This window comes from Callorhinus ursinus, unplaced genomic scaffold (genome assembly GCF_003265705.2).
Source record: "Callorhinus ursinus isolate GAN/ISIS: 27379988/994484 unplaced genomic scaffold, GSC_fseal_2.0 scaffold6, whole genome shotgun sequence".
Classification (NCBI taxonomy): domain Eukaryota; kingdom Metazoa; phylum Chordata; class Mammalia; order Carnivora; family Otariidae; genus Callorhinus; species Callorhinus ursinus.
In genome coordinates, this window is record NW_027397068.1 from 9,164,199 (window position 1) to 9,224,583 (window position 60,385).

Consider the following 60,385-nt stretch of genomic DNA (forward strand, 5'->3'; position numbering starts at 1 on the left):
GAATAACAGGTCTTAGTCCTAGTAGGCCCAATCTCCCCCTTTTAATCATATATATTTTATAATGCCTCTTCTATCCTCAAATGAAATTCACAGGTGACAGAATCTACCTAAACAAAAATTTTTCAAAAATCCAATGTTCTGATATGGAAAGAAGAAATAGAAAGTAATTTATTTTTTAAAATATGTATTTCACTATACAAATGTTTGGGGGAATAATAAAGCAGTCAGATATATGTGACAATTTATGACAAATAAGTTTGGATTTAAAAATAAGAGTATCAGAAAGCACTTTGAACTAGTATAGAACAATAAAAGAGCAGAGGTGCAGACCAACACTAGAATAAAAAATAGTATTAAGATAGTAATGGACATAGGAAAGTAATCTTAACTGAAGTTAGAATAATATGCCAAGGTAAATAACAAAGTAAAAAAAAAAATACGCAAGTACAATATCATCATGAATGAGCCTGGTCTTATTTTTTCTAAGTGTGGTGTCAAAATAATCCTTTAGGTTATGTCACAAGACAGGGTAGGAAAAAAGTATCACAGAGGGGCACCTGGGTGGCTCAGTCGTTAGGCGTCTGCCTTCAACTCAGGTCACGATCTCGGGGTCCTGGGATTGAGCCCCTCATCGGGCTCCCTGCTCAGTGGGGACCCTGCTTCTCCTTCTCCCTCTACCCCTGCCTGTGTTCCCTCTCTCGCTGTCTCTCTCTGTCAAATAAATTTTAAAAATCTTAAAAAAAATAAATGGAATTCCTTCAGCTTTCCTATCTCAAAACCATATGATAAAAAGTAATTATGTATTGGGCGCCTGGGGGGCTCAGTCGTTAAAGCGTCTGCCTTCGGCTCAGGTCATGATCCCGGGGTCCTGGGATCGAGTCCCGCATCGGGCTCCCTGCTCCTTGGGAGCCTGCTTCTCCCTCTGCTTCTCTCTCTCTCTCTCCCTCTGTCTCTCATGAATAAATAAATAAAATATTTAAAAAAAAAGTAATTATGTATTATTTGGCAAATGAAGAAGGAAAGTGACCCATCATGTAGGTCAGTAGTTCTCAAGGTGAGGTCCAAGGAGTGGCAGCCTCAGCACCTGGATTTGAAGGGAAGTTGCTCAGGCCCCACCCCAGACCAGTTTTATGAGACACTGTGGAGTTGGGATTCTGTAATCTGTGTTCCCTAAGCCCTCCAGGTGATTCTGATGCATGCATACTCAAGTTTGAGAATGCTTGATGTAGGATAGTGCTGACTGTATATGAATGTCAGACCAATTGGCAAGGCTTCAGAAACACTAAGAAATCCTATGAGTGCATCTGTTAGGCATTGGGAACTCTTTAAGAGTTTGTAAATTTGGGAGCACCTGGGTGGCTCAATCCTTAAGCAGCCGACTCGATTTCAGCTCAGGTCTCGATCTCAGGGTTGTGAATTCAAGCCCTGTGTTGGGCCCAGCATGGAACCAACATTAAAAAAAAAAAGAGTTTGTGTATTTTGTGATATGTGGCATTTTACATATACATTACAATTGTTTTATTTCAAAGGCATGGTGCTGCAAACAGCAGTTTCTTTTTTTTTTTTTTTAAGATTTTATTTATTTATTTGAGAGAGAGAGAATGAGAGATAGAGAGCACGAGAGGGAAGAGGGTCAGAGGGAGAAGCAGACTCCCTGCTGAGCAGGGAGCCCGATGCGGGACTCGATCCCAGGACTCCAGGATCATGACCTGAGCCGAAGGCAGTCGCTTAACCAACTGAGCCACCCAGGCGCCCCAGCAGTTTCTAATATAGCCCAAATGTCCTCAAGTTTCTCTAGTATCTGGATAAAAATAAGGTCACTTGGGGGCGCCTGGGTGGCCGTCGTTGAGCGTCTGCCTTCGGTTCAGGTCATGATCCCAGGGTCCTGGGATCGAGCCTCACATGGGGCTCCCTGCTTGTCGGGAAGCCTGCTTCTCCCTCTCCCTCTACCCCTCCCCCCTGCTTGTGTTCCCTCTCTCGCTGTGTCTCTCTCTGTCAAATAAATAAATAAAATCTTGAAAAAAAAATAATAAGGTCACTTGAACATTGACACTGCCATATCACTGACTTATTTGCAAGGTTTAGGTCCAAGACCCTCCCTACTCAGGGGCATGCATGCCTAGTTACAATAGGCCCATATCAAAGCTTCACAGAGGCCCTTCTCTACGTCTAAGACCATCCCTCTTTTCTGGAAATTGGGTTTGTGCAAGGGTGGAAGAGTAAGAAGGGTAGTTTGAAGGGTTGTGTTTTTATTCAGTGATGGGAGCAGGTTGACAAAGGAATAAAGGATCTATGCCTCAGTATCTAGAGAGAAGTTGTTTCTGTAGCCCTTGGTGCTATTAAAGACTGAATCAACTGGCACCTGTCGACCTATCCTGGCAGCTCTACTCTCCTCCACTAGGGCTCCCTTTCACAATATCTCACTCCCACCCTCATTCTCATGGTCCATAGGCCTGAAGTAATGCTTTGGTTGGCTTTGCTTCCTCATTGTATCTCCTCCTGAACATCTCCCTAGTTCACTCAGCATTGGTTCAGCGAATATTTCCAGAGCTTTTCAGTGTGTCTGGGAATATAGCTATGAGCAAAGCATGGAGCCTTCATGGAGCTTTCATGGGGTGTTTGTGCCTTCATGGAACTTGCATCAATAACGGAGAAGAAAGACAACAAAGAAATAAACTTTGTGATGTCAGGTAATATTTTTTTAAGATTTGTTTATTTATTTTAGAGGGAGAGTGAGTGAGCATGGGGAGGGGCAGAGGGCACAGGGAGAGAGAGAGAGAGAGAATACCAAGCAGGCTCCCTGCCTAGCACGGAGCCCAGCACAGGGCTCAATCCAACATCCCCAAATCACAGCCTGAGCCTAAACCAAGAGCTGGATGCTCAACAGACTGAGCCATCCAGGCACCCCATGATACACTATCTTTTAAAGTCCCTTGGGGGGCGCCTGGGTGGCTCAGTCGTTAAGCGTCTGCCTTCGGCTCAGGTGATGATCCCAGAGTCCAGGGATCGAGCCCCACATTGGGCTCCCTGCTTGGTGGGAGCCTGCTTCTCCCTCTCCCACTCCCCCTGCTTGTGTTCCCTCTTTCACTGTATCTCTCTCTGTCAAATTAAAAATATAAATAAATAAATGAAGTCCCTTGGGATTCTCTCATGTGCATTTGGCACCAGCCCACCTATCTCTTCCATTCTGGCCATCTCATGTCATTAGCCATGATAGGAAGAAGGTCTCTCTTTACCACCATGTGAGAATATGGCAGCAGCACTACTCCGTGGAAAAGCTCTGTTCTATGGTCCCTGCTGGCTGCTGTATTTCAGGAGCACTCTCCTTGCCCCAGCTGTGCATAACTTGAACTGGAAAACAGGTCCACCTGTTGGGTGGACATCTGCTGATTTTGTCTTCCTAGCATCTCTATGCCATCCCAACCCCCAGGCAACTGCTCCTCCATAACTATGATAACATGACTTAACTCAGGCCTAACCAGCCATGGCACCCCTTCCTCCAGTCCATAGCAATTTGTCCTGAAAAAGGGCACATGACCCAAAGGTCATGAAGGCTAATTAGAGCACTTCTATAAGATTTGATATATGAATGATTAGTAAAGCTCCCTTTCTAGTTGGATGTACTTCAACATGGTAGTTGCCTAAAACTGCCAGCAGGTATGTACCCAATATATGGAATAAGTGTATCTAAGAGGTGAGACAAGGGAGCCTTGTTGATGTATTTGGATGTCCCATAACTCAGTGTTCCCAAAACCAATTCTCTCCTTGTCCTTATCATTACATGACCTAATACAGATCGTCTTGCACTTGAGCTAGTTTCAGTGATTTACAACTGAAATTACAGTTGTATGTTGAGTCTCCCAAGATCCTATATCCGAGAAATGCTCCCTTCTGCTTCTACCACGTCTCCAGGGGGTCAGATTTCGTTTCTTATTGGCCACGGAACAAGTAACCCTGCTTTTTCCATTTCTTCTCTATCTATGAGCTAATGCACAAATCTCATCCTTCCCACTTAATCAAGAAAGACAATCTCCTTACCTATCACCTCCTACATACTGACACCAGGGTTTTTAGATGGGTGGGGGCAGGGTTTGCTGGCTCCTTGTGCTCAGTCTTTGCTGGGGCTCAAGATTATCCTGCTAGACTTCTGGCTTATGAAATAAATGAAATAAATGTAGCCTCTTAGCCTTACCCGAGAATCCAAAAAGGGGAATCTTTCTTCTGGATAGGTATGATTCTTCTCCAAGAGTCAGCTTCCAGGAAGATAATTTTTACACCTCAAGTATTGCTGGGCTGTGCATGCGATGTCTCCTCTGATTAACCTCATGGAATAAGGAGTGAGGCAAAGGGCAAGGACAGGAAAGGGCATCCCAGCAGGAAATGTTGAGCAGAAGAGGGACATGATTAGACTTGTATTTTAGAAAGAAGGCCAATAGTTTGGAGGTGAGTTTGGCTAAGGGCAAAGAAGCTTGTGCATTAATCTATTCTCTTCTTTAATCATTTCAGCTCCCTTAGCTTCCAAGGCAATCCTACCCTGTGCTTCACACCATTCTGACCATCCTTTTTCGAACCTTTTCCTGATTTCCTCTTGATCTGCTCACTCTCGCACTGTTGATGTTCCTAGTGTCTTGTGGCCCACCGTTCTTTCTCTGCTTCCTCTCCTTACGTGCTCACATCCACTCTCATGGTTCTACCGATTCTGTATTTGATGATTCTTAAATCTTTATCTCCCTTCCCCCCGAACTTCAGACGCATATACCCAACACCCATATCAGCCTGTCATTGGTCACAGGCAACCCCTGAAGGACTGGATAAGAGTTTCCTGAAGCCATGAGAATGCCCAGCTGGAGGGAGCAGCTGGAGGGAGTCAGCAGCAGATTTTCCATGTTGCCCCAAAGAGGGGGATTCTGGGCAGAACACCACGGGCTCCACTACATCCTCCCTGTTTCCTTTTTCCCCTCACCTTCTACCTCTTCTACCCCAACCCAAAAGAATCACTAGTCGTACCAGTTTTGCCCACTAATATCACCAAAATCCGTCCCATATTCTCTATACGTCTTATTACTGTCCTAATCCAGGCCTTCATTCCCTCTCTCCTGGAATATACTGCATTGGCTTTTTAATGAGTTCTCTGCCCTGTAGCCCACCTTGTTCTCAGAGAAATCTATGTGAAACATACATTTGATCCTGTAGCTCCTGGTTTAAAGGGCTTCAGTAATTTCCCACGACCTTCAGAATACTGTACCAGTCCCTTACCATGAATGTGAGCCCTCCTGGACTGGCCCCTATCTGTTTTTCCAATCTCATTTCTTCCCATTTTCCATTTTATTATTCACTCTCTGGTGAATACGTAACACATCCCATCACATTGTATGGTTTCATGCTACAAAGACTGTGTTCATTCTGTTTTCCCTGCCCTGAAACATCCTTTCTAACTTCCTTGCCGTAGTTAATGCTTCTGACTCTCTCAGCTCAGTCATCAGCTTCCAGGCCAAGCTACATACCATTCTCTGTGCTTCCAAAGAAACGTGTGCACATCATTATGTTATCACTTATCACATTATATTGAGATGCTTCCTTCACTCAATTAAAAAAAATTGGAATAAAAATGTTTTTAATTTTTATTTTTTAAGGTGCTTTGAGATTATGAGATTTTAAAAAAATTAATATTGACTATTATTTTTTATTATTTTTTCTAGTATTGGAAATGTGATAAAAATAAGTATAAGATGACCTGACATGGAAAGTATCAAAATCAGTTTTGCTAAAAATATTATATGGAAGGAATAATATCAGTTCCCCATTCTCAATTTTTTTAACTCATTTATGTTTCCTACCATTTGATAGATTTCATTTCCTTCCCATAGCAGAAATTCCTATGATGCTAGACCACAATATAGTTTTTACAAATAGCAAACATTTGTTCTTCTTACAGTTCCCACTGGAAGCGGATTACTCCTCAAGCTACCAAGCAAATCAAATGCTCTTTGATTTCAGAGAATTTGCAATGGAGGACATTGTGTCAATTATCTATTGCCACAATAAAGCTGCACAACAACGAACACACCTATTTAAGCTCAGCTGAGCTGTGCAGGCTTGTCTGATCTTGGTAGGTAGCTTTGCTGATCTTGGCTGGGCTTGCTCACATGTGTGGGGGCCAGCTGACCGATGGCCAGCCTAGGATGGCCTCGGTTGGAATGTTGAGGATGACTTGATTTGGCTCTATGTGTTTTTCATCTCCAGTGGGCTAGTTGGGACATATTCACCAGTTCAAGCACCTTTTTAGCCTCTGCTTGTGTCATACTTGTTAATATCATATTAACCAAAATAAACCACAAGGCTGATCCCAGAATCAGAGTGGGCATGGACACAAGCGTGAGGAGGAGGGTATAGAGGAGTAGAGAATTGGGATTGTTTTTGTATTATACCACACATGCTTAATTTTTTTCCAGTTTCTCAGCTAATAATTCATTCAATGGAGTCAGTTATCCCCATGGCCCACATTAATTATATCACCTACCTTTGGCTTGGCTTAATGCTAGGGAAAAGAAGCCAGCATTTATTTTATAAAAACAACAGCAACAACAACAAAACAACCCTTGCTTTTGATAAAACACAAATAAATTAATGTATGTTTTTTATTAAATATTATAAGTCAACTATTAATTCACGCCTGAAAAGAAAAGAACCAGCACATCAGAGATCCCCTTGAGAAGGCTCTCAGACCACCGGTATTGTCCCTGACACACTTAATGAACTCCGGATGAAAGTAGATATATTTTGAAAATTTGAGTGCGGTGTCACACAGATAAACTTTTGTTTTATGCAGCTAATCCCATCAAATATAAAATCTCTAATCCTAGCAAATACCAAATCTCCTGTTAAATATTATTAAGTATTGATGGTTCTGTTTAAAATGATTATAAAAGCTGATTGCAGACTGGCCTCATTCTTCAAAGTAATTTCTTAAAAGCATGATAAAATAGAAAAAACTTTTGTTTATTCACATCACTTGCATTGTTTTCATATTCATGACATTGTCAGGGCCTTTAGGCTTTTCTCTTCTGTCTTTACCTACAGTTTATGCTCTTTTTTTTTACATTCTTTTTTTTTTTAAAGATTTTATTTATTTGACAGAGACACAGCGAGAGAGGGAACACAAGCAGGGGGAGTGGGAGAGGGAGAAGCAGGCTTCCGGCCGAGCAGGGAGCCCGATGCGGGGCTCGATTCCAGGACCCTGGGACCATGACCTGAGCCGAAGGCAGACGCTTAACGACTGAGCCACCCAGGCGCCTGTTTTGTTTTGTTTTTTTTTTTTACATTCTTAAGTTTCATTTTCTTTTACCAGATCACTTTGGATTGATCCTGACAGTAAAGGTACTTTTGTTTCCGTAGTGATACTTGGCGTTTTACTGATTAGGGAGGAGAACCCTAAGGGACAAGGAGAAAATACGGGTATGTTGATAATGCAGCACAGGAACATTTTGTAACCCTCAGTTGTTCTGTGGCTACTGCACAAATAGCTTTTTCTTTTCTTTGAGAGAGTTTGGAACATCATCTGGAAGTTTGGTATTGTGTTTAGTATGTAGGTCCTTTGAATGATTTTGTGGGCAACTTCCCCTCCATCCCAGCTTTATTGAGATATAAATGACATATAACATTGTGCAAGTTTGAGATGTACAATGTCTTGATTTAACACATACATAAATTGCAAACTGATAACCACCATAGCATCAACTAGTTTGTTTGGTTGTTTTTTTTTTTTTTTGGTGAGAATATTTAAGATCTACTCTTTTAGCTACTTACAGGTATAAAATACAGTATTATTAACGGTAATCACTATGCTGTGCTTTAGATCTTCAGAAATTATTCACCTTCTAACTGGAAGTTTGTAATCTTTGACCAATATCTCCACATTTCTCCTATGCCCTCAATCCCTGGTAACCAGCATTCTAGTCTCTATTTCTACACATCTATCTCTTTTAGATTCTGCATATACTTGATATACAGTATTTATCTTTCTCTGTCTGACTTTAGTGCACTTAGCATAATGTCCTCAAGATCCATCCATGTTGTCACAAACAGCAAGATGTCCTTCTTTCTCAGGGCTGAATAATATTTTATTGTACATATATACCACATATTCTTTATCCATTCACCCACTGACAGACACTTAGGTTGTTGTTTCCATGTTTTGGCTATTGTAAAAATGCAGCAAATGAACATTATGGGGTGCAGATATCTTTTTGAGATAGTAATTTCATTTACTTTGGATATATATCCAGAAGTGGAATTGCTGGATCATATGTATTTCTATTTTTAGTTTTTTGAGGAACCTCCATACTGTTTTCCATAGTGGCTGCCCCAATTTACAGTCCCACAAACAGTGCACAAGCATTCCCTTTTGTCCACATCCTTGTCAACACTTATCTCTTTTCTTTTTTCATGATAGCCATTCTAACAGGTGTGAGGTGATCTCATTGTGATTTTGATTTGCATTTCCCCAATGATTAGTGATAATGAGCACCTTTTCATGTCACAAATAGCTTTTTAGTTAAATTTTAACTTATTTTGTCAGAAAGATTATCTCGTAAATACCAGATGCTGATGAACTTTTAGAAATTAAACTTCAAGTCAAATATAAAGTTAATTCGGCTTGAATGAACAAGTTTTAAATTAAAAATTCATTTGCCCAGGCTTGCTGAGAGCGCATTGAGGCGACATGAAGCTGCTCACTCACAACCTGCTGAGCTCGCATGTGCGGCGGGGTGGGGCCCCGTGGCTTCCCACTGCGCCTCCAGGCCACTCAGGTCCGCATCAACCCGGTGGAGTTCAACCCCGACTTCGTGGCGGGTAGGATGCCCAAGGTGGAGTGGGCGGCCCTTCTGGAGGCGGCGGATACCTTGCATCTGGTCGAGGTGCCCAAAGGGCCAATTGAAGGGTATGAGCATGATGAGAAATTCCTGAGGCAGATGCACCACGTGCTGCTGGAAGTGGATGTGCTGGAGGGCACCTTGTAGTGCCCAGAGTCTGGACGTCTGTTTTCCATCAGTCACGGGATTCCCAACATGCTGCTGAGTGATGAGGAAACTGAGGCTTAATCGTGCCAGGCACTAGTTTTTCAGTCTGTAACCAGGAATGTTTTTGTTGATGTATATCCTGTTTGCTAGGTCTGTCGTGTATCCCCAAACCTGGACCCGGTGACACACGAAACACAGTGTTCTTGAGCTCAATATATTTCTTTCTCATTAACGGTTCAAAACCAAAAAAAAAAAAAAAAAAAGTTCAGTTGTCCAAACTTTACACAAATTCCTGCCCAAATCTGGGCACCTGCATTCTCTTTCATTTATTATTTTTTTAAATTATTATTATTTTTTAAGGTAGGTTCCAGGCCCAGTGTGGAGCCCAACAATGGGGCTTGAACTAGGACGCTGAGGTCAAGACCTGGGCTGAGATCAAGAATCAGACCCTTAACCAACTGAACCACCCAGGCACCCCATTGTGGGTTTTTCGTTTGTTTGTTTGTTTTTAAAGATTTCATTAATTTATTTGAGAGAGAGAATGAGAGCATGAGACGGGGGAGGGTCAGAGGGAGACGGACTCTCCGTTGAGCAGGGAGCCCGATGCGGGACTCGATCCCGAGACTCCAGGATCATGACCGGGGCCGAGGGCAGTCGCCCAACCAACTGAGCCACCCAGGCGCCCCCACCCCATTTTGTTTTAATGCAACTGGTATACCAACAAACTTTAACATCAGTAAAGTATGTAAAAACCAGTAACCGTATCTATTCTTATCACAACGATAGCTACACACACCTTGCATCTTGGAGTGTCAAGACACTAATAGAATGACAGAGTATTAACTGTACATTTGAATGACTGTGCCTCTAAAATCCGGGCAGGAGGATACCAGATCCCAGCCTTCTTTCCCAACTCAGAATGCTTACCCCTTCCATTAAATAAATATATATTTCTAGATGTCTTCTTTTATTTCTACAAAACGCAGACACACGAAACTAGAACCCTGGGAGGCTGAAAACTAAAGGTAAAAAAGGAAGAAACTAAAAACGCCCCTTGCAAACTCCAGCAGGTGAGTCCGTGGGCGGCGCCCGGGCCTGGGAGGTCGAGGAGCAGCGTCGGCCTGGGTCCCGCAGTGCACGCGCCCCGGCGTTTTCAGCCTCCGGTCTCTAGGGGCCGCTGAGGCGCTGAGCCTGCTGGGCGCGGTGGGCCGCTCTGTCCCGCGGGCGGAGACGAGGCGGAGCTGAGAGGACGCGCAGGGGAGGTGACCTCGCGGCAGGTGAGCAGCGGCGGCTGACGGGTGACGGCGGGGGGAACAGGGTGGCCGCCCCGCCGCCACGCTCTGGTCCCTGGCCTTGGCGAGGCGGCCGTCCTGCGGGCCTCACTCCCAGGTGCGTAGGACCTGACGGCGTTCTCCCCGGCACCCCGAACCGTCGCCACTCCTGGACGCCCTGAACGGTCTTTGGGATCCCTGACCCCATGGGGCCCATTTCCCGCCCCTCACGTGCCAAGATCCCGGCACTGGTCATGGACACTCTCCACCCCAGACACCCTCCCATTTCCTGGACAGTTTCTTGGTGTCCCAGCTCACCAAACTCCTTTTTAGAGGGAAGTGGTGTTGTAATTGTTTTCCATGAAGTGCCTCTTGCCTTCAGTAATTGTGTTAAGTTGGTCCGAGGGTTGTGGGTTATTGTTGAACAGTAGTTGTGTTAAAAGTCACGTGTTCCCCTTGCAGTTCCCCAACACAGTGTCTGGAACTTAATTGCATGCAGTTTCTTTTTCTGGAGATTTCAAATGCATCTGTCTTTGAGTAATAGCCAGCTGTAGTGTAGGTACCACAATATGGGGAGGGGAGTAGACCTCAGTAATACTTTACAGCCCGCAGATTGTAACAGCCATTGTGAAAACCTTTCTCCCTTACGCAGGTACAGTAAATTCAAGAGATGGAAAGACACTTTTTTTTTTAAGATTTATTTATTTGAGAGAGAGAGAATGAGAGCACGAGAGGGAAGAGGGTCAGAGGGAGAAGCAGACTCCCTGCTGAGCAGGGAGCCCCATGCGGGACTCGATCCCGGGACTCCAAGATCATGACCTGAGCCGAAGGCAGTCGCTTAACCAACTGAGCCACCCAGGCGCCCTGGAAAGACACTTTTTTAAACGGTATTTTTTTTTTTTTACATCAAAACAACAAATACAGAATCCATTTAAAAAATTTAAGTGATGACGCTTTTATGTTTCGTAATTCTGGTGATAACTTGTAAATGCAGCGTCTTATCAATTTTGGAGTATGGTGGGGGTAAAGTAATGGAATAGGGGTGGGCTGGAAATTGAGAGACCTGGATTATCTCACTCCCATTGGCAAAGACAATCTCTTTGGGTCTAGGTTTCTGTTTTTTTGTTTTTTTTTTTTTTAAGATTTTATTTATTAGCGAGAGAGGGAACATAAGCCCGGCGAGTGGGAGAGGGAGAAGCAGGCTTCCCGCCAAGCAGGGAGCCCGACGTGGGGCTAGATGTGGGGCTCGATCCCGGGGCCCTGGGATCATGACCTGAGCCAAAGGCAGCCGCCTAACCCTGGTGCCCCTAGGTTTCTCTGTTTAAAAAAAGGGAATTGGACTAGATGGTAAGCATGACAATAGCTGTCATTTATGGAACATCTGTTAACATCCTTTAAAATGTGTTATCTCACTTAATTCACACAGCCATTCTATGCAATAGATAACATTACCCCTTTAGGTCGAAACTGAGGCCTGCAGAGTTTGTCATTTACTCCAAGACCTCCAGCCTATATGTAGCAAAGTTGGAATTTGAGGCTATGCTGAATTCCCTCACGACATAAAGCCCTCTGATTCTATCCCAAACTTGTTTCTTCTAATTTAAATTTTTAAGGTGCTCTGTCCCAGACTTCAAATGACTTTTTTTTTTTTTTTTAAAGATTTTATTTATTTGACAGACACAGCGAGAGAGGGAACACAAGCAGGGGGAGAGGGAGAGGGAGAAGTCTGCTTCCCACTGAGCAGAGAGCCTGATGCGGGGCTCGATCCCAGGACCCTGGCATCATGACCCGAGCCAAAGGCAGATGCTTAACAACTGAGCCACTCAGGTGCCCCAGAAAGCCTTTGATTATTGCTAAGGTTCCTTCTCACTAAGATTCTATAATTCTGATAATTTTGTTTTGACATCTTCTGCTGAGATGCTGATTTCAAAAATGAATATCTGAAGATTAAATTTTTCCCTGTAGTAACTCAGTCTTTTTATCTTGTCTAATTTCCATGTATAACATAATATAGTCATGCCAGTGAATTATTTAATATCAGTTGCCAAATACATTCTGGATTATCCACCTGAGCAAGAATTTCAGTAAAGGAGGGAAAATCATCAAAAAATGACCAGTTCTGACTGACTAGGACTATGTTGCATAGCCTCAAACATTGTGCATTATTAATTCCAGGAGGGCACCATTCTCACTCACACTTTGAGGTGTGAATGACCCTCATGAAGCTGCGTAAGGAGGCATCCTTTCTGCTGCTTCCTTTTCCCATCATATACTCCCTTCACAAGAGGATGGGCAGAAGAAAAAGGTGAACTTTTTACCAGGGAGGGATATATGAAGTAAATGCAGCTTAATTTAGATCATTTTTATTTACAGGTACGTATGAAAAGTCTGACTCTATTTTTTAAAAATGTATAAATGGCAGTTTCATATCATTTGTCAATAAGGGAACAAGAAATGAATGATGGAAAAATGAAGAAGAAATACAACTAGCGGTTCCTGGATAGATTGCACCAGGGGTGGCCCCTTGGATACCTGATTTATCGAGTGTTTTGCAAGTGGGCCCACACACAGACTGATCACCATATTGCTTCGCCAGGAGCAGTGCAATGCCAGGTTTCCATCATCCCTGCCAGACTCTATGTGTGTTTGTTTTGTGTGATTCCCCCTTTAACACAATAAATGAGGGGTTTTTTTCCTAGCTTAAAAATAAACCTATCTTGGGCGCCTGGGTGGCTCAGTCGTTAAGCGTCTGCCTTCGGCTCGGGTCATGATCCCAGGGTCCTGGGATCGAGTCCCACATCGGGCTCCCTGCTCAGCGGGAAGCCTGCTTCTCCCTCTCCCACTCCCCCTGCTTGTGATCCTGCTCTCACTGTCTCTCTCTGTCAAATAAATAAATAAAATCTTTAAAAAAAAAATAAACCTATCTTGGAATTTACATTAGCTCTGCACTTGAAAATAGCTAGTCAGCTTTTACTTCTAGATTAAAAGTTTACTTTTGATGTGACATTGGTTTTCCCCAAAAGTTTTGACAGTGAACACATCTGTGAACAAACAACTAAGGTTTTACACTCTGTATACTTTACTTATCCAACCAGCACATCTTGAATTTCTGCTCCAGCCTATGTCTATAGCTCTGTGGGCTAGGCATGTGAAAAGATTCAAAAGAACTTTCTACATGAGAAGATTTTGTGTTGTTTTGTTTCTTATAGTTATATATAACAAATTTTTGGCTACTAAAGCCCTTTTTGTACTCAGTAATCTATATATATATATATTTTTTAAGTATAGAATGTTGTTAAAATTTCTTTGTTGAATAGATTGTATAAGCAAATACATGCAGTTTTTGGGAGAACTATTATAACATCTTCAGTGACTGTGGTTTATAAAAAAAAGCAGCAATAGGGCCACCTGGGTGGCTCAGTCAGTTGAGCGTCTGACTCTTGATTTCAGCTCAGGTCGTGATCTCAGGGTTGTGGGACTGAGCCCCGAGTCAGACTCTGCACTCAGTGTGGAGTCTGCTTGTCCCTCTCCATCCGACCCTCCTCCTGCCCACTCTCTCTCTCAAATAAATAAACAAAATCTCAAAAAAAAAAAACAAATTGAGCTGTCTTATACCATATCTGATAAAAGACTGATATATAATGGAAAATGTTACTTATATACTTTGCAGAAAGTATCACAAATGATGGAAATTGTGGTATTTTATGAAATTTTTTAAAAAATATAGTGTGGTAGGTAGTCCCTTAATTTGTAAATGTCCCTTTAATAAACATTTCTGTTGGCTTCCAGTTCAGGTATTCTTTGTTATTTCCAGTAAAAAGTTTAACACAGTATCTTATTAAGGTGAATATGGATGTCTGAAGATTGCAGTATAATAAATACTGCCTCGGTTATTTACTTCCTTCGTTCATTACAAAGAAAAAGAGGTTCTGCTAAGGAAAAGAGGAGACCAAGGAATCTTGCAAAAAAAAAAAGTCATTACAGGGGCGCCCGGGTGGCTCAGTCAGTTAAATGTCCGACTCTTGATCTCAGCTCAGGTCTTGATCTCAGGGTTGTGAGTTCAAGCCCTGCATTGGGCTCCCCACATTGGGGTTTGGGCTCCTTGTTTTCGGCTCCCTCCTGGGTTTGGAGCCTACTTAAAAAAAAAAAAAAATTAAGTCATTACAATTCATGTTAGAACACTCTTAATCCATAGTTTTTACAGACATTTCATATAGGTTGAATTTTGATATTGAAGATCACCGCATCCCTTTGATTTGATTTTTTAAATTTTTTTTTGCATCCCTTCGATTTTAAAATAGTGAAATCTCTTTCGTTTTTGGACTTGAGGTAGGGATTGAGTTAACCATCCTCAATTCTTGGCACATTTTCTTTTTCTTTTTTTTTTTAAGATATTAATTAGAGAGAGAGAGACAGCGAGAGAGGGAACACAAGCAGGGGGAGTGGGAGAGGGAGAAGCAGGCTTCCGGCCGAGCAGGGAGCCCGATGAGGGGCTCGATCCCAGGACCCCGGGATCATGACCTGAGCCGAAGGCAGACGCTTAACTCACTGAGCCACCCAGGCGCCCAGTTCTTGGCACATTTTCATCAACACAGAATATAAGTGGTTAACTGTGATCGGAGGGCCCTCTGTGCTTTACAGTATGTGTCCTCTTTACCCACCTTCCCCGTTACCTTGTTTTTCTTCCCAGGAAACAATTTTAAACCAGAGTCTACTGAATATCTTTGTTTTAATTACACGAAGCAGTTTCTCAATAATTGAAGGAGAATGCCATTTTGCCAGTTTATGGTTAAAATGACTGACCTTTGTGTATTTGCTTTTTCAGGCCTTCCTAGTATTTTTTTTTTTTAAGATTTTATTTATTTATTTGACAGCACAAGTAGGCAGAGGGAGGGGGAGAAGCCGGCTTCCCACTGAGCAGGGAGCCCGAGGTGGGGCTCGATCCCAGGACCCCGGGACCATGACCTGAGCCGAAGGCAGACGCTTAATGACTGAGCCACCCAGGCACCCCCTTCCTAGTATTTTTATCTAATGCCCCAGTTTCAATTAGCAGTACACTGAGGCTGTGATTTAGTCCTAACATGGCTATTGTGTTAACTATTTCCTGCCTCACATTTTATTTTTTTATGGGCATAGCCGACTTACCCTCTATAATATTGCTTCCACTTTAATGATTGCTTCTTTCAGAATTTTCTTTCCCCGTGTTACAGTCAGTCATGTTATTAACTTAAGTAGAAACGTCATTGGCACTTAGCTTAGACATCTGGTGACCAACATTTGTCACTTAAATTCTAAATGCATTAGTACATGCCATCTACCCTGCTCTCATGGCTGAGAGGCAAAGATGAAATGCCAGCAAGTTTTCATAGAAGGAAATGAAAGCAATAGGAGTAGGTTGTTGCCACAAGAAAGGAGGAGTAGCAAAGGAATTTACCATCCCTCCTCCTATATTGTTGACATTATTGAAAGATTAGGCCATAAATGAAGAGGAAGTTAAAGGGATTCTGGGCCCTAAAGCAGAAGCAAATGCCAGGTCCCTATTATAGCTGTTTTTGTGTGGTATCAAGAAGTTAGTTTAGGACGGGGTACCTGGCTCGCTCAGGCAGAAGGGCGGGCAACTCTTGATCTCGGGGTTGTAAGTTTGAGCCCCATGTTGGGTGTAGAGATTACTTATAAAATAAATAAACATAAAATTTTTTTTTAAAGTTAGTGCAGGACTCAGGCACATAGGTGGACCTCTTGGTCAGCAGAAAGCAGTGGATTTTTTGCCAGCCTTGGACATGATGAGTTTCAAGCAAGTGTATTCTGGCTGAACAAATTTCAGGCATGTTATGGAATGGTTTCCTAAGTTGTCTGTAGTGGAAAAACAAAACCAAACCAGTGTTCCAGTGGAGAAAATGAGTAACTTGCATATAGGAGAAATGAAAAAAAAAAAAAAAAAAAAAAAAAACAATTGCTAGTTACTGTTTGGTGCTCGCTTCGGCAGCACATATACTAAAAATGCTAGTTACTGTTTGAATGATGTTTGAAATGCTGATGGAATTGTGTTTTATGAGTTGCTATCTCATATACTTCATGGCCAACGTGGACTTTACAAAAGAAATAAAGATTGATGATTGCTGTATTCTGCTGTAATGCATCTGGGACAGAAAGGGTGAGACTACTTGTCATTGGCAAGTTAGTTTACCCTCAGTGCTTCAGAAATGCTCGTTTGTTCCCCTGTGATTACAAAGCCAGTACACATACCTGAAGGATGAGAGGTTTGTTTAATGAATGGCTGGGAAGTGTTGGCAAGAGAATGGAAGGAGCAAAATGCCATATCCTCCTGCTGGTAGACAGTCGCTCTGCCAATAACACACTCCTGTGCTTGGATCATGCATGAGTTTTTCCCATTGAACTGCGTGAGCCATTCTAAAGCCATCAGATGGGGCTATAATTTTCACAGTGTAAGCACACTGCTGAAACAACTCTTTCTAAATTTAGATAGTGAAGAGAAGACTGAGAACGTAGAATGAAGCTAGCTATTGGAATGATTGCTGAGATCTGGTGATCTGTAGAGCCATCCACATAGTAACCACTTCAACAAAAACAGTTTTGAAAAAACAACTCCTGGGGCATGTGGGTGACTGAGTCAGTTAAGTGTCTGCCTTCTTCAGCTCAGGTCGTGATCTCAGGTCCTGGGATGGAGCCCCCACATCAGGCTCCTTGCTCAGCAGTGAGTCTGCTTCTCCCTCTCCCTTCTGCCCCTCCCCTCCCGCTCATGCTCTCTCTCTTTCTCTCAAATAAATAAAATCTTCTTTAAAAAAAAGAAAAAATAGTTTTAAAAAAATGAACTAATTTTCTCCATAATTAAGGTATAGAAATGTTACTTTTATAAAGTCTGTAAAATGGAAGACTTAAAGAGTCCTTGTATGAACAAAGCCACAATGAGTGTTTAAATATGGATATTTGACTCTTGTTTCATAACATTTACTGTATGGTAGGGTTACAGCATTTCCCCAGAGAATTTTATAGTACTGTCATTCCAGCTTTTGGAAGGTCTCTTTGCCTACCTCTTTCCTTCCAACCCTCTCCCACCCCTCCCCAGCATTAGGTGGCAGGAATGATAATAAGATTTGCCTAATAATACCTAGAAGAGAATATTCACAAAATGTTGACACTCCAGCTGGGAGAACCAGAAGCCAAAAGACACATTTGGATTTGATAGCATAGAGTAATGAAGAGGAAAAAAGGATATTCAGATTGAGAAGATAGCAGAGCAGTCCTTCCCAGAAAGTCCCTGACATGCAAATGAGGAGTGAAAATAACTACTTGCCGTTACTGTTTGGTGCTCATGCTTGGGTAGGCCAACGGACGCTGAGGAGCATGGGCCGGTGTGGCGGGGGGGAAGCTGTGGGAGAAATTGAGGAATGCTAGCGGCTTTTTCGGCTGTTGGAAGGTGAGGAAGAATCAAAGGAAGAAATAAAGAAGGATATGGATTACCCCCGGCCCCTCCTACCCCTGCTACGCCTTTCACATAACAAGATACAATGTGACTCAGACCAAGGAACAATTGTCCAGGCTTCTGTGAAAGTAGGAAAACAACTTTTGCCCACTTCACTGGTTTGTTCTAAGAGATGAGAAATAAAATAACTATTTTACCAAACAAAATTTAAAGCACCTTTTACAAAGTACATGTTATACAAAGTAATAATATAATTGGCAATCACTTTGGTATATATTTGGACTGGAGTTCAAAAAAATGAATGAGTACAGAATGATTTTTTTAAAGAACATTTAAAAAAAAAAACATGGTCATGAAGGAAAAAAAAGTCTCTCATCTTATTTTTAGGTTATAAATCATCATTAATCAAGAAGATGTCTTCAGCACCGGAATCTCCTGCCTTTAAAAACGAACCACCCAAAGAGAAAGACTTTCAAAACCCAGGGCTCAGAGGGGTCCGCACAACAACTTTATTTCGAGCTGTGAATCCAGAGCTCTTCATTAAACCTGTAAGAAATATATCCAGGATAAGACATTATGTTCAGTTTAACTAGGCTATCAGAAATAGAAAGTTTTTATTTTCCTGTAACATTTGATTGTATCATGAAAATTTTATGTTGACATTATAATAAGATCTCTCTGAGTAAAAGCAGGTGGAAGGAAAATTTTAAATGCTATTTCCGTAAATATACACATAAAACTAATTATTTTGAGGGTATTTGAGAACTTTAACAGAATATAGTTGCACTTTAATAGATCAACTTGTCTAGTTCCTATTTAAAATTTTATTTTAATGGTTGCACTAATTTGAAGGAAATATTTGTTGTTTGATCAGGTACTATTAAGTAAATAAGATCTTCCATTGAAACAAAACAAAGTGAAAACCTGATCATTCTTATAGACTACACTTCCAGCTTTTATCATAATATTCTTACTTAAAGGATATTGTAAATATTATGAAAAGTTTAAAACATACATTGTAAGGGAGTTAGCTAATTATTTATATTCTTGTTGCAGATTATTGAATACATTTGACCAATTTTATTTTTAAATAAATATAAACTTAAATGTCAGTGAAATCAAATATTATATATTTAAATATATTGAATTTGGTTAGAATATTAATAACATAGTTGCCAGTATAAACTGTTTTAAAGTTAAATAGGTCAACTTAACAGTAAAATCATAAAGTCAAGGTAGAATGTTTTAAAAACCTTTGAACAAATGTGTTGTTTTAATTGCCAAGTGCATTTCAAAATTTGTAGGTTTAAACCCCTTTGAGCTTGTGGCCCTTCTTATGTGTCCATCCAAGTGAAAAAATTTGACCTTTATTCTTTTGATGATTAAGATTTGAAATAGTAATACAACAGATGTGACAGAAGCAGAAAATACTAACTGAAACTTGTATCACTACTGTGCACTCACACTGACCTTAAGAAAGGTTAATTTGTTGAATGTGAAGACACAAAAAGGAAGATCGGAGTTATACTATAGACAGGACAAAACATTTCTGTGGAGTTGTGAACATCTTTTCCTATTTTTTTTCCAATTTCAAAGTTATATCACTTTCTTAGGGTCTTGGATTTTTCAGCAGTTAATCAAGGTTATTATAACAGCGTAATATCTGCGTCAATCACTAAATTTCTTGAGGTTATAGAGTAGGTTCCCAGAGAAGACTGTATACATTATCATTTTTGCTACACTTAATATATGACGTGAAAATGAAAGGCTTTTTGCTAGTTATCCATGAAGTCAGGCAAGAAGAATAGCATATATACTTCATTCCTCACTTCCTAATAAGATTAACTAATTGAAGGTTTGCCAGTGGGGAAACTTGGGTTCAGGCAAGTTAAGCAACTTCTCCATGTCACCCAGATAACAGTGAAAAACTCTGAGCACCAGACGCATTTTTGTGCCTCATTTCCCTCGCCCCTCTTCCAACCACCACCATCCTGAAGGTGGAGGCCTGAGATCCAGGCTGTACACAGGAGAAAGACTGGAGAGGAGAAGCAAGAATCTTTTCTAATCTCTGAATTATCAGGAGCTGAATTAATTGAATAAGGAACTGGATAAATTGTTATAATGGAAAATATTACCATAGGAATGCTAGTGTGGTAATAAAGACTTGGTATGTCAAGAGGAAAGTGCAACAGATATTTGGGTCTTCTCAAATTATTAATCTTAATGAAGATTTATCATTTTTTTTCTTTGGCAGAACAAACCTTTAATGGCTTTCGGATTGATAACCCTTTCACTTTGCGTGGCGTATATTGGTTATCTACATGCAACACAAGAGAATACAAAGGACCTGTACGAAGCTGTTGATGGTGAGGGACACAGTTACATGAGGAGGAGAACATCTAAATGGGATTAATAGTGCTGGATACCACAGATGGAGCTTCATAAAGGGCTCTGAAATCTTTGAAGGAAAGACTTTGTGAGTGCATAGTATCAGCTTCTTGTTCTGGAACGTGTTGATGAGGAGAGAAGGTAGCAGTTGCAGCCAGGCCTTGAGGCTGCAGTCCTTACCTCATTCTTTCTCCACAGCGGGAGCTTCTTAATGTTGTTCTTTTATTAAGTCCTCATATCAAAGTGTCAGGAAAATGGAAATCGTTTTGTTAATTATTATGTTCTATATAATAAAAGTACCCAGTGCTATCAAATTTGCAGGGTATTTTTAATATTTTAAGGTGAATTGTGCATTTGCAACTGTTGTGAGGGTTTTGTTTTGTTTTGCTATTTGTAAAGGCAATGTTCATTTTCTTTCTGGCACAGAACCTGTATTTATGAAAAAAAGAAAGAAAAATTATAAATTATTATAAAGCCTGCAGTCAACATTCAAGACAGATAATTTTTACAGAGTCACAGATGACTCATATATTTTGGCATTCCATTTCAGCTATTTTTGGTCCAGAATTTTATTTCCTTTGATAAGGCAGTCCCACTCAACTACTAACATGAGTAAATGAGAGAATAATCCAATGCAATTGGAGTTTTTCTTTGAAAAAGAAAGTATATTATACCTAGGTATGTTTTTATTTGATTCCAACCAAATGTTATCTATTTTAGTTTTTGTAAATTAATGTTACAATGATATTATAAACATAAAACCAAATTTTCTTATGGTTATTTTAAAACTAGAACTATTGAACAGATAGGAAAAGAAGGTCTTCTTAGTTTCCTGGGTTTACCTTATATAATTTAGATTTTTCTGACAAGGATTTTGGACATGTTTCATTTTTGTAGATTTTTACCGTTTTCCAAATCCCTGAAATTGGGGCTCAGAAATAAATCTTACCTATGAAATTTTGTTTCATTTATTATTACCAAGTAACAACTACATTGGCAGGGTTTATCATCATATTATGAGCTTTTAATTTCTAGTACTTCATTGTGGTTGTGTAAGATATGTGAAAATGCAATTGTGTCTTGTTTGTAGATATTAAAGAGCTAAATTCATTGAGTTATCTATAGGCAACTAAATCAAATCTTTATTCCTGAGCCCTAAATATTCCTTTGTTACATCTCTCTATATAGTACACTTCATCAGTTTAGAATGCACTTAGGTGGTACAAAATGCCTTTTAATTTAAAGTATTATCTTTTGCTTTTGGTTTCCCTGTGTACTTTGGCTGTTAAGCTAGAATTCTTCTATTTTTAATTTACGTATTTAATGTCACACTGTCATCTTTTAGAATTCCTCTATTATTCAACAAAATAAGTTGATATTGGGGGGGAGGAGATAGTAGTTAGGTGAACTATCAAGAGACCATCACAGCACAGAAGGGCAGTGGGAAATGCACAGAGCAGCCTTAAGCCATGTGACGTCTATGTATGTGAATACATACATATTCACATGTGTCATTTCTGCTATATAGACTTTTATCAGCTCTTCTAATCAAAGTTGCTTGTCTTTCAGGGGTGTCTGTTTGGCATGAGAAGAATATGTGTTAAAATCTAGCTTCTGCACAGACCAGTTGTGTGCCTTAGACAGTACATTTAGTCTCTCAGTCTGTTTCCTTATAAGGATGTTAGGGATCCTATATTAAATAGGATTGTGTCGTTGCTTTTGGTTATTGGGAAATAACCATAAGAAAATTTGTTTTTATGTTTATAATATCATTGTAACATTAATGTACAAAAACTTAAATAGATAACATTTGGTTGTAATCAAATAAAAACATCATATCTCAGTATAATACAATTTTTTTTTCCCAAAGAAAAACTCTAATTGCATTGGGTTATTCTCTCATAGATAATCCCTATCTTGCAGGTTGGTTATGAGGCTATAATGAAATATTTGTTGCCACTTATGCAGTAGATTCAGCAAGGTGCACAGCTGGGAAAAATAATGGGAGGGAACAATCACATTGAATTTTAGGAACAAATAACCTAACTATGATACTTTTTACAGGGTGGTTACAAGTTACAGCACAGGCTTTGTGTACGCGGAGTGTCAAAGGCTGCCTGGCTGTGTATTGATGTTCTCATTCATTCTCTAAGGGAAAACCCCACTTTGACAAAGTGTCTAAGAAAGGAATGGTCTGGGCATGAGATGTACAGCATTTTGGAGTCAGGGTTCAAGTGGTTAAAGGAAGGTCTTTCAGTGTGGGAATCTGGTTGAGATTGGGCAAACTCAGTAACATAATAGGTTAGATCTTGAAGCAAGTCTCAATAAGTAAACTATTAATAAGCGGTAAGTGACCTTTTTGCCCAGGGAAGTAATCTGTTCTGATAGAGGAGCTATTTTCCCGGAGGAGCAAGCTGTTCAATTGATTAATTGGTTTTCAAGAATTTCATGAATAGGGGCGCCTGGGTGGCTCAGTCATTAAGCGTCTGCCTTTGGCTCAGGTCATGATCCCAGGGTCCTGGGATCAAGCCCTGCATCGGGCTCCCTGCTCCGCAGGAAGCCTGCTTCTCCCTCTCACACTTCCTCTGCTTGTGTTCCCTCTCTCACTGTCTCTGTCAAATAAATAAATAAAATCTTTAAAAAAAAAAAAGAATTTCATGAATAAACAGTGAAGTTATTTATTGGTTTGTAGCCTTATCCTCCCTAGGGTGACCAATCTTTCCTAGTTTTTCAGGCATGGAGGTGGTTCATGGGATGCAGGACTTTCCATTTTAAAACAAGGACAATACATTACTTAACTATGTGATTTTAAAAACCAGGCTTATTAATTTTGAGTTCTGACTAAAGGAAAGTAATTTTTCCTTTAAGATACTGTGATGTTTTCTAGTTTTATTGCCATGACACTGAAACATCACATTTATAGGTAACCTGAAAAAAATTAAGTTCTCTCCTTTTCTGGCCTAAAAGAAATCAATTCTTTAAATAAACCATTTAAAAGAAAGTGTGGAAAGGAGGGAAGGATGGAAGAAAGGGGAGAAAAGAAAAGAAAACAGAGAAAAAGTGTGGTTGGCTCAGTAATGATTCCCCTGCCCCACCCCACCCCCAAAGATGTTCAGATTCTAATTCCTAGAACCTGTGAATGTTACCTTATATGGCAGAAGGGAGTTTGCAGATATGATCAAGTTAGGGATTTTGAGATGAGCAAGTTATCCTTTATTATCCATACGGGCCTGATACAGTCACAGAGATACTTGTAAGAAGGAGGCTGAAGATCAGAGGAAGAAGCAATGTCACCATGCACACAGGGGTAGAAAAGGCTACGTGATGTGAGACTATGAGCCAGGGAGTTTGGTGGCCTCTGGAAGATGAAAAAGGCAAGAAAAGACTCTCCCCTAAATCCTCCAGAAGGAACCACCCTGTTAACACCTTGATTTTAGCCTCATAAGACTCATTTTGGATTTCTGACCTCCAGAATTGCAAGAGAATAAATTTGTGTTGTTTTAAGTCACTAAATGTGTGGTAATTTGTTATAGCAGCAAAAGGAAACTCGTACAGAGGGTATCTGGGAAATGAATGGCTATAACATGCTCCTTTGGTCATTATTTCCAGTTGCTTTTATGAGCAAAGCTTGTCTTACCTAGCAACAGTTGCCAAGTAAGTTAACAATTTAATGCTAGAGTCTGGAGGAGAGCCACTGCTTAAATCTTCCCAAATCCAGGGCCCATACTTTATATGGCAAAGCCTTTCAGTACCATTCTTTGCCATTAGGCACATAACCACTACCTAATGATGGCGAATCATTTTATTCTTACCAGCCTCTAACATTGTCCTAAAGCCTTGAACCTCTTCCAGCTTTCTTAAACTTCTAGCTTTTTCTTCAAACTTTTTTTTATCATAAGAGTAATTTAACCGCACATAGTAAAAGACATCTAAAATTTAATTATGATCAGAAATCCGAATTACACAAGCTTTGTTTGCTGTGCTGTTTGTAATAAAATAATTCCACCAGCCCCTTTTGGGAAAACCTTCAAACGGATCCATGAATACAAGCCATTTAAGACACGCTTTTACACTCACAAAGATATACTGGGTAAGTGAATGCTCTTTTCCTTTGTTCTAATATTTGATAGCATTATGTGTCATTCTTTCTGCTATATAGACTTTTATCAGCTCTTCTGATCAAAGTTGCTTGTCTTGCATGGGTGTCTGTTTGGCACCAGAAGAATATGGGTTGAAATCTAGCTTCTCCACTGACCAGTTGTGTGCCTTAGGCAGTACACTTAGCCTCTCAATCTGTTTCCTTATAGGGATATTAGGGATCCTATACAAAATAGGGATGTTAATCCCTATTTGCAGGTTGGTTATGAGGCTTTAATGAAATATTTGTTGACACATAATAGTAAATGGGAGTTCTTTTTGCCCTTGCCCATACTTGGTCACCTTCCTTACACATAGGAGAGGAAATACCTCTAAGTAACACCTTAATAAGTGGGTGACACTATAACCTTTACTAGTAGCTGGTGACATAAATGTAGGTAACATGGAGATGACTTGAGACTATTTACTGACTAAGCAAATCAGATTGTCATCACAGGTTTACTTCTCTCCTTATTCCTATAAGAGTTTGCAGTCTAACTTTGAACCTTAAAATGTATTCCTAAGGACTCTCAAAATACTTCTCTGATGCTCTGTTCCTGTAACCTGGTAAACTAGTGATTTGATTTCACTCCTGATCTTGGAAAATATGAGAAGCTAAAGAATGGAGAATGTCTTGAAAACATTACAGTATAGGGGAGATCAAATTGGAATCATCCTCTACAAATAATCAATACCAAAACTGATTTTAACTTTCAGTACATGTTTAGTATGACTTATTAATTACAATGTCTAAAGTGATTTGACTTCTTACGCCCAGGTCAGTGGATATCCATTCTTAGATGTGTGTTTATTGATTGATTCCTTATGCCTTCTGAGATATCTGAGTCCAAACATTAAGCGGAGAAATTAAATCTAGTTAGAAATTAATATTTTATATTCAGTGACCTGTATTTGTCATTGACTACTTTAAGTCGAAAGAGTCAAAATTCTTTGTTCTTTGTAAGTAAATTCAGGAGCATGTGCGAATGTATAAACGTTAAGTGAATATTGCATAGGGCAGTAGTCCTCAACGCTAGCAGTGCACACAGCTTTTATTTTTTGTAGTTTTTTGGGTTTTGGTTTTTTAAGTAGGCTCCACACCCAACGTGGAACCCAACATGGGGCTTGAACTCACAACCCTGAGATCAAGACCTGAGCTGGGATCAAGAGTCAGACGCTCAACCGACTGAGCCACACAGGTGCCTCAGCACACATAGCTTTTAAAACATTTGTTTTTACTACAAATACCTAAATACAGAGTCATAGGACTTAATGTTAATTTAACACAGACCCACTAACTTAGAACCTTCAGAATCAGGCTTCAGCATGTATTGGTTTTTATTTTTTTATATTTGTTTCATATTCTAATAGCTTTTTATTTGAAAATTGTTTAAGACTCACAAGTTTTAAAAACAGAATAGAGTTCCCTTGTACTCCTCCAGTTTCTCTCATTGATATCTTACAAAATGCTAGTATATTGTCAAAACAAGGAAATTGGTATTGGAATAATACTGTTAACTCAGGTGCAGACCTTACATGCATTTTTTTTTCTTGGTGTATAGTTTTATAATAAAATTTATCACATGTGTAGGCTTATGTAACCATCTCCACAATCAGGACAGAGAACTGTTCTGTCACCACAAAGGAACTCCCTTGTGTTACCCCTTAACACACCCTACCCTGAACCCCTGGCAACCACTAATCTGTTCTCCATCACTATAATCTTATCCCTTTGAGAATGTTATATAAATAGAATCATATAGTATGTAACTCTTTGAAATTGGATTTTTTCATTCACTTTAGACATTATAATTAATAATGCCCTTGAGATCCAACCACATTGTTCTTTGTATTACTAGTCTTTCCCTGAGTATTTTTTTAAAGCTATGCAGGAATCCTGTTGTACAATCAGGGTTGAGAACAACTAATATCAAATAATGGAATTTAAGCATAAGAAAGAGTACTAGCAGCCCACAGTTGTATCACATTTTTATGAAGTTTAATACCTTGATGGTCCATGCTTAGTCCCCTTTCTTCCTAAATCTTTCATAATCGTATCTACAGTGTTGAGCCTATGTAGTATATGTCCATCTCTACTATAGTATTCACTGCCCTATGTGTTTAGAGTCACTAATAATCTAATAGCAAAGACTTTTAATACTATCAAACATGGATTTGCAGTTGCAGATGACAGAAACACAACTCAGACTATGCATAAAAGAGAATTCCTTGACCCTTTAACAGAGAAACCCAAGAGGGATCTGGTACCAGGGCTTTCAATCTATCCACATCTGCTCTCAATGAGTTGGCCCAGTTGTTTACTACCAGCCAGGCTTACTCCAGCAGTTGGGAAAAGAGTAGAAGTGGTCGCAAACTGTTCTAAGTGGCTATTACCTCCAGCTTAGAAATCTCAGAGGAAAAAGGTATTTTCTCCTTACATCCTTATATAAATCCTAAAGAAGAGCCTGGTTGGCCAGGCTGGAGCATGTGCCCAACCCTGGGCCAACTATTATGGCCTGGAGGATGGTGACCATATGATGGGAGAAGCAGGTTGGCTGCTGAGATTTGCAGTCCCCAGTCCCCCCAGAACAACCTGAAGTGAGAGAAATGGGTCCTGTTAACCAGAGGGAGAGCAGAGATGTTGGCAGACACCTATGTCCACAATGGCTTCTCTGTACTTACTGCCAAGCTGGGCATTGGGAGAGAGACACCGCAATATAAGATAAGCTTTGTAATTTTCAGAAGTTGATTGTCAAGACCTAATCACTTGAAAAGTTAATAATTCAACAAATCTAAGATGTGAGAAATAAATGGAATGAAGAGTAAGTAGTATAAGAGTTTAGAGTGGGGAAAAGATGACTGTGTGCCACGAGCACTGAAAAGGCTCGTCGCCTGCACACGGGTCCTGAGCCATCTCTGACAGTCCGCTCTTGCAGGTGAAGATGGAGCTCAGCTGCAGATCTAGCTCTGTCCCTAACCATCTGGTACCGTGTAGCCCTCTAACCTCTTTAGGCTTTTATTTTCTTGTCCGAGTAGGGAGGCTATTATTATGGGAATATTATCATGTGGAAATTAAATTGAGGTCATTGACCGAGAAGTACTAAACAGGTACCCCCTTACTCCACAACTGAAGCAGCTAACCTATGAAGACTTACACATGAAGAAAAACATGCAACAGAGTGAAGAGAGCATTCTGCTACCCCTTCCCTGAAAGAGGTAGTGCCAGCACCCAGATCAGGGCAGAGTGGGGAGCAGGATAATGTGCTAACATCACTTGAATGTTCTCTCACGGTTCTGCTCTGGGACCGCAGCTCGTGCTCTTTTCTGCCGCTTGACTTCCCCAGTTGCTTATTGTGTCTCCTGAGTGTGATGAAGGGAACAGACTGTCTCCAGACCCAATGATGCTGTGAGCTCCCCCCTCACTAATTAGGGAAAAATGTACCCCTTTCATCGGTATCTTTAAAGAAAAGATTGACATCTAAAAGGGTATATCTTTTAGAGAACATTAATAAGTAACTAGGTGATAGTGAAAAGGAAAAAACAGTCTGTGGATTCTTGTGATTGTTTTTTCTCAAATACACAGATATCGGGGCAGATATTCTGAATAAAGAAGAGCAATTTCAAGAGGCAGTACTCAAAGAATGTATTGCAAAAGCAGAAGCTGACGTATGGGTTCAGGTAAAAGAAGTTGGATATCAACCTAAATGTATCTTTACAGTTCTTTCACTTTTTGGATTTGTCCACAACAATAGGCAGAACTGACTTTGAATCCCGGCTATCTGTGGGACCTTGGGCAAATTCTTCAACTCTGCAGTCTCAGCTTCTTCAAATGTAAAAGAGGAACGATAAGATTCTATAGGATTGTTGAAAGAGTTGAAATAATGTGTCTGGCACACAGGAGGTCTTTAGTGAGAAGCAGACACCATTAGGGGTTTCATTCCTTCTAAATTGCCCCTCTGTGTGGATGACTCCTCCTCTCTTTAATCTCATTGGATTAAAACAAAAAAAAAGACATCCTTGTTAATAATTGTTTATTATTACTTACTATTTCATATGTAGACCATCCATTTGTGTGGTGGTGTAACACCCCTGACCATCCTGTATTATGGCCTGCTCTCCTTTCTCTCCAAGGTCCTTGTTTACCTTGTCCCTAGGACTGCTGAGGGTCGTAGGGGCAATTCGAGTGTGTTGGGACTCACAGTCAGTTCCCAGACTCTGAACTGAAGCAAAATCTCAACCCTCCAGCCCCTCCTCCTTCCAGTCATAGACAGAATAAGGTAAACAACTTCCCAAAGAGAGTGAATGCTCCATGAGAGCCGGACAAGACACAGTACTTGGAACGTTATTTCTCAGTGTCTTTTATAATATAGACATCATAGCAAAGAGTGTTAGAATTGTCCCGCATCTGTGCCCGCACAAGTTTGGTATTAGAGTACTTTGAAAGTGCAAAATGCTCCAAGGGCAAAGGGTAATATGAACAAAAGTCTTAGTAGTCATCTCTCTTTATCAATAATGGTAAAATTCAAATCAATTGAATTTTATTAATTATACAATTATATACAAACTATTAATTATACACCCTAATACAAAGCAATGCTTTTATGAGTAATCTACAATTTGCGTGTCAGCATATCTAATGATCTGAGCATTCCCTTCAAATAAAATAATAAAACCTCTTTCTGAACGCTTGATTCAGGAGGTCAGGGATGGTGGTGCTAAGCCGTGTTTCTCAGCAAGGTCTAGCTTTGTGCATCTTTCCACTTCTCTGTATTTTCCAGATTTTCTGCAATGAGCACACATTACTTTGATAAGCAAGCAAGAAATAAAGTGCCAAAGAAAAGACAACCCAGGGGCGCCTGGGTGGCTCAGACGGTTAAGCGTCTGCCTTCAGCTCAGGTCATGATCTCAGGGTCCTGGGATCGAGCCCCGCATCGGGCTCCCTGCTCAGTGGGAAGACTGCTTCTCCCTGTGCTCTCTCTCTGTCAAAAATAAATAAAGTTAAAAAAAAAAAAAAAGAAAAGACAACCCAGCAACTTATAGTAAAACTCTCTTTAGCATTTCACAAAACAGTGATGTTAGCCGTCAGTTGGAATGTGTTAGGGCATCTCTGGCTGAGGCAGCCAGTTGGCTGTGGGAGATTTGAGATGGGAACAGAGTAAGTAATTAGGGGCCCCATGGTGGTTGCTAATTTTCAGTAAACATGAAAATTTTCTGTTAATATAAGTTTATACATTAATATATAAGTATTAATAAGTATGGGCTGTTTCTTTCAAAGGCTGATGAACGTCAAAAACAAGCAATTGAGAAAGCACTTGAAGAAGCAAATGACCAACACAAAATTAATATTCAGATTCTGGAAGAGGCACACCAAAAAGATTTACAGGTTTTTATAATGACTTGTTTGTTGTCTTTTTAAGGGTACATAGGTTAATAAAAAGCTCTGGCAAAGGAATAAGAGAAAAAACAAAATATGTAAAACCTCGATGGGTATTTCATGGAGGTTGGTTTGGAGACCCAGGATTTTCACAGAAGAGATGCTGAACTCACAGATGAGAGGCAGCAGTGATGGATGGGTGTGGGAGAATCCCATGGTCTCTGATGTGATGAATTCAAACCTTTATGGGGTTTCAAGGCCCAAAGGAGCCACCCCGTCTGCTTTACCCCCATGTCTCTTGCCCCAGCCCTTCTCTCTCACCGCCGTTTTTTGGGTCCTCAAACCTGAAGGCACCACCTCCTTCCCACCTCAGGGTCTTTGCCAGAATGTTCTTCCCCCACTTCAAGGGTTTTAGCTCAAACATCACTACTCAAGGGAAGCTTTACCTGATCAGCTCTGCCCTGCCACCGTGCACTGTCCTTGACACCCTGTCGCCTTTTATAGCGGTCCTCACCCATCAGCATTGCAGTTAAATAGACTGCGTGATTACTTCTGCCTCGCACACGACAGTAGCCTCCAGTAGGGCATGTCTCTCTCATTCCCACTCTAGCCCAGTGTCCAGCGCAGAGCCTTGACTTAGCAAGTGTTCAGGTTTGTGGCCGAACAAAGGAAGTAGGCTGTCTTCTTTTCCTTCTCCCCGGCTCTCTTGATTGCCTCCTCTCCCCTCAATTTGCATTTACTGCAGTGCAGGGAGGGACTCTGAGCTGTTACGGAAGTACTTCCTGCAGCACCAGAGGTCATAAAATGAGGGGTCCTCTTTCTAACCCAGAACTTGTAGGTAGCTGGCCAACTTTCCGGGCAGAGGTGCAGGAATTCATTATTTAGTTCTTTTTTTTTTTTACCAAGTCTGATCAAAGGAAAAGGATATAGAACTGTTTTCACATGTCCGCCACGGGAGGGACAGGGCAAGACGTGGCGTAGCTGTGATGATTCATGGGCAGAGGCTGGAGGGAAGCTGGCAGAAGTCTGGCCCCAGATTCGGCCTAACTTAATAAGAACAGAACTAATAAACAGTTAAGTGACCACCGGCCCATTTATTCATTGTTTTGGTAATGAGCACCTACCATATATCAGATGGATATTAGATGAGATTAAATGGACTGTCCTTGTCTTCAGGAAACTTGTTGGCAGGAAAGGGAGCTCTGCCCCAGGGTTCCCTTTAGGAAGGGTAGTGGGATCCTCCCTGTTTGGCTTCAGTGGCCATGGTCCCCGAGAAGTTGGCTGCAGGGGTTCACTGCCCATTCCCTATTTTAGTTCAAAACATGAAGAGCATTTATAGCACATCTACGTGGGCCTGCTGCACCACTGGCATCTGCCGGTATGGCCATAAGTATTTAAATACTTCTCTATTAGTTGATAGATAACCACCTTTCAGTCACCCTGGCCACTCCCCCAGACTCCAAGACCTCCCCCCATCCAGCAGTGTAAAGGGGCAACCCTTTAAAGGCCCCTGCCCCATTGCTGCAGCCAGAGGATACACATTTTGAACATCACTCCTGGTGTTGGGTTCTGAAAATACAAGGATGACCGAGCTGTGATGCCAGTTCCAAGGAGTTCACATTTGACTGTACTCCATATAGTCTTTGGGTGGAGTTGATACACTGAGTGCTGAAGTAGAAGTCCTAAGAAAATGTAAAGGGGAAAAGTTAGAAGGAGGTTGACCTTTCTGAAATATTTGTCTAGGGTTTGGGAATTCACATTTATACTACCATCTCAGGGACATATTTTTTAAAGATTGATTTAATTATTTATTTATTTATTTATTTATTTATTTATGAGAGAGAGAGAGAGAGAGAGAGAATAAGTGCGGGGAGGGGCAGAGGGAGAAGGAGAAGCAGACTCCCCTCTGGGCAGGGAGCCTGACATGGGACTCAATCCCAGGACCCTGGGGTCATGACCTGAGCTGAAGGCAGACGCTTAACCAACTGAGCCACCTGGGCGTACAGGGATATTATTAGTGTAATGAGGAGTGATTTGTCTAAGAGGGATGCATAGGATTATTTCAACATAGGATACCCAGACATACACATCATTATTGCTTCTCAAGTGGTATCTATGAACAACCTGCTTTAGAATCTACTCACCTGGGAGCTTAACATGCAGATTCCCAGACCCCACCTGACCTACACAGTCAGGGGCAAGGTTTTTAATCAGCAGCCCATCTGATTCTCACACGTATTACAGTTTGAGATTGCCAGTATGTAGAGCAGAAACCAAGCTATTCTAAAACCAAATACCATTAAATTCAGATATGTAGATCTCACCAGGTATTAATTACTATTTTATGATATTAAGAATTGGCAAAAGTCTCAGATGCTTGCCGTTAAACAAAATTTCAAGATCTTATCCAATGGGCAGGTAGGTAGTATTTTGAAAAGATGTTTATATTAACTTTTTCAAATACAATAATATTGAAGAGCAAATGATAAAATGGGAGCTGAGGGAAAATTAGAGTAGAAAATATAATGAAGGCAGGAGTGAATTAAAAACTTAAAATTGTATATATGCATGCGTTCCTGTACAATTATCACTATTTGGGCCTTGAACTTTCTGACAGTCAGTGCAAAAAGGAAAATTCCATGAGTCACCATGTCCATAAGGCAAAAATAAATGAGATACTCAGAGAGGCCCAGATATTCCTACATGTGATAGCTGAGAGAAACTTATCCTAAGGGAGACATTGTGTCATAAATGTCTGTCACACATCAATGCAGTAAATATGATGGATTTCATGAGGCTGTTTCTTACAATTTCTCAATATATGAACTGATTTACTCAAAATGTATTTCAGCAAAAGTAATTTAACTGGGAGACTTTCCACTGAATAAGAACATTGCCAAAGAGTCAGTCATTGAATTATTTTTGTAACTTTAAATATATATTCCACATGCTTTGTGAGGCAGGAAAATGATTTTGCTTTTAATACATCATTGCATAAAAGAAGGACTTGGTTTAATTCTTTGAATCCCAGTTCAGAACCCAGCCAAAATAAAGGGCTGGGATGTCATTTTTAAATTCTGTGATTCAAATAGAAATATTTTATGATACTACTTCATCTATCTAAAGCTCAATCATTCAGCAGTCTCAATTACTGAGAATATACTTGAAAACCCAGAAATAATTTAAAATATCCCTGAAGAATTTAAATAAAGGCCTCTGACTACAAGACAGAAACTCAGGCTTATTACTCACAGCAGAACCCTTCCATTCCCCACTCAAATGTTATTTACACTTACTTGACAGCCTGAACCCAACAGATGTGGCTGCTCAGTGTCACAAATCCAAAATAGATTAAATGCCAAAAACTAGAAATAACAAAAAGGAGCTTACAGACAGCATGAGAACAGAGGGTCCTCAGCACAATAGCATGTGAAGAATAAGAAAAATTTTAAAAATCAGACATCAGATCTCAAAAAGCAAAGTAGTTTTGGGTCATTTATAACAGAGACAAGTACCCTATAATAACTTGAACAATTACTAAGTGTAGTATATTTAGCTTAATACAATCATTCTGTTTTATCTACCAGCCTGGATCATCAAGAAAGGTTAAAGTATGTTCACTCTACTCTTTTTTATGAAGTAAGATAAATGTTAAAGATGTTTAGAAATATTTCCATGCAAAATGTTTTATCGTCAAAAAGTTCTAGTCCTCTCAGAGGCAAAGCCTTCTGCATATGGAAAACCTAGCTGGCCTTTCTAAACAGCCAGTGTTTTCCTTAACATTTCTTGCTAAATACGTGAACTGAGGCCACTCTGGAGAGATTCTTAAAGTTGCTTTTGTTGTTTTATTCCTTTTTTAAAATTGTCACCCTTGGAGTAGCCAAAGTGAGAAGTCGAAAACTTTCCTTCTCTTGAAAAAACTGAAGTCTAACAAATATTTTAATTGTTAAAATACTTTTTTTCTAAAAAGCTAAAGTGGTTTCAGCTTCTATTGAGACATAGAGTTCAAAAGAAAGAGAAAGCAAGCAGACATGTTCACTGTGATTAGAGGATTGTACAGCATTTCTGGAATGAAAAAAATTGATGAATCTCTTGAAAGACCCTAGCATCACAGCCAGCAATGAAGCAAGAAACTGGCATTGAGAATCCTGTTTCTGTTCCTAGTTCTTCCACTGACTCACTATGTGAAATAACTTATTTCTTTATGCTCTCTTGTTATCCCTAAAATAGAGGTAAAAATTTACTTTTAAATGAAAGTTTTGAAACTCTAGGCAGAATTCATTGTTCCTCCTTTCTTGCATTTCTACTAAAACACTCATTGCACGACTAAGTTGCTGGTTTCTTGAGGAGGAGGATCCCAGCCTTCTTGTGTTTGTATTACGTGAGCCTAGCACAGTGCCTGGCGCATGGCAGAGTCTGTAGGCATTTCCAAAATGGTTACAGGGTTTTCCTTGAGAATCTGTCTTTCTTGAGTCTTGCTTTGACTAGTGCTTCCTCCCTTTACTTGGCCAAAGGCATCTACAGGTCCTTCTACCCTGGAGTAATGGAGCACTTGTTCCTGTCCTCTTGGTGAAGGAGAAAGGGCCCCTCAATGCTAATGAGCTGGAATGCTCAGATGGCAAGAGGACAGACAGACAAGCTTCTGTGACTACAATAATGGGCAACTGTTAGCTGTCTGAGCTTCAGGTTCCCTCCTACCCAGGAGACACTTAGGAGCCATAGTCATTATTTCTGTCATTTTCCAGGATTGACTTCCTAAAGGAGAATCATATTATGTATCTCTAATTATGTATAAAGATAACATGACACTATAGAACATTTGGACGATCAAGGAACAAAAGACCTATTTTCCCTTTTTGCATATTAGGGAATATTCCAGTATTACTTATATAAATATTTATGCTCTGTGGTTTGCAACATTTCTGGTATTAGCATTGTATAAATGAAAGTTTTCCATATTATACACAGTCTTCTTTTTATTTATTTTTTTGAGAGAGAGAGAAAGCTGGAGGGAGAGAGAGGGTTTTAAGCAGGCTCCATGCCCAACGTGGAGCCCAAGGCGGGGCTCTATCTCACGACCCTGAGATCATGACCTGAGCTGAAATCAAGAGTCGGATACTTAACCGGCTAAGCCACCCAGACGCCCCCCATACTCTTCTTTTAAATCATCAGTGTTCAAAAATGCACATTCCACTGGGTTAAATTCGAATAATCTTTTGGGCGCCTGGGTGGCTCAGTTGGTTAAGCGACTGCCTTCGGCTCAGGTCATGATCCTGGAGTCCTGGGATCGAGTCCCGCATCGGGCTCCCTGCTCAGCAGGGAGTCTGCTTCTCCCTGTGACCCTCTTCCCTCTCGTGCTCTCTATCTCTCATTCTCTCTCTCTCAAATAAATAAATAAAATCTTTAAAAAAATAAAAAATAAATAAAAATAAATAAATTCGAATAACCTTTTAATATGCATTTTTATGAGACTGAGACTGACTCAGGACCTTCTAGTATACATTTTTATTTATTTATTTATTTATTTATTTATTTATTTATTTATTTGACAGAGAGAAACATAGTGAGAGAAGAAACACAGACAGGGGGAGTGGGAGAGGGAGAAGCAGGCTTCCCGCCAAGCAGGGAGCCCTACGTGGGGCTCCATCCCAGGATCGAGGGATCATGACCTGAGCCGAAGGCAGATGCTTAACGACTGAGCCACCCAGGCGCCCCTAGTGTACATTTTTAAACACCAAAGCTATAAGGGCATCTGGGTAGCTCAGTCAGTTAAGCATCTGACCCTTGATCTCAGGGTTATAAGTTCAAGCACTGGGTTGGGCTCCACACTTAAAAAAGAAAAGGAAAAATATATATTTTTTAAAAATAATAAAAAATAAATAAATAAATAAATAAATAAATAAAAGCTATAACATCTAAACCTATTTAACTGTTGCTTAAGGAAATGGCAGCCAAAAGCAAGATTGAGGTGCACCAAAACATGGCAGATGAACTACAGAGAGAACACTTGGCCGCAGAACAACGCATGGTACATAGAATCCAAAGGATTATGATGGAGTGCCATAGGGAGAAGGTCCAGGCTGTGGAGAAGGCCAGGGCTGAAGAGAGACAGATGGCCCAAGAAGCAATCCAGGCCCAGAAAAGGTATTCCAGAGAACACATTTGCAAATCAGTATCTTACTCTGGCCAAATCAACTTGGAGCAAGGGATAAGGTTGAGGCACATAGGTGGATATTTCCCAGGTTCTGTGTTTTTATATTTTTATTATGAAATATTTCAAACATAGAGAACAATATGTAATATATTGTAGAATGTATGTGTGTGTGTGTGTGTGTGTGTGTGTGGTTTAAAGAAAAAATACCATGAATATTCAAAGACCTACCACTCATCTGAAGAGATTGAAAATTGCTAACACTGGGGGCACCTGGGTGGCTCAGTTGGTTAAGCGACTGCCTTCGGCTCAGGTCATGATCCTGGAGTCCCGGGATCGAGTCCCACATCGGGCTCCCTGCTCAGCGGGGAGTCTGCTTCTCCCTCTGACCCTCTTCCCTCTCGTGCTCTCTGTCTCTCATTCTCTCTCTCTCAAATAAATAAATAAAATCTTTAAAAAAAAAAAAAGAAAGAAAATTGCTAACACTTCTGACGCTCCCATGACACTTCCTCAATCACATTTCCTTCCTCTCCCCACTCTCAAGAGATAACTACCATCCTAAGTAATGTGCTTTGCGTTCTGTATCTCCAGTTTTAAGAGGCTGAGGAGAGGAATCAAGAAATATTTCCCCATAAACACATAAAAGTCAATCTTCACATTCACTAGCTGATATCATATCACCAGCATGGATGTGTTACTTTTGGTCTTTTCCTTATTACACAAGTAATACATGCTGTAAATGAAATGGACACTTTGGAAATATATAGGGCAAAACTTGCTAAGTCCTGACTCACTGCTTCCCTGCCTTCCCTGTCTCCCAGAGACATTCATTTTTAAATAACGGGGCCCTTGTCCTTCCATGCCCTTTTGATGTCATTACAGCTTTATATTTGTACATGATCACAAATAATTTCTACACAAATCAGATCACTTTTTTTAAACAATACCAAAGTAACCATTTTTATGTAGGCAATGAACATTTGACGGAATTGGCCAATTTTTACAGGACAGCAGTCAGGATCCCTAGTGATTATTGGAACCAAGAGAAAACCAGTTTCCAGCTATTAAGTGACCTGCGTGACCTAAGATCATGCAGCTTCAGCAGCAGAACCAAGACTGAAACCTCTGTGTTTGGCCTTCTAGTCTAGGACTTGTCTCTTTTGCTTTGCTCTTTGACTTAAGGAACAAATCTGTTTGTGATTAATGGGTAAAATCTTCTTTGTTAGAACTATTTAGAACAGGACCAAGGGTCAAATCCTGTACGATGTTTATTTTGTAGATAAATAAGAGTGAGGGCTGCAGCTGTGACTGTTTGTTTCAGTGGTACCTTCCTTCAGGCACAGGCTATAAATCATTGTTGAGATGGAAAAGGGAGGTGAAAGAGGATTCTGGGAGAAAGTTAGAGAAGGTGGTAATGCCCAAATGAGTTGTAGTCCAATGCAGTGAAAGGTGGTACCCCGCCCTCCGTCTGCAGGAACTCTGCCTCACCTGTAGGAGCTTCTGGGTCTACTCCTCACACACTTACAGTGTCTGCTCTTTCCCTCACTCTGCTGCTTTCACCATCCCCACGCCCCACCACTGGCCCTTCCCTCTGTGAGGGTTGAATAGAAGATTTTCAATGGCTGCCTTTTATTAAATGAATTGACTAAAATTAGGGAACTGCTATGTCTGTTGTTTAAGGATATCCAACTAGAATGTCCATTTTGTCCATTGATGTATTCCAAATGCCTGGAAGAGAGCCTGGCACATGGTATGCATTCATTAAATATTTATTAAACAAAGGTTCGAATTTGTTCCAATTAGCTGAACCCACTCTGCCGCACATCAGGTCTTATTTCTAGACATTGCTGGATTCCAGTGTTCTTTTTTTTTTTTTTAAACAAATGTCTAGTACTTTTCTAGGTGGAAATTTACTTATTTTTTATTTTTTTAAGATTTTGTTTATTTGACAGAGACACAGCGAGAGAGGGAACACAAGCAGGGGGAGTGGGAGAGGGAGAAGCAGGCTTCCCGCAGAGCAGAGAGCCGGATGTGGGGCTCGATCCCAGGACCCCGGGATCATGACCTGAGCCGAAGGCAGACGCTTGACGACTGAGCCACCCAGGCGCCCCTCCAGTGTTCTTTAGAGCATTTGCAGAAATGAATATATGGAGAAGGACCACTCTTTAGAATTTGACTGTAGATCTTTTATTTGACTATAAACTTCCACTGAGGAATTAAGGATTCAGAACATTTACATGTTATGACAAATATGCCAAATTCACAGAAAACATTTTGTGGACTGGCGTGATTAGATTCTACATAGATTATCTAGGAAACACTGTACTCTTTTTCTGGAAGGAAAGAAGGAAGGGAGGGAAGGAGGGAAGGAGAGGCGGGAGAGGGAGGGAAGAGAGCAAGCAGGCAAGTTTTGCTTAGAAAGGTTCTAGGGAGTCCTCCTACCTACTAGTTTGCGATGGCGGCAACATTGGCGGCTTCTCGCAGTCTCCGGAACCTGCTGATACGGCGAGTGATGGCTCCCACGCCCCAGGGTCTCAGCCTTAGCCTTTGCCCCATGAGCTCCACTGCTCAAGATGAGGCTTCCACAGCAGCCCCCAGAGAAACGCCAGACCATAGCTATGAGTCCCTTCAGGTGACAGTTGCTCAGAAACACATCCTGCATGTGCAGCTAAACCGGCCTGAGAAGAGGAATGCCATGAACAGAGCCTTCTGGAGAGAGATGGTGGAGTGCTTCAACAAGATAGCACAAGACCCTGACTGTCGGCCTGTGGTGATCTCTGGTGCAGGAAAACTGTTCACTGCAGGTATTGACCTTACGGACATCGCTTCAGAAATCCTTCAGCCCCATGGAGATGATGTGGCCCGCATCAGCTGGTACCTCCGTAGCCTCATCAGCAGATACCAAGAGACCTTCAGCGTCATCGAGAAGTGTCCGAAGCCGGTGATTGCCGCCGTCCATGGGGCCTGCGTTGGTGCGGGCGTGGACCTCATCACTGCTTGTGACATCCGGTACTGTGCCCAGGATGCTTTATTCCAGGTGAAGGAGGTGGACGTAGGTTTGGCGGCTGATGTGGGAACGCTGCAGCGACTGCCCAAAGTTATCGGAAACCAGAGCCTGGTCAACGAGCTGGCCTTCACTTCCCGCAAAATGATGGCTGATGAGGCCCTGGGCAGTGGGCTGGTCAGCCGGGTGTTCCCAGACAAGGTGGGCATGCTTGATGCAGCCTTCACCCTGGCGGCCGAGATTTCCACCAAGAGCCCCGTGGCAGTGCAGAGCACCAAGATCAACCTGGTTTACTCCCGCAACCATTCGGTGGCTGAGGGCCTCAACTACATGGCCACCTGGAACATGAGCATGCTGCAAACCCAGGACATCGTGAAGTCTGTCCAGGCTGCCATGGACAAGCAGGAACTGAAGAATGTCACCTTCTCCAAGCTCTGAGAGCTGCTGAGGCCCAGGGCCTGGCCTTGCCCCACCTCATGCCCATTTCCTCATCCATAGAGAAGGAGAATTAGTAAAGATGGTCGCCTGGTGCTTTCTCCCTTGGTCTCCCCCGTTTCTAACCTTATAACCCTGATTTCCTCATGCTCAGGGCCTTATCTTCACCCGAACAATAAAGCAACTTAATGCAAAAAAAAAAAAAAAAAAAAAGGTTCTAGGTGTTTTCTAGCCCAAGACAAAGGCATGAATGAAGTGACTGCTCAGGAATTTTTGTGTTCATGTCTATAATTGCTAATGATAGCTACGCTTTATTTAACATGCAGCACATGCAAGGCCCTTTGTGTGCTTCTCACTGAATTTTCATATCCCTTCCTGAGGGATTCCATCATCCTCCATATCTTCAGATGAAGTCCCTGAGTCTTAAGAGAGACATTGAGCAACCTGCCAAAGGTCACAGAGAAGAGGTGACAGGGCCCCATGTGAACCCTGGTCTATACCATACCAAAGTTTATGACCTTCCATTACACTATCCTGCTCATTTCACCAACGCCTTCTATGGATGTGGTCCTGAGTTCTGCTGCAAGGAAATAAAGTGGTTTCCTCAACATGTGTAGTAACTAAAGCATGGCTGCCCCATAGACCAAGGCTAGATGGACAGGTACAAAGAACACTAAGTGCTGGGAAAGTCCTGAAAAGATCAAGCAACAAGTGTGTGGGCTATGTGGTGAGCTGGGTTTGTTGGAGGCAGTTAGTCTTGGCTTGGGCCTTAGAGAGAAGGAAGGAGGTCCTATTTGTGAAAGACTGGAAAGAGTGAGAACAGCACGAACAAACATGTAGAGGGGAAGGTGGAAAGTGTAATGAGGCAGAACCAAGGGAAGGTCAAGAATATGAATGGCCCTGAGATATAGATGCACCACTAAGGGGTGGCCTCTGGAGATGTCCCCCTACCAAATCTATACAATGCCTGTCACCTCAGTTTGGGGTATCACTAATCCTCCTGCAAGACTGGGGTGCAGTAGGTTCTCCGTTTCTTAGGTGGAAAGTCAGAATATATTTTCCTTCAAACACAGTGGTTATAACCAATTAAAATAGTGCTACCAGGGCGCCTGGGTGTCTCAGTCGGTTAAGCTTCTGCCTTCAGCTCAGGTCATTATCCCAGAGTCCTGGGATCAAGCCCCGCATCGGGCTCCCTGCTCGGTGGGGAGTCTGCTTCTACCTCTCCCTCTGCCTGCCACTCTGCCTGCTTGTGCTCGCGCTCTCTCTCTCTGTCAAATAAATGAATAAAACCTTAAAAAAAATAAAATAGTGCTAACAGTGCTATAGTTCAAGTGAAAAAATGGATTAATAGTTTACTGTGGGCTTATCAGGCAAATGCTTAATATCACTCTAAATACTTAATGTACAAATGAATTTTGGGAACAAATTCTTTTATAATTTAGGAATTGAAGAAATGGAGAAATGAAGTATTGGTTCTTACTGTCTTAAGAACCAAGACTTTTACTGATGGACATAGAAAGGAGATTAAGAAGTATGCTCTTAGCAACATTTATGGGGAAAATGAAAACTTCACTTAATAGGTAGAAGGGAAGGAACAGCCAGATATTATTCTTTAAACCTGTGAGCAGTGTATCTTGAATCATTTCAGTAACCTCCCAAACACAGCGAGAGAGAGAGAGAGAGAGAGAGAGAGCGCTAAGAGAGTCCCTCAAGAGCAAAGCACAAATCAGTTGCTGGTATGGTTTTCCATGCTTTATTTTTTTCCTCAAGGCCTAATGAGGTTGAATTATTATATATTAGGTTCTATTTTTATTTACTAATCTATTTTTCTTCTCTGAGAACCCATTTTATTAAAATAGCAGACTGAATCCTATGGATATATATGGACACACACTAAAATTATTCAAAAAAGTTCAATTTGTGGCCAGCACTGCACATATAAATATGGTGTGTAATTTTGAAATCCCAACATTAGAGCCTCATAAAGTGAGAGATGGCAGATAGATCTCACCACTTACAGAAGGAAGCATAAACGTTCGCATCATGTCAAAAGGGGCATTGGAGGCCGTTGAACCTGCTGTTCCTTCTGTTGGATGCCCGCCAAGCATTGGTGAGCCTCCTGAGTGCTTCTGTTCCAGGAATTTTACAGCTGGTTGAAGTGGTTGGTTAAAATGCTGAATGCCTCTACTTGTCATGTGCTTCCTAATGTGGACCCAGAATGTGCTGGGTCTCGTCCTCACATCCACACTTGGCTTCCAGTTCTGCCTCCCCCGACCCCGATGCATAGTGATCCTCCAGATATTTGAGAAGAGAGGAAGACTCTTGGAGGAGAAAAGAAAAAAAAAAAAAGTACTAAATAGTTCCTTTAGTCCTTCCTCATATGATATGATTTCTAGGCCCTCTTTTGAGGAAAAAAAATTGTGGGTAATTTGTATAAATCAAAAAATATTTTAGAGATACCACAAGAAGTGACTATTTTTTATGATGAATATTTTGCTTATGCTAAGAATCCTTTTTAAGCATGAATTGTTTCAGGCTGATAATGCTGTAATTAAGCTGTTTTTAAATTGGTATTATTTGGCATAAAAAATGTATTGGAGAGAACTACATCTATACTACCCATTCATTCACCCATTTATTGGTTACCTGTTGTACACATACCAGGCACCATGCCAGACAAGGGAGATAGAAAGCTGAATGGGTACTCCAGACCAATTTTCCATGCCCTGCACCCACTTTTCTCCTGGCTTCAATTCCATGATTTCTAGGAAATTATCAGAATAAAGATCAGAGATACTCTGACCTTAAACCAAAAGGAGTGAATCCCACAGGATCAAAAATTTGGCTCTAATGCCGGCTGGGAGGAGTTGGAAGGGACATCCCAAAAAGTAACAGATCCCTTTAGTGAGAACAGACCTTGAGAGCAAGGTTCTAAGATGCACCTTATTTGAGCAGTTTTACCTAGGACCAGCTCTGGTGGAGTCTTCTAGTTGGCCCCACAGATCAACACATCCTCTGTGTGGGCCTGGAGAAAGCCAGGCGAAGGCAGCAGGAAGCTCACACCTGCATGGGACAGAGCTGTGATTCCCGAGAAGGAGCACCACTTCCCCTGTGGAGACTTTTGAGGCAGGCTCAAGGAAGCTTCCTTTCAGTTCCTTCTAATCAAAGCACCAGTGTCCCTGGTCGCCACCTTTACAGACTCTCCAATATCCTGAAGATTCTATAACACATCAGACTAAATCCTCAGGGTGTGTAGAGGCTCACTCCCGGCTCTACCCACAGTGTGATTTCTACTGATAGTACCTCCATTCTCCTGTGACCCAGGCTGAGAATCGAGAAGTTAGTCTTGATTCCTCTTCTTTCTGCCTCCCCTTTATCCTAGCCAACACAAATTTTGGCACTTATGGCTTTGTAATATTTCTTGGACTTATCCTTTTCTCTCCCTCTACCTACCCCTCTCTTTTTCATCATTAATTCAGACCCTAATCATTGCACACCCAGAATGTTGCAAAATAGTACCAATTCATATCTCTACTTCCCGTTACTTTTCAGTTTAACCACTATTACCAGAATAACATTCTAAAACACAATTACTTTCATTGTGTTGTTCTCCCAATAAAAAATGTATAATGATCTCTCACACTATTGCAGCAGGTAATGGTTAAGGGCGGGAGCTTTCCCACTTGCTCAGTTGTGTCACTGAACAATAACTAAATCTCCCTAAGCCTCAGTTTCCTCCCCTGTTACATGGGAATAATAAGAGCTAATAAATAAAAATTGTACCATCTTCAGTTATTGTGAAAATTAAATGAGATGTAATGCATGTCAAATGCTTAGCACAGTCCCTGGGACACAGTAAGTACTCAGTTAAATGTTAACCCTTCTTATTAGTCATAGATGTAGCCTGATTGGTGGGAAAAGGAAGGAGAGAAATATTGCATAGCAGCCACAGAGGCTAAGGACAACTGATGTTTACCTCATGATTAGGGAAGTTCATCACATTTGAAAGTCAAGTTGAAAGAATCGGAGATAATGAGAGAATTGCATCTTGGAGGTTAGAAGTTAGGAGATAGGACAGGTGCTAAGTCTTGGGAAGATCGTAATAGACCCGGAGGCAGAGGGGGAGGATTTTCAGGAACAATCATAAGTATTTGAATCAACATTTATAAGTTATTTTATTCTCAAATCTTGGGGAGGTTTTATTCTCAAGACCTCTTGGGAGGTCTTGAAACTAGGTTAAGCAGAGATGTCCACCAAAAAAGTGCATTACAGTGGCTAAAAGCTTTTGACCTGGACTCAGACTGCCTGGGTTGCTCATTTTGCCACTTGTACTGATAAAGTGAAATAGGGCAAGTCACTTAACCTTTGTGAGCCTCAGTCTCTTCATCGGTAAAATAGGCAGAATCATAAACCCACCTCATGGACTTGTTTTGAGGAAACATTAAGCTAATGTATACGTGGGATGCTCATCCACTTACTTGCCTGGGACATGGTAAGAATTCAAAACAGTTGGCTGCTATAAATTACATATAATTTCATACATTACAACCAGAGGTCTGTGAACTCATTCAGCAGTGGTTCTCCAAGTGTAGTCCAAGGAATGCTCAGTGTCCCTGAGACCCTTTCAGGGGGGCCCTGAGGTCAAAGCTATTTTAATAATACGAAGATATTATTTGCCTTTTCACTCTCATTATCTCATGAGTACAGAGTACTATTTTCCAGAGTTTTATGATGTGTGATGGCACAACAGATTGAAACAATATGAAAAAATCCATCTTTTTTTCTGTTAAGCCAGACAAATCAAGAGTTTTGCAAAAAATGTGAAAGTATACCACTTTTCTCACCAAAATTTTTTAATTTGGAAAACGTATTTTTCATAAAAGTTAATTACATTTAATATTTCATAGATTTAATCATACCTTACATAAATGTATAAATATTTTTTTAATGTCTCACTTTTAATTCTAATACCGTCAGTGTCACTAGATGTCACCCATACAAACAAAAGTTGTTTGGGTTCCTTGGTCATTTTAAGAGTGAAAAGGGGTTTTGAGACCAAAAGGTTTGAGGTGGCTATCAGAGTATTGTTCAGATAAAACTGTGAGTACAATTTCCTCCCCTCTGGCTAAAGGGAAGTAGCTGGATTGATACACAGAAATACTTTCTGTAGGGGTTTAGAACTCTGACCCTATTTCTTCATTTTTAATCACATTGCATTCATATTTTTCTGGCCACAGAGGACTCAGGTCCCTAAAATTACCATCAGACACTAGGCTAGTAGGCCTCACCCTAGTCCCCATCAGGGAAGTCAGTGGGCAGTCTCCCTGCTTGAAAAATGTTTTTGGATTGTTAACAGCTACTGCAATCCAAAAGCTCATCTCTACCCACCTATCTCAGACTGATGGCTCATCTAAACAATGCAACAGTTTCTCATACGTCTGAGGCAAAAGACAACATCTTTTTGTTTTTAGTGGTTAACCCATCTAACTTATAAATCCCTATCTTTTGTAGAAAAGCCATGGAGGAAATTTTGAATACTGGTATAACAGTTATGAAGGATCAGAGCAAGAGTGTGAACCAAATGATCAAAGAAAAAGAACATGAAATGAATGTGTACTATTGCATGGCTCAGAGGCAGAAGCAAGAAGAGGTCCAGGAAGTGCTTCGAGAAGCAGAGAAGACACATCAGGCCACGCTTGGAAATGTGATGGATAAACTGGTTAACACCGAGGGGGAGCTGCTGTCCATAGCGAAACAACTAGGCATTATGACAAATTGGAAAGATTTCCTGGAGGAGGAATTACAGGAAACAAGGGAAGCATTTCAAAAATACATCAATTATACGTTTCCTAAGCTTTCGCCAGGACATGCAGATTTTATTCTGCCAGAAAGAAAGAAAACACCTTCCAGTCTTGTTATTCAAGAGAAAGAAACAACTCTCGATTAGAAATCTTTGAGTGAAATTTCACTACAAATGTCAATGTTCCAAGACTAAATAAATCAACTCAAAAACCATTTATTGATCCCCAGTTATATACAGGGTACTGTTGGGCTGCAGGCATTTTGATGGAAAACAAAAATATTCAAAAAGCACATTCCAGGTACATTGGGTTCTAAGTCTGTTTGAGGAGGGAAAACAGTGAGAGGGAACAAAACTAAGTAGGAGGGGAAAAGGTTTCTTGGAAGAAGTTCAAACAAACTTCTGTACCTGGCTTTGTTCATGTCTACATCAGACATGTAATTATTTTAGTGTTTGTTGCAGTTACAAGTAAAGGGACATGTTTTTAGTATGTTCCCATTGTGGAGAGGTGTGCTAATTTCCAGTAAAGATTAATATTTGGTGAAGTGCAATAGCATTGTAGGAAAAAAGTAATTTCCTTCTAATTCAATAGGATAAAATTTAAATTCTGGGAATTCTATATAAACTAATTCAGAGAGGACTCATTTATACTGGCCAGTTGTGAAAGAAAAAATATGCCTTTAGAGGGCAGTCTCCTGCTTCAGGGATTGGGAGTTTTGTGTTTATACTCCAGCCCAGGAGCGCCCTGAACCCACCTTCTTTGGGTTAAAATGCAGAAGACTGTTAAGTACCACAATGCTCAGCACCAACACATGTCAACATCTACTAAATTAAAATGAAAGAAAACCCAAGCCATAAAAACTTCAAAAATCTACCCACTCTAATGTAACATCCTTAAATTATTCATCACCACCTTGTGTTGGTGGCTTTAAAATAAAAACTTGGAAAGCACTTTTCAGTAAATTAAAAAGTACTGTTCTTGAGCAAGCCTTAGGTTGGTTTGTTTACATTGCCCATTCTTCGATTTCCTAATGGTAAAAGTAGCAATTTGTTTACAATTGCAAATGGACTACACTCTCCTCAGTATTTAGCTTCCTGATACTGCAGGATTGCAACAATCCCTGTTGATTGATTGCCTACCTGCTGGATGTAATAACATTTATATAGTGCTTTATGCTGCTTTTTTATGTCCGTTCTTCTCACAACAATCCATGAGACAGACAGGATAGGGGTTGTTGTTAGTCTATTTTTTATAGATAACAGAAACTACTATGTATGTATTCAGGTATTTACATGTGTGAAACATTTTAAAAACATTGATATTTGATCCTCACAATGACTTTTGAAAGTAATTATCATTGTCTCCTATTTGTAGGAAGGGAAAGCTAGGCTAGGGAGGTTTAAGAATTTTCCCCAGAGCACACAGCTAATGACAGAGCCAGAGTTCAAAATACTACAAGGCACAACAGGCACATGGATGCAGAGCTTAGAGACCTGAAGTTTTTCATCATTGAGTACACTAGGGGGGGGCGCTAGCGTGTGCCAGGCACACTGAACATGGTACACAAGAGGACTCTTTTCATTTTCACAGCGGTCTGTGAAAGGTACAAACCAGTAACACAGTCACAGATAGGTTAAGTCACTTTCTCAAAGTCACACAGCTTGTAATGATCGCAGCCAGAGAGTGTGGGTCTTCAGTCCACACTTTTAGTCATGATTTTGTTCAGCCTGAACATCAAGGCCTTGGTGCCTGGTTGGTACTCTGCAAGGGTGTGTCTATGTGGGTTCTGTGATGAGGATAAGAACATGGTCTATCCTCACTGTTATGCATCATTTTTGTGTCATAGAAATCAAAGGAAATTGTACCTAAGATTGGTGGTATCTGAGTTATTGGAGTCATCCACCAGTTTCAAATCTGAGCACATACCATAGGGGAATAGAAGGCAACTGTCCTCTGAAGGGATTCACTCTATGGCCACAGTTAAGCATGACTCCTTTGGCATCAGTGACATAGTAACATAAAAAGAAAGCGGACAATGTATTTTGGGTTTGAAAAAAGGAACTTAGCTTCTCAGTCTTCAACCTGATTGGAAGAAATTAAATTATCTGTGTTTTTAGTATTTTCCTTGTCCATATTGCTGTCCCTGCTCCCACCTCAATCCCAACCAACAGCTTCCTTAGAGTTTTAAAAGCAATTTGGATCCACCAGAGGACTCACCTGCCCACTCCCCCAAAGTGCTCATCATCCTCCTGTCATGGGGGTAATCACAGGGGAGCCTATCAGGACAGACTGCCTGATCCCAGGTCCCCATTTGCGACTTACTTTAGAGTCTGGAGTCAGCATCAACCATGGCAGGAGGGTCTTCTTACACTTCTCTTGTTCTCAGGGTCTCAGGTTTACCTCTCCCAGGGTCACACTGAAGGAACATCATCTTTGCTCTTACCTAAATCCTTTACCCTGATTTGATCATCTCAACCCACAGTTCTTCCTAGTTTGAATGTTTCCCAGATAATATACCCCTGAGAATTAGAGTTCAAAGTGGGTGCATAATTTGCTCTAAAAAGCAGGAAAGGCTGATGGTAGACTAAAAATGAGATATCAGTCATATTTCCAGTGCCACATTCAATGGGCCCTCTCAGTAGTCTCTTGTTTCTATGGCACTGATAAGGATGATACTGATGCATTAAAAAATGACACAATGGAAATATATAGCAATGACCATTTACTGAGCATGGGTTGTGCATCAGTGCACTAGGCTCCTTACTAAACCTTGTCTTACTGAAATCTCACAGCAACTCTGTAAGGTACCTATGAGGACCCCCATTTTGAAAATGAGGAACCTGAGACTCAGAGAAGCAAAGTCACTTGCTGAAGATCACAGAATTGTTTGGCTGCAAGCCCATGTGTTTTCTACATGTGTTTTCTACAATTACAGCACGTTAGCCTAATCGTGCTCGATCCCAGGACCTGAGTAGCCACCAATGATGCGTTGCTTTCAAAATACATTGGAATTGTAGCAGGGCAATTCTGAATTATTGTGCAGAACCTTGACAGTTCCAGTGGCCATGACTGAGAGCCAAGAATGAAGGGGAGCAGAACTGGACAACTTTCCCCAAATGTGCTCGACGAGCTATCCCAGAAACCAAGCCCCAACGGTGAATTTATGGAGGGGCATACTCCCTCCCACCAATCCAAATTCAAAAAGGAAAGATTCCCCCTAGGGTTCCGGACAGAGATCAGTTGCCTGTAGCTCAAAGGTGAGACTCCAAGTCCAGTGAAAATTGAAAGAGAGGTATGTTTCTGAAATCTCAGTGGGAGCCTTACTCCAAGGTTTTCTAGGAAACTTGATTGAGACTAAATTGGGCTATTTCCAAAATGGAAGATTCCTTGAGTGAACCAATTTTTTTAAAGCATAATTTAACTTGATAACACTTAACTCTCCTGGTATCATTTACTTTGAGTACAATACCTAAAGAGACCATTATAGACCTTAGATACTAAGCCCCATGTAAGTTATTAAAGTTGTAAACATTTTGGAGAATTCTTTTCAGGAGAACTTATAGAGTGCATTTTTCTTAGTTGTCTTAGATGCCACCTGCACAATAATAGTGCGTGCTGTTCCCATGGTTTCTGATATTTAGGAAGATATATTAATTCCTGGAGGCCATCTGGGAACTTAATCTGGGGATCCTAAGAAATGACTTCAGTTTAATTTTCTAGAAGTCATTCCACCAAGAAAAAAATCTTGTTTTTGGAGAAAATAGATCTGTAGGGTGGAAAACAGATGCATAGTACCACTAGGAAAGGTGGAGAAGCCCCCAGCCAGCTTGGTCACAAAGCACAGGAGTTGGGCTCGTTAGTAATCAGTGGACATTCATGTTGCAAAGAAGTCGCTCTAACTTGGATTCCACGCGACCTATTTAAAGCTTGTTTAAATACATTTAGTTTGGGGGGTCTTATTTACATGGACACCAGGTAGACACTGTTCGGCAAAACTTAGGTTCACTTACAGATCAGAGGAGTTTGACCGAACTCTTCTTGCTTGGCTGAGATCACCCAGAAGAGGAAAGAAGAAAGCATCATCGTCTGTTGTCCAGGTATCAGTTATCGAAAGCCAGGCAGCGACTGAGTGCCTCACCTGCGTTATTCCACTTCCGCCTCGCAGCAACCAGATGGAGAATTTCAGGCACTTTGAGGTTAGGCATTCTTCACAAGGTCACACTATTTGAGAAATTGGGATGCATTCAACCCATTGCTATCTGATTCCAAATTGCAGGATTGAAAATAAGTGGGTTTTACTCTAGTTAGTTCCCAATATAAACACTTTAATATTGAGTTGAATGAAGTTAAAATTATCCATTTGGACATAGCAACTGCATGTTAGCTCTTAAAACTTTCGAGAATCCAAGTCTTTCAGTCTGCCCTTTTTTTTTTTTTTTTAAATTCTTGACCATATGTGTTATTTCCTATTTCGCATAGCTCTATTTCCTTCTTAACCTGTTTTGGGTGTCTATTTCCCACCGCTGGACTAAAGACCGTAGAGGACTCTCTGCTGAGAACCCGTAACAAACTCCAGAGCCAGGCAGTATCCTTGACATATCACTTTATTATTTTTATTATTATTTTTTTTTAGATTTTATTTATTTATTTGAGAGAGAGAGAGATAGCGAGAGAGAGCACAAGTAGGGAGGAGAGGGAGAAGCAGTTTTCCTGCCAGTAGGGAGCCAGATGCGGGCTCGATCCCAGGACCCTGAGATCTTGACCTGAACTGAAGGCAGACACCTAGCCACCCAGGCGCCCTGACATATCACTTTATACTGTCCCCTCACTCCCAACTCAGGATCCCAAGCAGGGCTATTTGTATCACTTGTGCCTTTGAAGGGCTATCATTTAATTATGTAATAAAATTAGAGAGTGATAGATTTCAATTAGAAATCTCATATTTCGGGGCGCCTGTTCTTGCTTAGTGCTAAGTCCTGCCCACAATTACTGAAGGAATGGCGTGATGCAAATTTTGTTCCCAGCAAAGGGAACAAAAGTCTCTTGTAGAAGAGACTTCTACAATCCAAAGGATAAATTTTCCTAGTTCTCACATAATTTGTTCTTCTCAAAGCTGTCAGGTGGCCAAGAGTAGAAGGTTGTTTCCTCTGTTGGTTCAGGCCAACAGATTCCTATCTGATGAAATATGATCCCTGGAATCTTTGAAATCCAAGGAGAATCCCAGCCTCTGGGGAAGGCCTCAGGAAGATACAAAAGAAAATCCTGCAACTATGGTCACTCAGTTGCAGGCAGCCCCAGAGGCTCATAGTCTGGCTTCATGCTCTCTTGTCTCACAGATATGCTCAGGGCACTTTGGCCAGGGAGCATCTCATATATAATAGGTGACTTGTGGGGCACCTGGGTGGCTCAGTCGGTTAAGCATCTGCCTTCAGCTCTGGTCATGATCTCAGGGTCCTGGGATGGAGCCCCGCATAGTGTCCAACTCCCTGCTCAGTGGGGAATCTGCTTCTCCCTCTCCCTCTGCCCCTCCTCTTCCCCCTCCCCCTGCTCATGCTCTTTCTCTCTCTCTCAAATAAATAAAATCTTTTAAAAAGAAAACATAATTGGTGAGTTGTGAGAATAAACTCCACTGTATCATTGCTGAGGAATTTAGGCAAGCCAGTCTCCAAGGGGTATGTCCAAGTCACACCATGTGTCTCATCTCTAGGCCTTTATCTGCCTCCATAAGGACACCAATACCCTGAGAAGAATTCTCGGCAAACAAATAGGATTTGGTAATTCAGTTTACTTGAAGTGTGTATCGGATCTTGACTTTATGACTCACCTTAACTTCACAACATAGACAATATGCACGATATATTGTTAAGGAAATGCCAGAATTATTCCTCATTTTGTTTTGCATTTTATCCCTTAATTTCTGAATAATTAATAAAAAACAATTTAGTATTCTTTATTTCCAAATAAGAGGTGAAAGAAATAAAGGAAGTTATTATTGAAATCCTTAACTGATAATAAAAGATACCCCTTTGTATTCATATGGTTTTTTAGGCTCCTTGGATCAGTTAACAAAAGGCAATCCTTGCATACCATCATCATAATTTGTCCATATCTCAGAACTGTTTTTTGTATTTTCTTGGTATTTGGTTTAAGTCACTTTTTACTTAAGTAAAAATCATGCTTTGGGAAGAAAGAGAGAAGGTAGGAAGCATCATGGCCTCACAGAGACTGGCAGGGCAGAGTGGAAATGTGAAAACCAGATAGGGAGAAGAGGGTCTGAGCAGGTAATGATGACCTGGGGCTAAAAAATATAACAAGAGTGGGCAGGAATCCGGTAGGGATGGGTACAGAACCTCAGCAAAGTGAACACCAGCCTGAGAAAGAAAGGTTAGTCTGGATACAGAGGTATGAATAGAACCTGGAGGTTAGGGACGCCTGAGTGGCTCAGTCGGTTAAGTGTCTGCCTTCAGCTCAGGTCATGATCCCAGGGTCCTGGGATCGAGTCCCGCATTGGGCTCCTTGCTTGGCAGAGAGCCTGTTTCTCCCTCTACCTGGTCTGCCTGCCGCTCCCCTGCTTGTGCTCTCTCTCTCTCTGACAAAAAAAATAAATAAAATCTTAAAAAAAAAAAAAAGAGTCTGGAGGTTAGGTGGTCAGGAGGTCTTGAGGTTGATTTGGAAGAACTGGGGTAATGGACCAAAGTTTGACCAGGGCTACGAGCACCTGAGGAATGAATGTTCAGTGCTGGGAGAAGAGTGAAAAGAAGATGTTGATGCAAGTTGAGGAAATAGGAGGCTGGTGGAAGCATCAGGCTGGGAACTGAGATAGTACCCTGAGGCTGGGTTGAAGAAAGATGGCCTGAGAGTGGAATGTGAGAGCAGAGAACTGGGGAGGAGGGAGATACCAGGAAGGCTAAGGAAGAGGGTGAAGTGTACAGAAGTGGGTGCAAAGGGCGGGGTTGCACTAAGGAGGAGCAAAAGCAAGAGGGTCTGTTGCAAGGGGGAGAAGGAGTGGTTTACCCTAGAGAAATGGACACAGGGATTAAGGGCCTGCCATAGCAGTATGGTCTCCTGAGACCACAATGGTATAGCTCAACATCCACTGAGTTAAGCTGACATGTGCATGTATCACCTAAGGCATGTCTCAAAGACTGATATGTGATGCAAGTGTCTATCTCTCTGTCTCTGTGTGTATGTGCATATTTCAAATGAATCATGTAGAGATGAAAAATATGATATCTAAAATGAAAAATACCCTGGGTGGGAGTAAGAGGAAAAGATAAACTTGGAGTTATAGCAAGAGAAATAAATGATCCAAATTGAAGCACAAAAAAACCAGACTGAAAACATTAAAAGAGCTTCAAAGACCTGTGGAATAACATAAAAAAAAGTCTAACATACATGTAATTGGAGTCACGGGGGAAAAAATGTGGGAGGTGCAGAAAAAATATTTGAGGAAATGATAGCTGAACATTTTCCAAATTTGAGGAAAATATAAAGCCACAGATCTATTATGCTTAATAAACTCCAAGCAAAAAAAAAATATAAAGAAATCCACACTGAAGCATCTAAATCAAACTGTTGAAAGTAAGTGATAAAGAAAAAAAGCTAAAATGCAACCAGAGAAAAAAGATATTTTACCTGTGGAGGAATAAAGAATAACAGTGGACTTCAAGCTTCTCAGCGGAAAAGAAGCCAGAAAACAATGTAGCGACATCTTTAAAGTACTGAGAGAAAAGCAAAACCAGTTACACCCAGTGAAATGTTCTGCAAAAATGAAGGCAAATAATGACTTTTTCAGACAAGCAAAAGCTGAGAAAATCTATTGTTAGCACATCTGCAATATAATTAATATTGAAGGAAGTTCTTTAGGCAGCAGGAAGTGATAACAGATAAGTTGGATCTGTGTGAAGGAATAAGGAACACTGGGAGTGATAAATATGTGAGTAAAGGTAAGAGATATTTTTCCTCATTTTAACCTCTTTATAATTGACTACTTAAAGAAAAATAAATAATGTGTTGTGGGATTTATAACATAGGTGGAAGTAATATGTATGACAACAATTCCACCAAATGGGAGGAAGGAGATGGAAGCATACCATAGGAAGGCCCTACACACCTGTGTGCAGTGGTATAATATTTGAAGGTGGACCATGAGAAGTTCAAGATGCACAATGTAAAGCCTAGAGCAACCACTGAAATGAAAGGCAAATAACTATAGCAACTAAGCCAATAATGTATCCAATTAATATTCACAAAATATATTCAGTTAATCCAAAGTAAGGCAAAAAATGAGAGAAAAAGAAAGAGGTGAGATTAATAGAAAACAAATATCAATATGGCAGATTTACTTGCATTCAGTGTAAATGGTCCAAACACTCTAATCAAAACGTAGAGATTGTCTGATTGGATTAAAAAAAAAAAGCAAGCCAGGGTGGCTCAGTTGGTTGAGCATCCAACTCCTGGTTTTGGCTCAGGTCATGATCTTGGGGTGGTGGGATTGCCCCTATTGTCAGGCCCTGTGCTCCACATGGAGTCTGCTTGTCCCTCTCCCTCCCCCTGTTTGCTCATGCTCTCTCTCTCTTTCTCTCTCTCTCTCTCTCTCTCTCTCTCAAATAAATAAAGAAATAAAAGCTTAAAAATAAAAAGCAAGACTCAACCATATGCTACCCAGAAGAAATCCAAGTTAGGTATAAAGACACACAGATAGGTTAAAAGTAAAAGGATGGAAAATGACAATACCATGAAAACACTAGTCAAAAGAAAAGTAGAATGGCTATATTAATAACCAGCAAAGTTGATTTAAGAACAAGCAATCTTACCAGGGGAAAAAGGGGACATTTCAAAATGATAGAGATTGATTCATCAAGAGATCATAACAACCCTAAATATGTATTCACTCAATATCACAGCTTCAAATTATATGACACAAAAACTGATAGAATAGAAAGAAAAAAATAAATGAATCCTCAGTTATAGTTGGAAACGTCAACAGTCCTCTCTTGGTAATTGATAAAAAAGAAGACAGAAAATCAGCGAGGATGTAGAAGACATGAACAACATTAGGAAGCAAACTGACCTAATTAACATTTCAAATATATATGGAATATTCATAAATAAGGACCATAAAATGGGCCAAGAAACAAGTCTCAATAAACTTAAAGGGATCGAAAGAATATGAAATATATTCTTTAAATTAAATTAGAAGTAACAGAAGGATATCTGAAAAATCCCTAAATATTTGGAAATTAAACAACTTCTAAAGAACCCATGTATCAGAGAACAAAGCATAAGTTAAATTAGAAAATATTTTGAACTAGAAAGGCAAGCCACAAAATGAGGGAAAATACTTGGAAAATATATATCTGATTAAGGTCATTAGTGCAGTATAAATAAAGATCATTCACAGTTCAATAAGAAGACAAACAATCCTCCTCCGCCCAAATGTGAACCCTTTGCTAAAGAAGATATACAAATGGCAATTAAATACACGAAAAGCTATTCAAAATTGGTATTGGGGAAATGCAAATTAAAGCCACAGTGAAATCCTCAGCTTGTAGCTCTCTGGCTCCGGCTGGCTCCTCCTCTCCTCTGGGGCCCCACCATTGTGGGTCCTTGGCCCCACCCGCTGCTCTCCACCCTCTTGTTACTCCACACCTGTCAGCTGCACTTTGACCCTGAGCTGCTGGGCACCTGGGTCTAACAGATGGGCCCTGATGGTTCCCAACACCACATCAACTGCTTGGTTATGGGACCACCAAGGGGGGGAAAAAAGTGCACCTTGAGAAGTTGGTAATTTTGGCCATCTCACTATCATTTGCAATCAAGGCTTTGAGATTGTGTTAAATGACCGCAAGTCGTTTGCCTTTTTTTAAGTTATTCAATAGAGCATCTGTTGAGGGGTTCCTTTTAAAAGACAACCAAAGGGGCGCCTGGGTGGCGCAGTCGTTAAGCATCTGCCTTGGCTCAGGTCATGATCCCAGGGTCCTGGAATCGAGCCCCACATCGGGCTCCTTGCTCTGCGGGAAGCCTGCTTCTTCCTCTCCCGCTCCCCCTGCTGTGTTCCCTCTCTCGTTGTCTCTCTCTCTGTCAAATAAAGAAAATCTTAAATAAATAAATAAATAAAAGACAGCCAAAAACTACTTTGGGGCTAAGAGGCAGGGCAGCATGCAGCCGTGGACCTGCCTGCCTCTAACAGCTAGCAAAGTCCTCTCGCCCCTACTTTCCCTTCTGGAGTCTTTATGTGCATGTTTTAATGTTGAGGAATCCTGGCGACCTACCTCCAAGGCAGCTGTGCCCTCCTGAACATTTCTTTGGAAAGCCACAACCGCCATTTTGAAATGGGAACAACCAGAGACTACACAGGAAAAAGAAAGAAAAATCTGGAAGTCTCAGGTGGCTTCACCATTCAGCCTTTGAATAAAAGGAACAATATGCAACTCAAGTTTGTTCTCTTTTGAATATTCTATCAAAATGATTTTTCCACACTGATTAGGATTTGAATTTTGTGTTTTGTTTTGTTCATAGTGCAAATTTTATTCCCAGTTAAATTATCTTCCCGTGTGCCTTCTTTCTCTAATTACCTTGAGGAACCCCAGCCCCTATTGTAAGAAGAAAATAATGCTTCAGGGTATCTTTTTTTTTTTTTTTAAGATTTTTTATTCTTTATTCATTTGAGACACAGAGTGAGAGAGCATGAGCAGGAGGAGAGGCAGAGGGAGAAGCAGGCTCCCCGCTGAGCAGGGAGGCCGATGCGGGGCTCCATGCGGGGCTCCATGCGGGGCTCCATGCGGGGCTCCATGCGGGGCTCCATGCGGGGCTCCATGCGGGGCTCCATGCGGGGCTTGATCCCAGGACCCCGGATCATGACCTGAGCCGAAGGCAGATGCTTAACCATCTCAGCCACCCAGGCTCCCATGCTTCAGGATAGCTTGAGATGCACAGGTATGTTACTGGTGAGAAGATGGTTCTATGGAGGGTGTGTCCCGGGAAACAGGCTTTCCGAGATAAGTCAAACTGCTCAAGGCTATCTTTTGGCAGATCATAGGCCTGTAGTACCCTGGCCCAAAAGACTGGGTGATTAATACATTTTGCTTGTTTGTTTTTTTATAGGGGCCAGCTTTGTGCTGAGAGCTCAATGTACTCCATGTACTCTAACTTACAAGAATCCTACAAATAGATAGTACTAGCTGCACTTTACAGATAGGGAAAATTAGTCTTTTACAGTGCTTATGTTCACACAGCCTCTAATTTGTAAAATGACAAGAGCTAGTCTTTCAAGCCTGAGGACCTCCCTGAGGCTAAAGAGTGAAAGAAAAGCCATTCCACAAAGAAGTAATGGTACTTGGAGTGACAGTTCAGTGGGTTTTCTGGTAAGTCCCAGTACATAAGTATCATGGATGTTAGCTTAATGGAATGGAATATACATTGCACTGGCTTCTGTTGAAATTTTAGGAGAATTGGCTTAAAGCTTGTTTCCTTACCAAATTAGGCTACTCCCTTTCTTTCCTAACCCAGGGTCCTTTCGTTCAAGACAAAAACTTAAACTTCTTTCCTTTTATAGTCCTCCAAATTGGAAGGAGAGCTTTGTAAAGTTCAAATTAAGTATAAATTAAGTACCCTTGCCAAGTTTACTTCTCTTAATTACACTATTGTTCACACCGATTGCTATCTTTTCGCTCTTTCCTACTAACAATGGACTAGTTTCCTGCTCAGTTGTTCAGAACTGATTAATATCAGCCTTAGTAAACTGAAAATATGAGGCTACACTTCGTCCATATTTTCTGGGAGGGCTTTTCTCCTTTTCTTTGCTTGAATGGAGGAATTTCTAGACACCAGATTTTTTTTATCATTATGTTATTGGTTCAGATCATTTTTATAACATCTGAGAGGTACTGGTCTGCTATTCTGGGAAGGTTATGTCTTAATAAAGGCCAAGTAGCCATACACCCAACTACTTCTACCTGGTTACTTCTTTCATCCTACCTCTGGACCTGATAATTCATCACTCAGGACCTTGATGCCACCTCTGTGAAATCCTCCCCAGTCCTCTCCATTCGTGGGAGAAATGCCATTATTTTGGTTCACATTATGCTTTGCAGTCACCTCTGCTCAGGCAGTACTATACTAACTGCTGTAATGGAGTCATCTGATAGTGTGTCTTCATCGTCTTCCAGACTGAAAAGCTGTAGATCTCCTTGTGTATCTTTAGAACCTAATTTATAAGTGTTTGGAAAATCGACCACACTTCTCTTGCCTTTTCAAAGACTTTTCACAAGTAGTATCAGCGTACAAAGAATTAATTCTATAGGATCCTAGAAGCACAGATCAGGAATAATGCTGTGTTTATATTTTTGGTTCTTTGCTCTAAAGAACGTCAGGTTACCTGTCTCCAGAGTTCTAAAAGAGTTGTGTATTTTCAAACTGATTTTCGAGATGTAAATACTGACAAAGCAGCTAATGTGTATAAGAATGTATTCGATATGGAATTTAAAATCACCTCTACTAAAGTCTTTTTGTTTTTTCTATTTCTCTAAGCAACTTTGTATCTAAATGTTTTGATTATGGAAAAGAAGAGTTGATGGGCAGAAAATGGCAGATGTTTGTGTTAGGAGGCGCCATAATACAATACTGCTTAGCATTCTCTGTCGTAATTGCTTGTTTGTCTTCTCCTCTGGTCTTTAAACTCTATGAGGGATCAACTCGGTATTACTAACCATTTTATTTCCTGTGGATAGCATGATGCATGATAAATAATAGGCCTTCAATAAACACAACAAACACCGCTACACACACACCCACACACTAATGCCCAAATTTTAAATATGGACAATACCAAGGGTAGACAAGGATATGAATCAGTAGAACATTTACCCATTGCTGGGGGAAATACAAAATGGTTCACAAACTTTGAAAAATTATTTGGAAGTTTTCTGTAAAGATAGGTATCACCTTATCAGATGACTACATGACACCATATGACCTAGAAGTCATATTTGTAGTACTTACTCAAGAGAAATTAAAACATATGTCAAACAAGGATTTGTATTCAAATGTTCATAGCAGCCTTCTTTGTAATTACCTCAAAGTGAAAATAACCCAAGTGTTTATTGGTGAATAAACAAATTGTGGCATACCCCTGCAATGGAGTATCACTCAACAATAAAAAGTAATAACTTACTGATATGTGTAACAACATAATGAGTCTCAAATGGACTATGATACATTTAAAATTTCATCCTCAAGGGGCACCTGGGCAGTTGGTTAAGCGTCCAACTCTTGATTTCAGCTCAAGTCATGATCTTAGGGTTGTGAGTTCGAGCCCTGCATTGGCCTCCACACTGGGCATGGAGCCTGCTGAAGATTCTCTCTCTCCCTCTTCTTCTGCACCACCCCCACCTCTCTCTCTCTCAAAAAAAAAAAAAAAATTCATCCTCAAAAGACAACTACTGTATGATTTAATTTATATGAACTTTTAGAAGAGGCAAAACTCTCATACCAGAAAGGACATCGACGGGGTTTGCCAGGAACCAGGGACAAAGGGGCATGGGGGAATTTTGGAGGGTAATGGAAATGTTCAATATTATAATTTTGGTGATGATAACATCACTGAATACATTTTTTTAGCACGTATCTAATTGTGCACACAATTAGTGAATTTTATTATGTATATGAAACTTCTATAAAGCTGATTTTTAAAAATCATTTATAATTACCCCACTTAGGAAGAACTCTGCAAATGCTCCCATTCTAGCATCTCATTTGTGCCTCGTAGCAGCATAGAGATCTGGGGTCCAGCTTCCTAGGAGTAAATCCTAGTCTACCAGCTGGTAACTGGCTGGCTTTAGACAAATTGCTTATTAAACCTCAGAGTTTTTCCTCCACAAAGTGTAGATAATAATGGAACCTGGACCATAGGGTCTTGGTGAGGATTCAATAGAATGTTTAGCATAGTTCCTGAGAGGAAGGAAGTATTCCAAATGTTAGTTATTTTTCATCCCTATAAAAATGAGCCCACAAGACACATATGGTTCTGCATTTCTCATGCAGATCCTAAAGCCATTTATTCTAAATTGTAGGATGTACCGATTTCATTACATTTTATTTCCTCAGTCTTTTTATGTGTTTGTGTGTGCATTGTGTTTGTGAATTATAGTCTATCTACTGCTTGTATATTTTAAAGCATATTTAGTCTGTGATGGGTAGAACTCTTTTTATTTTAGCTTTTAAAAAACTTAATCTTATGAAAAGCCTGCTGACAGCTATTTTAAAATTCTTTTACTAAATTCTTTTTTTCTCTTTCATCCCAGAGAGTATGTTTATTGACTACAGATGTTAAGCACTTCACTAAGGAATGGAAAGCAGCAAGATAGAATATGTACTTCACCTGAAGGGTTGCATAGAAACCAGTTGTCTCTGAACCTTTAAGAACTCAAGTGGAAAATACACTTAAAAATTTAAAGGACAGAGTCATAACATACAGTTTGAATTGGAATGACTGCAAGATTGTTTCAGGATTATAAGACTTCTGTCTAAAAGAAGTTAATAAAAGGAGTATTATGGTAAGTCCCTTATAATTATGATTTTGAACAAACCACTTTAAATTATGCTATAGCGTGAACTGATAAGGAAAAAATGAACAGAAGGATATCAGGATGGCTGAGGCTCAGAACCCAGAACAACAGCCCAAGGCAGTTATGGAGATGAAACTATGCTTGACCCTGCAACCGAAACTCCAGTAAGAATTAGCTCAGAGACAGACCAGGAAAAGACTGTTTTCCAGTGATTTCAATATGCTAAAGGCAATAGCGAAGGTTGGAGCTGGAGGCATGAATGTAATAGAAACCCAGAGAAATATCACATGTTGTGGTGTTGCTTTTGTTGTTGATCTTGGGCTTGGTCCTGGCATTGTTTTGAGAGGTGATAGACAAGTTGTTTCTAAATTTCAGGTGGAGGGGTGCCTGGGTGGCTCAGATGGTTGGGCGTCTGTCTTCGGCTCAGGTCATGATCTCAGGGTCCTGGGATCGAGCCCTGCATCGGGCTCCCTGCTTGGAGGGGAGCCTGCTTCTCCCTCTCCCTCTACCATCCCCCCTGCTTGTGCTCTCTTGCTCTCTCTGTCAAATAAATAAATAAAATCTTTAAAAATAAATAAATAAAAATAAATTTCAGGCAGAAAAATAAGGAGCAAGAATATTTAGGGAAATTCTGAGAGTACCTATGATGATGGGCACTAACCTTTTCACTATATGCCATTAGAAACTGAAATAGTAATCCTGAGGCATGAATAGACGCAAGACTCAATGGTACAGAATAGAATTTAAGAATAAAATATAGGGGCGCCTTGGTGGCTCAGTGGGTTGGGCTTCG

General features: G+C 40.7%; 2 protein-coding genes and 2 pseudogenes across 6 annotated transcripts; all 4 read left to right on the plus strand.

Annotated features, from left to right (window-relative positions):
- Positions 1 to 8,722: 8,722 nt before the first annotated feature.
- LOC112815981 (multifunctional methyltransferase subunit TRM112-like protein pseudogene) lies at positions 8,723 to 9,101 on the plus strand (annotated as a pseudogene).
- Positions 9,102 to 10,210: 1,109 nt separating this feature from the next.
- Positions 10,211 to 20,437, plus strand: SMIM8 (small integral membrane protein 8). Of its 4 annotated transcripts, none has more exons than XM_025862304.2 (3): positions 10,211 to 10,297; positions 18,123 to 18,283; positions 19,990 to 20,437. In XM_025862304.2, exons 2-3 carry the CDS (start codon positions 18,149 to 18,151, stop codon positions 20,146 to 20,148), a joined length of 294 nt encoding a protein of 97 aa, XP_025718089.1. In that variant the 5' UTR covers positions 10,211 to 10,297; positions 18,123 to 18,148; the 3' UTR covers positions 20,149 to 20,437. The 4 variants fall into 4 exon arrangements, with proteins under 4 accessions (XP_025718089.1, XP_025718094.1, XP_025718115.1 ...); XM_025862309.2 differs by having other exon boundaries at positions 10,280 to 10,409; XM_025862330.2 differs by lacking the exon at positions 10,211 to 10,297 and adding an exon at positions 11,010 to 11,178.
- A 3,348-nt stretch (positions 20,438 to 23,785) lies between these two features.
- On the plus strand, positions 23,786 to 45,239 carry CUNH6orf163 (chromosome unknown C6orf163 homolog). Of its 2 annotated transcripts, XM_025862344.2 has the most exons (5): positions 23,788 to 24,213; positions 27,844 to 27,938; positions 29,536 to 29,643; positions 35,576 to 35,778; positions 44,736 to 45,239. In XM_025862344.2, exons 1-5 carry the CDS (start codon positions 24,066 to 24,068, stop codon positions 45,169 to 45,171), a joined length of 990 nt encoding a protein of 329 aa, XP_025718129.1. In that variant the 5' UTR covers positions 23,788 to 24,065; the 3' UTR covers positions 45,172 to 45,239. The 2 variants fall into 2 exon arrangements, with proteins under 2 accessions (XP_073749693.1, XP_025718129.1); XM_073893592.1 differs by lacking the exon at positions 29,536 to 29,643 and having other exon boundaries at positions 23,786 to 24,213.
- LOC112816025 (delta(3,5)-Delta(2,4)-dienoyl-CoA isomerase, mitochondrial pseudogene) lies at positions 38,218 to 39,421 on the plus strand (annotated as a pseudogene).
- Positions 45,240 to 60,385: the final 15,146 nt, after the last annotated feature.

Bases quoted from the DNA above. Each gene is read 5' to 3' on its own strand.
- SMIM8 (XM_025862304.2), top strand. From the start codon at position 18,149: ATGTCTTCAGCACCGGAATCTCCTGCCTTTAAAAACGAACCACCCAAA. The intron at 18,284-19,989 runs GTAAGAAATATA...TTTCTTTGGCAG, and splicing joins CAGAGCTCTTCATTAAACCT to AACAAACCTTTAATGGCTTT.
- CUNH6orf163 (XM_025862344.2), top strand. From the start codon at position 24,066: ATGATCAGAAATCCGAATTACACAAGCTTTGTTTGCTGTGCTGTTTGT. The intron at 24,214-27,843 runs GTAAGTGAATGC...TCAAATACACAG, and splicing joins CACTCACAAAGATATACTGG to ATATCGGGGCAGATATTCTG. The intron at 35,779-44,735 runs GTATTCCAGAGA...TATCTTTTGTAG, and splicing joins GCAATCCAGGCCCAGAAAAG to AAAAGCCATGGAGGAAATTT.